We start from the raw sequence: 64,992 nt of genomic DNA, 5'->3' as shown, positions 1-64,992 counted from the left end.
AAAATATACAGCTCACAAAAATTAGGGGGTCAGGGAATGTGCAGATACTCCAGTACTTTCATCCTTTAGTATAGTGCATTTTCACCAATGAAATAAAAGTTGGTTTTCCATCTCATTTGCATAATTGAACAACTTTCTTTGACCTGTCGATGTTCTTGTTTAATAAAAAAATCAAATGCTTTTTTAAATTGCTTCATACTCATTTTGAAATTTTGAAATACTTTCTAGGCCCTGGCCGGTTGGCTCAGCGGTAGAGCGTCGGCCTGGTGTGCGGGGGACCCGGGTTCAATTCCCGGCCAGGGCACATAGGAGAAGCGCCCATTTGCTTCTCCAGGCTCCATTGGAGCAAAGACGGCCTGGGTGCTGGGGATGGCTCCTTGGCTTCTGCCCCAGGCGCTAGAGTGGCTCTGGTAGAGGCAGAGCAACGCCCCAGAGGGGCAGAGCGTCGCCCCTGGTGGGCATGCCGGGTGGATCCGGGTTGGGCGCATGCGGGAGTCTGTCTGACTGTCTCTCCCCGTTTCCAGCTTCAGAAAAATACAAAAAAAAATACTTTCTAATTTTTGTGAGCAGTCTATTATCCCCATTTTAAAGGTGGAGAAATAGCATTTATGGTGAAGTAAATGGCACCACTGAAATTCAAACCCTAATGAGGCAGCCAATTCTAATAATGTCTGTACTAAAGGTGTTTTGAAACATATTGGTACAACTTTTGTATATGACCTTGTCTAGATCCTTTGGTTCTGAAAATATATGGGAATCAAGCCAGTAATTGTTTGATAGGCAGACAGTGGCCTTTCATAGAGTCCAAAGGGGTTGGATAATTCTTTGTAGGGCTGTCCTGTGTATGCCAGGATGTTTACAGTGTCCCTAGCCTCTACCCAGTAGTTGCCTTCCCATTAGTTGTTACAATAAATAAAATATCCCCAGGCATTGCCACACATCCCTGGGAAGACAATTTCACTGCCAATTGAGAACCATGCTTTGGGCCTTCAGGCTTACCCTTGGAGCCAGGGGATGAGGTAATCCTGATTTGGGGCACTTAAATTGCATGAAGGAGGCTGGGATATGGAATAAAATCTGGGTCCATTTAGGAAGGACAAAGGTGAGAATAGATAGCAGCCAACTGTTCATTCCACATCTAATAAACAAATTTGTCCTGACTTTGGGACACATTTTAATTTTCGTATAAATGAGAGATGAATGGGAAAAATTGAAAAATATGTATCTAGAATTTTGATCAGAGAAGAACTTTTAGTCAGATATCAATCTATCCACAATATCAGCAGAAACAAATGCTCCTTCATCTCCACAGAGAGCAGAGGACAGAGAACTACAGTGTTGTATTGGAAGGGAGACAACATTCTTGGGACTATTGGGGAGCTCATATGTAGACTTTCGAAGATCTTCCACTAAGTCAGGCGCACTGATCTTTTCTGATTTCTGTGGCTTGAGGAATTGCAGCTAACGAAACGTCCTGCTTCTGCCTGCCAAAGAGTCTCTTAGTTTAAATTACTAATGGACCTTATATTAACAACCTAAGATATGTCTTGTCAAATAAAAGAATTTTATTTCCAGTGCATGGTTTCAAGTCTTAGGAGAATCAGTGAGCTAGTGTTCTCTGATAATTAAAACCTAAACTTTTTGCTGTTCTAGAATTGCCACTTATTTATTATAATTCATTCATTTCATTTTTTCAACACATGTTGAGTGCCTGATATATGAGGAAAGCAGACATAGTTCCAGTCCTTGAAGTGGTGAAAAATACGGTAAAGGCAACAAATGTCCTAAAATTAAAAATTTAAAGCTCAACTTAGATGAATGTACTTTTCCCCTGAAGGAAAACAACTTGTTTGCCTCATGTACTTTTCTTCACCTATTCCCAAATCCCTCATTCAGTTTCATGCTATCCCCACCTCACCCTTCCCCCCTTCACATGACCATTTAAACTAGCCAATTGGAAAAGAGTAAGATTGTACCGTCAACACCCCAACCAACAGGGCAGGACCCAGCCTAGGGCCTGCTAGTTATGGACAAAAACAGAACCCACCCCCTTTATCCTGTGCTTGCTAGTCAGCTTTCACTAGCAGCCTAATGGCCTTCTGCAAAAGTTATTAAAGTTGCCTTGTGAGGTATTTTGTCTCTAGGAGTCTTGCTTAATTGCAACTCTAACAGCCCTTAGAATTGATTTACTCTTACTCTGGAGCCTTGTGAGGACAAATTTAACTTGCTAGTTAACATAGCTCTGTCTTTTCTATTTTAAATTGCATCTTTGATGGTTTGGTCTCTTTTGGATATATGCCCATTGTTCAGGTTTCCTTCTCTACTTTCCTTGTATGCCACCTGGAGATATGATGATCTGGAGTCACATGACTGGGAAGAAGTGTCTCTGGATACACATTCACAGGCTTTTTGGGTGACCCTCTTGCTCCTCTGCTCTTTAGTCTCACTTCTTTGCCTTGTTGCTTGCTATCTTATGTGAAGGTCTGAGGTTCATGAACCCATGGTTCATTAGCTCAGCCTGGCCCTCCACCCGTAGTTTGTTGTCGCTGACTTGGACCCACCCTACATTTGATGGCACTGTGCAACCTTCTTCAGAATTAGCTGTGACTCCCAGGTGATTTTCAGCATGAATGGTTCACTGGTTTCCATTAGTTTTGGCAATCTCCTGGCTACTTAGCCATCTGTTTTCCTTGGCACTAAGGAGATCCAGAAACACCTGGATTCTTTTCAAGAACACATAGAATGTCAAGTATGCCTGAAAGTGCATAGAGAACATATTTCATGGCTCAAAGATGCCTGTGTCTTTCTCTGTGTGTCTATATATTCTATATGTGTCTTGTAATATGTGGTATTTTTCTTTCTCTGGAGGATATTGCTAAAAAAGCTCTATTTAATTGGGTTGGTCAAATGTTTATAAGGATTGGGCATTCTAAACTAAGAAAAACAAGACTAATCCATTGTTTTGAAGTTCATATAATCTAAGAATCTTTTTTTTCCTTAAGATTTTATTGATTTTTAGAGAGAAGAGAAAGACAGAGAGAAAGGGGGTGGGGTGGGGAGGAGTGGGAAGCCTCAACTCATGGTAGTTGCTTCCCATATATGTCTTGACCAGCTACGCTCAGGGTTTCAAAGCGATGACCTCAGCATTCCAGGTCAAATGCTTTACCCACTGTGTCACTACAGGTCAGGCAATCTAAGAATCTTTAGTGAATAAAAGCTAGTTTATGTTTGTTAGTTTAATTACAAGAGTTATCAACATTTACTAGAAAGCAGATAAACAACTTTATCTGGATTTGCTAGTCAAATAAGTTTATTTATTCCTGTTACAGAATTTTCCAGTAATAAAAATAACTTGTTAGGATGACATTTTTTTGTGACGAACTTTTCATAAATAATGTAAACATAATTGTTAAGAACAAGTAAACAATTTAAGTAGGAGAAAAGCTTTTAAGTGAACTTTTAAAATGAGTTTCCCAAATCTTTTTGATAACTTGAAACCTTAAAATTTTACTCAGTTAGCTAAATGATAAACATTTATTAAATGGCTTTATCACTTCCAAATATGAAAAATACTGGCCCTGGCCACATAGCTCTGTTGGTTAGAGTGTCGCCCGAAATACAGAGGTTGTCGATTTGATGCCTGGTCATGGTACATATGGGAAAAAATCAATGTCTTGTCTCTTTCTCCCTTCCTCTCTCACTGAAATCAATAAATAAACAAATTTAAAAATACCGAAAATTAATTATTGAACATAAGTTTATCTACTTTTGGCTTTATATTACAGAATAACTAAAGATAAATTTGGGTCTATTATGGGGTGGTGCATACAAATACAGACTACAGATAATGTGGAATTGTGTACCTGAAACCTGCATAATTTTGTTAACCAGTGTCACTCCAATAAATTTACTAAAAAGGACAAAATTGGATCTATTAGTACACATGTATTTGGCCACATTGAGAAGTTTACTCTGAGGAAGCACATTTCCAAAAATTATTTAAAATATTTGGCTCTGGCTTGTTGGCTCAGTGGTAGAGCATTGGTCTGGCATGTGGAAGTCCCAAGTTTGATTCCCGGCCAGGGCACACAGGAGAAGCGCCCATCTGCTCCTCCACCCTTCCCCCTCTCCTTCTTCTCTGTCTCTTTCTTCCCCGCTCACAGCCAAGGCTCCATTGGAGCAAAGTTGGTCCAGGCGCTGAGGATGGCTCCATGGCCTCTGCCTCAGGCACTAGAATGACTCTGGTTGCAGCAGAGCAATGCCCCAGATGGGCAGAGCATTGCCCCCTGGTGGGCATGCCCGGTGATCTCGATCAGACCCATGCGAGAGTGTCTCTCTGCCTCCCTGCTTCTACTTCAGAAAAAGACAAAAAAAAATTTATAGCCTGACCTGTGGTGGTGCAGAAGATAAGGCATCAACCAGAAATGCTTAGGTTGCCGGTTTAAGGCCCCAGTCTTGCCTGGTCAAGGCACATACAAGAAGCAGCTATGAGTTTATGCTTCTCATCTCCCCCCCCCCCCCCCGCCTTTCTCTTACTCTTCTCTCTTAAAAAATATAATATAATATAATATAATATAATATAATATAATTAATATAATTAATATATATATATATATATATACACAATTTTTTTTAGATGAAAAGAGGGGAGATAGTGAAGCAGACTCCCACATGTGCCCTGACTGGGATCCACCTGGAAACCACATCTGGAGCTAAGGCTCAAGTAAGAAACTATTTTTAGTGCCGGAGGCTGATATGCTCCAACAGAGCTATCCTCAGCACCCTGGGCCATGCTCAAACCAATTGAGCTACTACTGACTGTGGGAGAGGAAAAGGGAGAGAAGGGGGTGGGGGGCAGAAGCAGATGGTTGCTTCTCTTGTGTGCCCTGACCAGGAAATAAACCCGGCATGTCCATATGCTGGGCTGATGGTCTATCCACTGAGCCTCTGGCTAGGACCAATAAATAAAATCCTAAAAAAAAAAATGTTTATAAATTTGCCAAGCCACAGAATGCTAATAATGTACAAGACAATTCATAAATTTTACTTTTTAGTTTTTTACTGGATATTAAGTTTTTAAAGGAAAAAAATTCTAATATATGTAATTGAAACTATTCAAAATAATAAAAGGTGTGACTGTAAGAAAAGTAGGATGTGTCTGAGGCTAAGAAAACTTATGATGAATGAAGATGCATTTTCTAAAAAGATTCATTTTTATTAAGGGAAATGAGAGTAATTTTGTCTAAACTAGAATTTCTGGTTATGAAAGATAGATTAAATATATACAAAAGAAGAGAGAGAGAAAATGAGAATTTTACTTGTGTAAGCTGGTTAAAAATTGAATTGTTGTTATAATGGTTTTTATAAATTAAGCTTTAATATCAAATGTGTACTTATATAAAACCAAGACCATTTTCTTTCATCTACTAAAAGGAAAAAGTTTTCTTGGACTGTTGGCCTGCTCCTGATAAGAGATTATAGGAGGGTTTTTTCTTTTCTTGTAATCTGCTGAGAATGCAAAGGTTTTGTGATTTACCAAAATAATTTTCTATGTTTTATGTTGTTTTAATCAGGTCTTTGATTATTTAAGAAGACTGTATCTTTTCAATAGTAAGAATTAACCTTCTATATTTGTGTCTGCAACTTTTTTTGAGAGAGAGAAGAAGGGAGGGAGAAAGTAAAGGAGAGAAATGAGAAACATCAACTTTAGTTGTTCATTGATTACTCGTCATACGTGCCTGACTGGGGAGCCCATGCCAAGCCAGCGACCACTTGCTCAAGCCAGAGACCTTGGGTTTATGTTGATAATCTCATGCTCAAGCTGGTGACCCCGGCTCAAGCTGGCAACCTCGGGGTTTTGAACCTAGGACCTCAGCATCCCAGGTCAACACTCTCTCCACTGCTCCACCACTGGCCAAGTCTGTGTCTGAAACTTTTATTGTCACTTTGGTCAAATAGACAATCAAATATTGTTTCATAATAATAATAATCTGTGGTCCTATTTAAGTATTTTAGAGCCTTTTGATTTTTTTTGGACAAAATTTCCATGAATCAGATTCTAAATAAAGTTTTTTGACCACAAACCAACTTTGAAATTTCCTAGAGTGTTCCTGGAAACTCTCAAAGGATTTGTCTCTCTCTTCATAAAAAGGGACATATTAAACTAATTAGACTTATCTGATACTGAAATTACATGAAATAAGAGATGGTACACCTTCTTAGGTTATATTGTATGGCTAATATAAGTTGTTTTAGAAATTGTATAAGTTCCTAAAAATATGTTATGTCCTGGTATTATGTTGTTACTTGTAAATTTAGTTATTATCTTAGAATATTATATCACAAAATAACCACATTTCCTTGTCAATTTGATTGTACTACATTTTAATTAGATTCTATCACTAGGCTAACTTTCTTACTACTATTCTCTTACCTTCTGAAATTGCTGTTGCCTAAAATTGAGACTTACTAAAAGGACTGACCATGAGTACCAGGGAAATACCCTAGGTGAATTTAGTGTATAGGCAGCAGCAACAAGACCTATAAACATTGTGACACATGTGAATGAAGTCTATTCTACTTCTGCAAAAATGACCTCCCATTACCAGATTTTTGCTATGCTGATGTCCTTGTAACATGGCAATAATCTGTTCCCGAATAAGAGAAATCAAGATGGGTAAACAATGGTTGTAAATTGAAGAAATAATTGGGACTATGGGAAACCCAAGATGGCATCTTGGTTCTTCCCAGATTTCTGGAAAAACCCATTTTTTAAGTTTTTGCATTCCTTCACCCACCATAGTAGATTTAAGAAAAATTATTTTGTTTCCAGAGGCCTCAGACAGCCTTCCGTTGAGCACCTGCAAGGAGACTTCATTCAACTGCCACTTAGTGTCAGTTGTCAATACATTCTTATTGTTGTATATATGTTTTCTGGATGGGTTGAACCCTTCTCCTGCCACAAGGCTGTTGCCCTCACAGTAGCAAGGAACTGTTAGAAAATATGCTTTTATTCCACATGTGGTGGTAGACAATGTCTATTGGTGAGTAATCTTCTGCTGATCCCTTGTTGCCCGTGCTAGTGTGAGCAGCTACTGTGAGTCTTTAATGTCTTATGCTCAAGCCTGTTATTAACAGCTTAGAGAAGATTTTTCTGATCCCAATTCAAGGTATTCTGTTGGTTGGCCTGGTGACAATACCCTGGAAACGTCATCTCGAGCCCCATCAAAAGGGATCTCACCAAGTTCTGACCACTGACACTGTTGCAAAACTCAAAGGCATAGAGCCTTGGATACATGTCCCACAGCTGAAGAAGGCTCCATCTGACATCGGATTCTGTACAAACATTGGAAATCCTCATGTCAAATTGACAAGGAAGAGAAGTAACTTAACATCCATGTAGATTGCTTCTGCCCAAGCCAGATAAAGACTTTCTACTTTAGCTAAGCATGAAACCCTTTCTTCTTCTTTTCTTTCCTTTACTCTGTTATTGGTCTGGAAAGACAATGCCATTATTTGTATCTCCCAGGCCGCTGCGGGGGGGGGGGGGGGGTAACTCTGGAATTTAGAACATTTTATTTCAGGTTAAGAGAAAACTAACTCCTGGCTTGAATAGAGATAATTGTGACCGACAGGATTTATTTTTGTCTGTGGTGGTTATCATTCTCCTTGGGCCTATGAATGCCTAGATGACTGGGACACAGCTGGGCAGTGCCTATTGGCTTACCTGTTTTAAAAAGGACCTATGAGGAGGCATTCACAATTCAGAAATCACTTCCTTTGGAAGGGTTACATTTTCCTGGTTAGCCCCTGATTGTCTTTTGGCTGAGCAAGAAGGTGTCTAGGCTATGGCCAAAACCACTTACTGTACCTAGGTCAACACTTCTGCGTAAGTTGAAACTCAGTGACATATGAGCACTGAGTAAGCCATTTGGCTTGAAAGGGTCTCCTTCAATGGGGTCTTGCTTTGATTGCTTTGAGTCTTAGGGACTGTGACTCTGAAGTGCACTCCAAATATTGAGAATTACCCTGCTTATCATTATCATGATAATTGGTATGTTTTATTCTCTCAAAAGCTTTAAATACATGTTTACAGTCACTAACTGCTGAGCAAATGATCTAAGACCAGAATGGCAAAAAGGGAATGAAGAAAAGGCCAATTTAAGGGTTATGAACCTGAAGTTGTGTGACCTGGGAGTCTTATAGGGATTACACAAAAACATGACTTGTGAATATCACAGAGAGGATCAGAAGAAGCTGTGAGAACTACAAAGTGGTAGCTGAGAGTGGCTCTAATGCAGGGGTCAGGAACCTTTTTGGCTGAGAGAGAGAGAGCCATGAACGTCACATATTTTAAAATGTAATTCCATGAGAACCATACAACGACTCGTGTACATTACACATTATCCAATAAAAATTTGGTGTTATCCCAGAGGACAGCTGTGATTGGCTCTAGCCACCCGCAACCATGAACATGAGCGGTAGGAAATGAATGGATTGTGATACATGAGAATGTTTTATATTTTTAATGTTATTATTTTTTTTATTAAAGATTGGTCTGCGAGCCAGATGTAGCCATCAAAAGAGCCACATCTGGCTCGCAAGCCATAGGTTCCCTATACCTGCTCTAATGTGTTAAATTTTTATCATGTCTGAGTTAGGCCAAGAGTTTACTGAAAAGGAGGATACAGTATTGTTAAAAAGAAACAACAGACCAAAATGGAGTCACTTGTGGTAAGCCCCACCAGGACAATACCTAACCTAATTATTGTTTCAACTTCTCCAGGAGTGAAATTTTAAACCTATCAATCTGGATTTTCCTGATCAACACTAGTGAAATATTGATAAGACCCCTGCCTTCTCTAAGGGAAGGTGACCTTGCCTGAAATAATCTACTCTTACCTTTCTTGTTCCACCCTCTTTGTACCTACTAAAAACCTTTCATTTTGTATGGTTTCTTTCTGTGTCCTTCTAGTTGCTCGATGGAATATTGCTTGATTCATAAATCACTTAATAAAGCTCGTTAGATCTTTACTCAGTTGATTTTTGTTCTTTAATCCCTTGTACCCCAAAGAACCACTGTTCCTTTCTGAATCCTCCCTCTGAGACATCTCTCTAAAGCTGATTCTCAGTGGTCTTGGGCTCTGCTTCTACTTTGCTTTGATCATGGGCAAGTTATCTTCCCTGCTGGGCATCCAGTTTCCCTAACTGTAAGCAAGAGACAGGGAATGTGAAGCCAAGCATCCACTATTCTTGACTGACCATGAACTGTTCATTTCTTCTCATTAAGTAACTCATTTCAGGGTGTGCAGTTTTATAGCTTTGTATATGTATAATGATTTGTTTTTATTGATTATTTTGAATCTACATTAAAAATTAAATTTTGTATATTTTTTTATTTATTTATTTTTAGATTAATTTTTAATTTGCCATACTAAATTTCCATTTATAGTTGTGCTATAAAATTTTCTCTTAAAATGTATAATTTTTTTTTTTTTTGTGAGAGAGACACAGAGAGGGATAGATAGGGACAGACAGACAGGAAGGGAGAGGGTAAATTTTAATAATAAAATCTATTTAAAGAAAATTATTACAATTATACAGAGATGGCAAAATATGAAGATGACATAGATATGATTGAACTTTGGGAAGTGTCAGACCTAAGGGAGAGAAGAGAAAATGCCCAGGATTAAGCACTGAGCCTGCCCAACATTCAGACATTAAGAAAAATAAGAGAAGCTGATAAAGACCAAAAAAGGAAGGGCTTTTGTGCTAAGAGAGAATTTTATTTTATTTTATTTTATGGCAGAGTCAGGGAGAGTCAGAGAGAGGGATGGACAGACAGGAAGGGAGAGAGATGAGAAACATCAAGTCTTCATTGCAGTTCCTTAGTTGTTCATCGATTGATTTCTCATATGTGCCTTGACCGGGGGCTACAGCAGATCTAGTAACCCCTTGCTCAAGCCAGTGACCTTGGGCTCAAGCTGGTGAGCCTTGCCTGAACCAGATGAGCCCGTGCTCAAACTGGCGACCTCAGGGTCATTAAGAGTGAATTTTAGAAAGTGTAATATATGTATATTTTCTCTGAGTTGCTCTGACTGTAGGGATGCCAAATTTATCAAAAATGCTATTTTAAGCCATCCAGGGATTCTTGTGGGAGGGAGCATCCCCAATCACCCTAGGTCAAAGCATTTAGTGACAGCGAGGTTAACACTGACTCAAATTTCCAGAAACAATCTCTGTCATCTGTTTTTTTGAAACTGTTTTCTTCTCTAGGCCAAAGAGGTGGAGATTGAAAAGAGAAAAAAATAAGGAGGGATGGGAAAAGTGGTTTCAGGAATTAAAGGTGGTAGGTGTTAGGAGTCGAGAAAGCTTTCAATTTCAGTGAAACTGACTATTAGGGTTATACCAACTTAGGGTTATATGTAAGGGGAAAATATGGTTTAACAAATAGTCTTCATTAAAGAAAATGGAGTAGAATTTAATTAAATAGAAGTAGTAAGAATATAAATGGCCCTAACCTTGAACTGTCCTGGTGTTTCTGAACTGGTGTGCTTTGTCTCCTGGGGATGGAATAGGCCAAGGTGTCTCTGAGGTGGGACTGCCAGATAAAACACAGTGTCCCAGGCAATATTTGGGACATATTTATACTGAAAAACTGTTCCCTTTTTAGCTGAAATTCAAATTTAACTGGGCATCCCATAATTAATTAATTAGGTTGCCCCAAGTGGCTCTCTCCAGTATCTCCTGGGGTCTGTGTGCTGGAGCTGCGCTCTTGGGGAGGAGCTGTCCCTGGAGGACACTCACTGCTTGTCCGGTTATCTAACTTCGCTGTCTTCCTGCCCTGACTATATAAACAGCTCTTTTTCACCCCTTCCCCATGTTGTATTTTGAAAAATGTCAAACCAGAAAATTTGCAAGGAATATGCAATGAACACCCCTATACTATTTACGTAATTCACCAATTTTAACATTTTGCCACATTTTTCTTCCTTAAATCCTTTTGTGCATGTGTGTTTTCTTCAGCTGAACCATTGGAGAGTTAGGTGCCGACATCTGGATACCTCACACTCCAAACCCTCAGTGTGTATCTCTCCAAAATGAGAATATTTTTCTATACAACCACAAATGAATTTATGACATTCAGGACATTTGAACATTTGATATTAATACAGTACTATTTTTAATATGCAGCCTGTATTTAAATTTCGGCAATTGTGAAAGTGGCACCTCAGGGTAATCTGGAGGAGCTGTAGTCTGCTGCAGGTTGTTCAGCCTCCTCCCTAGGATGTGGGTTGACAGTGAGCCCCAGGTCCACAGATTAAACCGTGACCTGAGGAGCGGTTGACTGCTGAGCTTGAGCAGACTCTCCATGAGGAGGTGTCATTGTCGGTGCTGGACTGCAGCACAGGCACGCTGCGGAGCCTCTGCTTTGGGCCGAGAGCCACACGGGACAGCGTCTCCTTCCTGCAGGAGCAGAGCTTACACACACTGGTGGTGGCTTTCTCTTCAGTAGGAGGAACTAGTTCAGATGGTTCTGGTTGCAGAGCTATAGTACCTTCTATGACCCCAGTCAAGGTTGGCTGTCGACTGTGAACAGAATCCAGATGTGACAGAATCCAGAGAACCTCAGGATGCTCTGGAGGAGCTGTAGTGTGCTGCAGGTTGTTCAGCCTCCTCCATAGGATGTGGGTTGACAGTGAGCCCCAGGTCCATAGATTGGACTGTGACCAGAGGAGCAGTTGACTGCTGAGCCTGAGCAGACTTTCGATGAGGAGGTGTCACCTCAGGGTGTTCTGGAGATGGTGTAGTCTGCTGCATGGTGGTAGGTTGTTCAGCCTCCTCCATAGGTTGTGGGTTGACAGTGAGCCCCAGGTCCACAGTTTGGACTGTGACCTGAAAAACGGTTGACTGCTGAGCTTGATGAGGAGGTGTCACCTCAGGGTGACCTGGGAACACTGTAGTCTGCTGCAGGGTGGTAGGTTGTTCAGCCACCTCCATTGGACGTGGCGTGATGGTGAGCCCCAGGTCCAGAGACTCAACCGTGATTTCAGGCGGGGTTGGCTGCTGAGCCTGAACAGGACCTGGATGGTGAGGTGTCACCTCAGGGTGACCTGGAAACACTGTAGTCTGCTGCAGGGTGATAGGTTGTTCAGCCTCCTTTATTGGACATGGGGTGATGGTGAGCCCCAGGTTCACAGACTCAACCACGATTTCTGGCGGGGTTTTCTGCTGAGCCTGAGCAAGCTCTGGATTGGGAGATGTCACCTCAGGGTGTTCTGGAAACACTGTAGTCTGCTGCAGGGTGGTAGGTTTTTCAGCCTCCTCCATAGGATGTGGGTTGACAGTGAGCCCCAGGTCCACAGATGGACTGTGACCTGAAAAATGGTTGACTGCTGAGCTTGAGCAGACACTTGATGTGGAGGTGTCACCTCAGGGTGTTCTGAAGACGCTGTAGTTTGCTGCAGGGTGGTAGGTTGTTCAGCCTCCTACATAGGACGTGGAGTGATGGAAGCCCCAAGTCCACAGACTCAACCGTGATTTCAGACAGGGTTTTCTGCTGAGCCTGAGCAGGCTCTGGAAGGGGAGGTGTCACCTCAGGGTGTTCTGGAGACGCTGTAGTCTGCTGCAGGGTAGTAGGTTGTTCAGCCTCCTCCCTAGGATGTGGGTTGACGGTGAGCCCCAGGTCCACAGATTAAACCGTGACCTGAGGAGCGGTTGACTGCTGAGCTTGAGCAGACTCTCCATGAGGAGGTGTCACTGTCGGTGCTGGACTGCAGCACAGGCACGCTGCGGAGCCTCTGCTTTGGGCCGAGAGCCACACGGGACAGCGTCTCCTTCCTGCAGGAGCAGAGCTTACACACACTGGTGGTGGCTTTCTCTTCAGTAGGAGGAACTAGTTCAGATGGTTCTGGTTGCAGAGCTATAGTACCTTCCATGACCCCAGGCAAGGTTGGCTGTCGACTGTGAACAGAATCCAGATGTGAAAGAATCCAGAGAACCTCCTCCAGAGCTGTAGTGTGCTGCAGGTTGTTCAGCCTCCTCTATAGTATGTGGGTTGACAGTGAGCACCAGGTCCACAGATTGGACTGTGACCAGAGGAGCAGTTGACTGCTGAGCCTGAGCAGGCTCTAGATGGGGAGGTGTCACTCAGGGTGTTCTGACGACGCTGTAGTCTGCTGCATGATGGTAGGTTGTTCAGCCTCCTCCATAGGACGTGGGGTGATGGTGAGCCCAGGTCCAGAGACTCAACCAGAATTTTAGGCGGGGTTGGCTGCTGAGCCTGAGCAGGACCTGGATGGGGAGGTGTCACCTCAGGGTGTTCTGGAGACAGTGTAGTCTGCTGCAGGGTGGTAGTTTGTTCAGCCTCCTTCATAGGACATGGATTGATGGTGGGACCCAGGTCCACAGACTCAACCGCGTTTTCAGGCGGGGCTTTCTGCTGAGCCTGAGCAGGCTCTGGATGGGGAGGTGTCACCTCTGGGTGTTCTGAAGACGCTGTAGTCTGCTGCACGGTGGTAGGTTGTTCAGCCTCTTCCATAGGACGTGGGGTGATGGTGAGCCCCAGGTCCACAGACTCAACCGCAATTTCAGGCGGCGTTTTCTGCTGAGCCTGAGCAGGCTCTGGATGGGGAGGTGTCACCTCAGGGTAATCTGGAGGAGCTGTAGTCTGCTGCAGGTTGTTCAGCCTCCTCCATAGGATGTGGGTTGACAGTGAGCCCCAGGTCCACAGATTAAACCGTGACCTGAGGAGCGGTTGACTGCTGAGCTTGAGCAGATTCTCGATGAGGAGGTGTCATTGTCGGTGCTGGACTGTAGCACGTGCACACTGCGGAGCCTCTGCTTTGGGCCGAGAGCCACACAGGACAGCGTCTCATTCCTGCAGGAGCAGAGCTTACACACACTGGTGGTGGCTTTCTCTTCAGTAGGAGGAACTAGTTCAGATGGTTCTGGTTGCAGAGCTATAGTACCTTCCATGACCCCAGGCAAGGTTGGCTGTCAACTCTGAACAGAATCCAGATGTGACAGAATCCAGAGAACCTCAGGGTGCTCTGGAGGAGCTGTAGCGTGCTGCAGGTTGTTCAGCCTCCTCCATAGGATGTGGGTTGACAGTGAGCACCAGGTCCACAGATTGGACTGTGACCAGAGGAGCGGTTGACTGCTGAGCTTGAGCAGACTCTCGATGAGGAGGTGTCACCTCAGGGTGTTCTGGAGACAGTGTAGTCTGCTGCAGGGTGGTAGGTTGTTCAGCCTCTCCATAGGTTGTGGGTTGACAGTGAGCCCCAGGTCCACAGTTTGGACTGTGACCTGAAAAACGGTTGACTGCTGAGCTTGATGAGGAGGTGTCACCTCAGGGTGTTCTGGAAACACTGTAGTCTGCTGCAGGGTGGTAGGTTGTTCAGCCTCCTCCGTAGGATGTGGGTTGACAGTGAGCCCCAGGTCCACAGATGGACTGTGACCTGAAAAATGGTTGACTGCTGAGCTTGAGCAGACACTTGATATGGAGGTGCCACCTCAGGGTGTTCTGGAGACGGTGTAGTCTGCTGCACGGTGGTAGATTGTTCAGCCTCCTCCATTGGACGTGGGGTGATGGTGAGCCCTAGGGCCACAGACTCAACTGTGATTTCAGGCGGGGTTTTCTGCTGAGCCTGAGCAGGCTCTAGATGGGGAGGTGTCACTCAGGGTGTTCTGGAGACGCTGTAGTCTGCTGCAGGGTGGTAGGGTGCTCAGCCTCCTCGGTAGGTTGCAGGGTGATGGTGAGCCCCAGGTCCATGGACTGGTTTGTGATTTGAGGACTGGTTGCCTGCTCAGCCTGAGTGAGCTCTCGATTGTGAGGTGTCACCTCAGGGTGCTCTGGAAACACTGTAGTCTGCTGCGTGGTGATCGGCTATTCAACCTCTTCTATACGACGTTGGGTGATGGTGAGCCTTAGGTCCACAGGCTGAACCGCAATTTCAGGAGTGGTTGACTGCTGAGTCTGAGTGGGCTCTGAATGGGGAGGTGTCACCTCAGGGATTTCTGGAGGCTGAGCTGGACCCTCTTTATTACCAGAAGAAGGCTTGCATTGGCAAAGTTAACGTGGAGTACCGGAGAGTCCATCTCTGGAGGCACTTCTAAAGTTTCTCTTCTGTAAAAAATGTGTTTCCCACTCAGGGACTTCTGGTTGCTGAGCTGAGTCTTCTTGGGGGTCGGAGATATTTCCACTTCCTCAGGGGCTTCTGTCTGCAGAGCTGAGGTTTCCTGTTGGAAGGGAAATTCAGCCTCTCCGGGAGCATATGAGGGCTCTTCGACGAGGTTTTGTTGATCCTGAGGCCAGGGTTCGGTGGGCCCCAGGGTGGTGGCGGTCAGCAGGATAGGGTCCAGGACAGCTCTGGAAGCGGGCGAGCCTGGACCAGGAGCCACAATAGCTGCCACATAAATAGGAGCCATGGGGCCCAGAAGTGCATCCCGGACGTGACGTTCGGGACACAGAGAGAAATTTGCACAATTGGGATATGGAAAGTGACCCAGACAAGTAGGACACAGTACGTGACCTGAGTAAATGAGGTACCAGTGCACTGAGATAAAGTGAAGAATTGACACCGAGTCACAACTAGTCTCCGTGTCACAACTGGCAGCCGTGTCATAATTGGCAGCCATGTCATACATGTGTCCCTTAGCAACCAAGCACCCCCCTCCTCTGGTCCCAACCTCTATTTATTCAACCTTTGTTAGTTTTGGGTTGAGATTGACTGCAGAATAGCAAGCCGTTCTCCCAGAATCACCGGGAACCAAGAAGTCCTTTTCCCTTGCAGAGGGCACAGCTAACTCCCACTGGGTCTCCCCTGAGCCCTCACAGTGAGGCCAGATTGGGCCTGCACACCTGGGTGGCCCAGACTCCAGTGGCACAGGGCTGGTGGGACAGGGGGGATATTAATGGAGGGGTGGAACTGGGGAATGGTGTAGAGCTTTTCAAAGAAGCCACAGGGCCTCCATCCCAGGAACTCAGAAGTGCTGGTCCAGTTCTGGCAATCTAAACTCCTCCTCCAAGCTGAAAACTCAGACATTCCTCCTCCCCTTGGCCATACTGCTCCCGGTAGCTGGCCTACAAAATGAACAGCAGGTAGGGTGGTGGGCAGGCACAATGTTCATTTCCTCAAAATTCTCCATATCCATGTCTGATTCTTAACTCACCCTTCTATTAGATAGTGATAGATACATGAATTCACCAGAACTTCCAAGCTGCCCTTTTGCTGTTCCACTTGTCTATCTGACCCCACCCTTACTTACTGGACTATCGCCCCTGAAACAAAAAAGTTCTTGGAAGCTGGTCGGCCGCCCCGAGGAGAAGCATTCCAAGAAGCTGATATTGTAAAACCACAGAAGGAAGCATACCAGGACTTTTGACTCAACACCCACTTGCTTGAGACCCTCCTTCCAGCCCTATAAATTCATCTCCCTAGCTTGTACTGAGGCTCTTCTCCCCGGGAGAAGTGCCTGGCAGGGTTCCCTTTTTCCTTTCAATAAAGCCTGTTACTCTGGTAAAAAAAAACAAAAACAAAAACAAAATCAAAAACAAAAAACCCCAAACAAACAAAAAATATTTCTGTAATTGTCCCAATAATGGTATATATTTTAATTTAACACATTTTTTAACTCAAGATTTGAACAAGATTCACACATTACTTTTATTTTAATGTTTTTTTTCAGTGTTCTTTAATGTAGAACAGGTTGCCCCCAATTTTTTTTTCATTCATGATGTTGATATTTTTGAAGAATTCAGGCCCCCCTGTTTTTTTTTGGCAGTTGTTCCATTGTTTCCTCATGGTTAGACTTCAGTTAAACTATTTTTGGTCCAAATACTACGTAGGTGATGTTGTATCACACATCTTATTTTATCACAACATAAGACATATAATAGGACAATGTTTTTTTTTAATGATGTTAAGTTTGATCATTTGGTTCAGTAAGGTATTATCTACAATAGTTCCCCATTCTAAAGGTTCCCTTTGAAATTGATGAGTGAGTTATGATGTGATACTTTGTGCTGTGTGAATGTTCTGTTCCCCTATCTTTCTCCCAATGCCTCACTCCTGAAATCAAATATTACTATATGGACATTGTGAAATGACGATTTTTTATTTCTATCATCCCTTCTATGTTTATTAGTTGGCATTCTTCTATAAAGGAGGGCTTTTCTTTCTCTCAATTTATTTTTATTTATTTGATTGATTTTAGAGAGAAAGGAAGGTGGGGAGTGAGAGAGAGAGAGAGAGAGAGAGACAGACAGACAGACAGGAACATTGGTATGTTCCTGTAGGTGCCCTAACCGGGGATCGAACCCACAGCCTCTGCACTTCAGGATGATGCTCTAACCAACAGAGCTATCCAGCCAGGGCCCAGTTTCTTTTTAATATCAGTATGGAGCCACAGATTCTGTTTTATTAAGTGTGTCATAATCCATTCCTGTCATTATCTATTTTGATGTTCAAATTGTCCCAAATTTGGCAAGTGTTGGCCCCTTAAACTGTTTCTATATCTTCTTGACATATCTTCCTCAGTTTTGAGCACTTAGTTAATTTCTGTCCCATGATGTTCCAGGTTCACCTTGAAATCAGGCTTTTTCCCAAAGGGTTTGAGAAATGGTGTTTGGAAAGCAAGACCTGGGTGCCATGTGTGCTCATTGTTCTTCGCTGAAATGCTTTTAGGTCCTTTCAACGGACAGAACTAGGAAACATGTTTTAAAAATCATTAGTTCGCCTGACCAGGCGGTGGTGCAGTGGATAGAGCATCGGACTGGGATGCCAAGGACTCAGGTTTAAGACCCCGAGGTCGCCAGCTTGAGCGCGGGCTCATCTGGCTTGAGCAAAAAAAAAACTTACCAGCTTGGACCCAAGGTCGCTGGCTCCAGCAAGGGGTTACTCAGTCTGCTGAAGGCTCACGGTCAAGGCACATATGAGAAAGCAATCAATGAACAACTAAGGTGTCATAACAAAAAACTGATGATTGACGCTTCTCATCTCTCTCCATTCCTATCTGTCTGTCTCTATCTATCCCTCTCTCTCACTCTCTCTCTGTCCCTGTAAAAACAACAACAAAAAAACATTAGTTCACAACTGATACCCAATTCAATAGGATAGGATTCTTCACCTTTTTTGCACCTTCTGATATTTGTGTCTTTGTTCTCCTACAAAGAACTCCCTGCTTCCTCAAAACATCAATATGTTTACTCATTTGCTCAATTCTGCAGTATACCTCAAACAGTTTCAGAATTGCCTCACCACATCACTGCCCAAACAAGCCTACCAGTAAAGTTCAAAATCTTTTTGTCCTTAGACTATATTCCACTGAAAACACTGGGGAACAAAATTTTTGTTGCATCTATAAAAACACTTTTGTTCTTACCTAATTCGAGTGTGCTGATCTCAAATCTGACATTAGTTTTTCTCTGTAAGCTACAGTTTTTTTGCAATTCAAGATTTTGGGTTTTCATCTTATTGTAAAATTTTCAACATTTAGTTTAACATAATGAAGTAGAATGTCTTCTTGGGCATCATCTTTGTGAAAATATAATAATTTATATAATGCAATAAATATACTAATACACTAAAAGATATGACTGCATCAGAATTGGTCTACAACTTCAAAATAGAACATATTAAAACACTTATTTTAATCATAAAATTTGTGTAAAACTTATTTAAATTTTATTCAGGCAAAAATTTGCATTTGTAGCTTTTGCGTTTGTGTACTTGTTGAGGACAATCTCGTTTGATGCTCCAGCAGTAGTCTGCTCATCACTAACAGCTCCAAGATTTTCGGGAAGTTTATCAAGGTGACTGTGAAGTTTATCAAGGTGACTTATTCAGGAAGTGAATCTTTTTTTTTTTATAATAATTTTATTTTTTTAATGGGGTGACATCAATAAATCAGGATACATATATTCAAAGATAACAAGTCCAGGTTATCTTGTCTGTCAATTATGTTGCATACCCATCACCCAAAGTCAGATTGTCCTCTGTCACCTTCTATCTTGTTTTCTTTGTGCCCCTCCCCCTCCCCCTTTCCCTCTCCCATTCCCCCCTCCCCCCCCCCCCCCCCGTAACCACCACACTCTTATCAATGTCTCTTAGTTTCACTTTTATGTCCCACCTACGTATGGAATAATGCAGTTCCTGTTTTTTTCTGATTTACTTATTTCGCTTCGTATCATGTTATCAAGATCCCACCATTTTGCTGTAAATGTTCCGATGTCATCATTTCTTATGGCTGAGTAGTATTCCATAGTGTATATGTGCCACATCTTCTTTATCCAGTCATCTATTGACGGGCTTTTTGGTTGTTTCCGTGTCCTGGCCACTGTGAACAATGCTGCAATAAACATGGGGCTGCATGTGTCTTTATGTATCAATGTTTCTGAGTTTTTGGGGTATATACCCAGTAGAGGGATTGCTGGGTCATAAGGTAGTTCTATTTTCAGTTTTTTGAGGAACCACCATACTTTCTTCCATAATGGTTGTACTACTTTACATTCCCACCAACAGTGTATGAGGGTTCCTTTTTCTCCACAGCCTCTCCAACATTTGCTATTACCTGTCTTGCTAATAATAGCTAATCGAACAGGTGTGAGGTGGTATCTCATTGCAGTTTTGATTTGCATTTCTCTAATAGCTAAAGAAGATGAGCATCTTTTCATATATCTGTTGGCCATTTGTATTTCTTCCTGGGAGAAGTGTCTGTTCATATCCTCTTCCCATTTTTTTATTGGAGTGTTTGTTTGTTTGTTGTTGAGTTTTATGAGTTCTTTGTATATTTTGGATATTAGGCCCTTATCTGAGCTGTTGTTTGAAAATATCATTTCCCATTTAGTTGGCTTTCTGTTTATTTTGTTATCAGTTTCTCTTGCTGAGCAAAAACTTCTTAGTCTGATGTAGTCCCATTCATTAATTTTTGCCTCAGGAAGTGAATCTTAACACTCATGTTACATCCAATGTTGTGGAAAGCCAACAGAATCCTTTGAACCAAAAGTTTAGTTTTCTGCTTTTTTGTTGCCAAGGAAGTTCTTTGTAACTGCCACAAAAGACTGCCATGCTGCTTTCTCCTCATTCATCTTCTTGGCAAATTCTTTGTCATGTATGAGGTTTCAAATTGAGGTCCATCGAATACACCTGCTTTTATCTTCTCAAAAGACAAGGCAGGAAAAGCAGAAATAACATGTTGAAAGCATTCACTTTCTCTATTCAGAGCCTGAACAAACTGCTTCATTAAGCCAAGTTTGATGTGAAGTGGGGGAAAAATGATCCTGTCTCGATTAACTACAGGTTCATTCACAATATTTTGCATTCCTACTTCCAGAGCTTCATGTTTCGGCCACTCCTTCTGTGTCCAGTGTGTCTTCCGAGCTCGGCTGTCCCACAAACACAGAAAGCAAGGATTCTTCGTGAAACCTCTCTGTTGTCCTAGCAGGAAATTTACCATTTTAAGATCCACACAAATGATCCAGTTATGCTCCTCATACTTCAGAAAGTCGAGGACAATTTTTATGTCATTCTTACTAAGTCATTCAATTTCAGTTGACTAAACTGCTGAGGGGTTAATAACTGCTTAGCATTAGAAGAAGACCCTTCAGATTCTACAACCATTTCCTCATGCATCTTATCAAAATACACTTGCTCACCATATTCAATTTCTTCATCCTTAGAAGAAATAAAACCATTGAAAACTGGAACCGGGAGTGTCTCAGAGTGTGGGATAGGTCGTATTGCTGAAGGAATATTAGGATATGTGATCATATGCCGTTTTTTCTTGCCGATGCCCTTTGTATGGATCAGACAGAAACAACAGTCACTGCTGTGGTCCTTAGGTTCACGCCAAACCATGGGAATACCAAAAGGCATTCCTTTGCGTTTTCCTTTTGTCCAGTCACGAAGCATTTTCTCACAATTATGACACACAATATGAGGAGCCCAATTCTTGTCTTGATCGCCAAGAGGAACTTGAAAATAGGCAATATATGCACGTGTCACAAATGATGAAATATTGTGCCTTTGACATTGAAATGTGTAACAGCCACATATATAACAGAAGGTGTCAGTACTATTCTTACATTTATGCCTACTCGAAGAAGCCATGATTCAATCTTAAAACAGAATAAGAGAGTGTTTTTATCAGATAATAATTTTAAACATTTAAAAACAACTACAATTATGTAAAAGTGATGTTTGTAAAACATTAATTGCCTTGTGGTTATGTTCAATCCAAGAGTGATTGCACTTTAACTCCAATTTAAAAACCAATGCTTGCCATTAATGTAACAAAAATAAATTAAAATTGCATAAAATGTAGAGCATGCACCAAAAAACGGATTTAGATTTGGAATGAGCGATGCATAAATATATAGAAACAGTTCTAAAACTTCATGCAACAGAAAAAAAAATAATTCCCCAGTGAAATGTATAGTTAGAATACTTTATGTTCAGAATCTTTTTGGATTCTTTTTTCTTTTCAATTGTGTTTATAATCAAATTTATTCATTTCTTTCACTTTCAGGTCTTTCTACCCTCCCCCCTAATCTTGTTTATTTTATTTTATTTTTTGAATATGTAAAATGCTAACATGGTTCAAAACCCAAAACTATATAAAACATTCAAACCCTTCCCCTTTCTATTTCTTTTATTTTGTTCCCCTAACCCTCAAAAGTAACCAAATTTATTTGTTTCTTGTTTATCTTTTCTGTATTTGTTTTATATATTTTATGTATTTATATCAATATCTATAAAATGTAGCATGTTGCATATAATCTTCAGTACCTTGGTTTTTTAGTTCAGTTAATAATATATTCTAGAAGTCAGTTTATGTCATTTCATAGAAATGTTTTTTGTTTTTTAATTTTTTTGGCTGTTAAGTACTCCATTAAGTAAATATACCATAGTTTATTCAGCCAAACTCCTATGTATGGCCTTCAGGGTGTTTCCAATATTTTGCTATTATAAATAATGCTTCAATAAATAACCCTGTGTGTGTTTTCTTGTATTGTTAGAGGTGAATTTTCAGAGCAAATTCCTAGAAATGGGATTTTTAGGCCAACGAATAAATACATATGTAGCTTTGCTAGATATTGCCAATTCCCTTCCATAGGAATGTACTGTTTGGTACCCAACCAGCTGTGAATGAGAGTTTGTTTTCCCAAAATCCAACAGACTGTATCTTCAAGAGTTTACATTTTGCTAATGTGATGGGTAAGAAATAGTATCTCATATAGTTTTGACATGTACTTCTCTTTTTATGAGTTAAGCATATTTCATATATCTTTTTTTTCAAGAATGTTCTCAGGAGCACTATTTATTTTTAGGGGGAGGGAGAAAGAGATAAAATGAGGGGAGAAGGAGGAAGCATCAACTCCCATATGTGCCTTTACCAGGCAAGCCCAGGGTTTCAAACCGGTGACCTCAGCGTCCCAGGTCGACACTCTATCCACTGCGCCACCACAGGTCAGGCCTTCATCTATCTTTATCCTTTTAAAAGTAAACGCAAAACTTTGGGGATAATACTTGGCTGAATCTTTTATCTTAGCTAAAATAAAATGAAACAAAATTTTTCTTCTCAAAGAATCTCCCTCTGGGTAGTTTTATGTACACAGTAGTTTTATAATGTATTAGAGGGCAATGACTTACAAGATAAAACATTATTATGTAACAATATTGCAGAACAATTTGATATATGAAGTTAAAAGAAACATGATCTGAATGGAATATATTGTGTATTTTCCTTTGCAATTTAGAAAAGGGTTAATGATGGTCTGATTATTTGCTGTTTTGCTCTGTTACAAAAGACTCTCATTTAAATTCTGTAGGGTTCACTGGGCAAAAGTTATTACCTCCTTTATATAGATGAAGGAACAGAGACTTCAGGAGAGGTTTGGGGATTTACCCAAGATCATATGATTAGTAAGTGGCCGAGTCACAACTGGATCGCAGGCTGTTTGATTCCCAATTCAGTATTTTTAAAGTAATTTAAAGATTAAATACTGAATTATGAATTTATACACTGGGCATTTGTATTTCGATGGTGGATTAGAATTCAGGGTTTGTTTTGTTTTTTTGTACAGGGATGGAAAATTCATTCACTGATTATTTAAATAAAATGATTAAGTTAACAATGTTTAGTAAATGTTTTTTCTTTTTTAATTTTGGGCATGCTCAGTTACTTGGGCTAAGCCAGACTGTTAATGGAGATGCTGAGGAAAGTGTGGATAAAGTATAAACAGGGGTCTCATTTACCATTTTCAGGCTTATGGCAGGGTTTTCTGTCAATCTCCCTTCAATGGCTTCCCACTTCTGCGGAGATAAAGACTGACCCCTTCAGGTGGTCCACAGTCCTCCTCTGCCTTCCAACTTCATGTCGCCCATTCTCCCCAGGCTGTCTTTGCCTGTCTTTGCCTTAGCCACACTTTGTCTTCTTTCAGTCCCCAACCTGCCATCCAGGGTCTTTACACCTATTCTTGTTCCTGGGCTGCTTTCCTTGACTCGGTTGACATGTTCTCATCTCTCAGTGCTAAGATCAATCATCACTTGTGGGAGAAGCTCTGACCTCCCTGCCTGGGCCAATTTCTCCATTATATTCTCTCATCATACCATGTACCTCTTCTTCATAGCACTCATCACAATTGCAGTTTTATAAATGTTTGTGCATTGACTTTATTAATGCCTGTCTCTCCCAGTAATGTGCAAGCACCAGGAGAGCAAGAACTCTGGCTTTGCTCACTGAGGTGTTCTACAGCCTAGCACAGTGCCTGGCGCATATGGCACATAGTGGGAGTTCAGCCAATATTGATAATGAGTGGTGGTGTGCGTGGTTGCATGCCTGCATGAGCGCAAATGGTTTCCTAGGCTTGGCCGCTTTCACACTTTTGCATTTTCTCTAGGTTTTGTTTTCACATTTCTGTATTTTCTTATGACATTTTGAGCCTTTCGTAGATGTGTGTTTGATTGCATTGCTCTCTAGCTCCTACTTCTGCATGTATACTCTCTGTTTGGTAGCCTACCAACTCAGATACACACCCCACACATACTTGTAGCCCACTTGTAAGCCTTCGTGGGTTCAGAGATTTAGGTGAGAAGTTGAGTAGTTGTCGCCTCCATCACTACACAGCCACCCATCTTGTCACTGACTCTTCTTTCTTCTCTCTTTCTCCCTCCTGGCTCTTATTCCTCTTCTTCTACTTCAGAAGTGTCATAAACATCTCATCCCACAGAGAGTGATTTTATAGAAGCCATGGTGTTGGTCAGTATCCATGACCCCACAGTATACTCCTCCTTGGTGGTCTGATCTGGATCCTTTCCCAACAAAGATCTTGTGTGTAAAGCCAGGAGCCACCATCGTGGCCATTCACATGCAGGTTCACATTGGAGTAGGACAGTTGGTAAAGAAACAACGGAGCCAAGAACTGGTGGGCCATCATCTTTAATTCTAGCTTGCACCCGGCAGGCAAGTAAAACACACACTGGGCTCCAAAACCCACTCACATTCAGTGCTCACAAAGCTACTGACTTATCCAAGTTTCCTAGAATCAAAGGTTTCTAGTTCACCAGACTTTATTCACCTCTGTTTCCCATCTCCTTCCTTCTCTCTGCACAAACTCTGCACAAACTGGCTTCTCACTCAACAGTCCGCCATCTTGGCTGCTTCTTCTGGCCTCCTCCACGTGGCCTTTCTCTGCTCTGCTCTCTGCTCTCTAATGCTAATCTCAGGAACCAAGAGAGCAAACTCCCGTTCTGCCCCCATTTTATAGTGTAGAAATCAAAACCTTTAATCCAATATACACAATAGGGAAGTCTCTAATACAAAAGTCACTTATCAGAGACATGATGGGATTGCACCACCCCACATCTAAAAGGATGGGAAAGGCTTAATCCTAAAGCCAAGCCCCAGGCCACAGGGATCCTGCCTGCCCACAGCCTGCTCCGAACACACATTAATATCGCCTGGGCGACAGCTTTCATGTGGGCAGCGCCATCTTTAACAAAGTGAGCATAATATATTTTATCTGCCCAACATTGTGCAAGATGAATTCTAGTACCAGCTACTCAAAGTGATAACACAAAGATGCAGCCTCATGATGTTATATGAGAGTGAGATCATTTCTGGTCATGACTGAAGGATGTCCAGTGCCCTCACCCAGGCCATTTGGGGACAGATGGGTGGAGGGCAGAGTGAGAGGAAGTGTGAGTAGTGAATAGCTTTCCATACTTCCTAAGATGCATTTCTCCTGTTGCAGTCCTGTCCTTGGTCCTTGTAAGGCCAGGAGCCGCCATCGTGGCCATTCACATGCAGGTTCCCATTGGATTCGGGCAGACGATAAAGAAATGGCGGAGTCAGAGGACGGGGGGCCATCCTATTTATTGGTGTCTCACCAAGACAGGCAAACCACAAAAGAAGACAAGGGAAAAGCAGAAAACCAGCTCTTCCCATGAAGGGCAAGGGATCAGGGAAGCCCCTGCAATTGTGATAGCAGGAACTGTGTGTCCAAGCTCCTGGTCTGTCCCACTTTATAGTGTAGAAAACCAAAATCCCTTAATCCAATATACAAACAAGGAAGTCTCCGATACAAAGTCACCCATCCAAGGCATAATTGGATTCCTCATGAGACTGCACCACCCAGATAATACAATCATTCAAGGGTGTGGGGAAAAGCTTAGTCCCAAAACCAAACCCCAGGCTACAACGACCTGGCCAGTTTATAGCCTGTCCCCCACACCCAATATAAGTCACAAGTGAGCAAACATATATATCACATTTACAAACTTATTTGACCAACATTCCACCCCTTTTGCTCGCTTTACAATCTAAACCACAGGCATCTTCCATGATGGTCACTGTGCAAGGAGTAGGATACATTGCATAAACAGAAATAGTACCAACTACAGCAATAGGATTAACAGATCAAAAACTATGGGCGAAATGAGAGAGCTGTCAGTGGCACCAAGAGAGGCAAATCTTTTCCCTCTGGCAGAATACAGGCCAGAGTTTTGTCTGCAGACAGCACCGTAGCTGGCACCAGAGGCCGCCCTGAGTGGGCATACCAAACCTTATTGGCCAATACACCAGCATCTGCTGGTTCTATGTGTAGTAAAATAGGGGAACTCATTATTGGCCATAAAGAAATTACAAAGGTGCCCTTCAAAATGCTGTCCCCTTGAGCACTCAAGGGATAATACACTTCTACCTTAGGTGGCCAGGTGCTGGTTGCCCAAGGAGTTAACTGGAGGTCCACCTCTAACCCCTTTCCCCATGGTGCCAGCAAGGCCACCCATCTCAGATGGGGGGCCTGTACAGTCCAGGGCCAAGTCCATTGAAGCCGTTGTCCTTTAAGAAGGGCTGTTGGAGCAGGCAAGAGCACGTTGCCCTGCTGTCCGAAACCTGGCTTGAGTAATATGTCCTTGGTGCGTATCTGCAACTGAATAGGGGCAGCTGTCCGATGCAGGAGGGCCTCTACTGGAGCTGGGCTTCCCCGTCGAGGACGCTCATTCAAAATCCGAAGTACTGTCCATAAGCGGCATGTCCATCCAGTAAGAGAGCCGGTGCCCCCCTCCTGTCGCAGTCCCTGCTTTAAGAGTCCATGATACCAGCAGCCTGGGGGTGGTAGGGAACATGGTACTTCCAGTCCACCCCCAGCTTTTGAGCCCATTGCCTCACCATTGAACCAGTGAAGTTGGTACCATTGTCACTTTCAAGGACCAGCGGTCGCCCTTATGCAGCACTCAGGCGGTCCAGAGCCTGTATGACTGCCCTCTGGTCAGGGTTACGAGCGGGGTAAGCAGCAAGCAGCCCGGTGGCAGTATCTACACAAGTGACTGCATACTGGTACCCTCTGACTTTGGTAAGGGTCCAATGATGTCTATCTGCCATCGTGTCAGTGGGACATGACCCCTCTGGATCTGTCCAGGTGACACCAGTGGTCTCCGAGGGTGTTCCTTGGAACATACTGCACATTGCTCACAGGCTGCAAGTACCTCTGCATAGGACACAGGCAAGTTCCAAGCCTTAACCGTAGCCCACATAGTTTTCTGTCCTGCATGGAGCAGGCGCCGGTGGAGCCACTGTGCCACATCACCTGCAGGTGCAGTCTCCAACCATCGCACCCTTGCCAACGTATCTGCCTCATCATTCCCAGGATGGGCTAGAGGGGCATGCCCTGTGACATGATATACTGTCACCTGCTTCTGGTGTCCTATTTCCCATAAGTCCTGCCACATGGCCTGACCCCATAATGGACGGTGCATTACCATCCACTGGTTAATGTGCCAAGTAGCAATCCAAAGGGTCAGTCCACGATAGACAGCCCAACTGTCAGTACAGATCACCAGAGGTGAAGGTTCATTATGGGCAACTAGCCAAACAGCTCTTAATTCTGCCCATTGGCTGCTTTGGCCTGTACCCGTGTCCATCCAAATAGTCTCAGTGGCCGGATGGAAGGCGATAGCCGTCCATTTGGCAGGTTGGCCCCTGCTGGAACCATCAGTATACCAGGCATCTTCGGGGATGGGCACCCGCCCCTCCTGGTAGGGACTAACCTCAGGTTCTGCCTCCTGAGCCCCAGTTGCACCTGACTCTAAAGTCGCATAGGTGACTGGACCCAAGACTTCCTGCAGTTCTGCCCTCAATGGGCTGGTGCTAAGAGCACAGCGTTGTTGCAGATAGGCACCCCACTTGGCCAGGGTAGACATTTGGGCCATATCACTACGTGGTTTAGTTGCCCAATCTCTCACCCATCCAGCTATAGGGTATGTTGTTTTGACTGTAACTGGTGTTGTGGTTGTAATACTCTCAGTTGCCAGGAGGGCAGCATACACAGCTGCCAGCTGCTTCTCTACTAATGAGTAACGAACTTCAGCACCTTTCCACAATTGGGACCAAAATCCAATAGGTTGCCATAGGCGCTCTGTCCGCTGCCACAAGCCCCATCCAAACCCCTCCGAGGTTACATGAACATCCAGCTCACAGGGCCTGGCAGGATCAAACACATTCAAGGCCTGTGCCACCTTGACAGCTCTCTTAGCTGCTGCAAATGAACCTTGCGCCTGCTCAGTCCAATCCCAGCGAACCCCCTTTCGAATAAGGTTGTACAAGGGGCGTAGTAACTGAGCCAAATGTGGTATAAATGCTCGCCAATACCCCAACAAACCTAAGAATTCCTGTAACTGTTTTACCGTAGTGGGCACGGGGTAGGCTTGAATCTTATCTATAACTGCGTCAGGGATAACTTTTGTCTTACCCGACCAGACAACTTCCAAGAATTTAACAGATAACCCAGGTCCTTGTAATTTGTTCTCGTTAACTGCCCAGCCACATGCTTTCAAATGGGATAGCAGGGTAGGGACTGCTTGCTCCAATTCTGAAAGAGAATCACTAGTTAGCATAATATCATCAATATAATGGTACATGCGGACTACCTCTGGCTGTTTCCATTTAGCCAGGTCAGCAGCCACCAGCCCATGGCACAAGGTGGGGCTATGCAAATAGCCCTGGGGTAACACTGTAAAGGTCCATTGTCTCCCTTCCCAACTGAAGGCAAATTGGTCTTGACTCTCTGTGGCTATATCAATAGAGAAAAAAGCATTGGCCAAGTCTGCCACAAAGTGGTATGTCCCCAACTCATGGCTTAGCCGATCCATCATGTTAGCTATCGAAGGAACAGCAGCGTGCAAAGGGGGAACAACTTTATTAAGTTCCCTGTAATCTACTGTCATTCTCCAGGTTCCATCTGCTTTGCGCACAGGCCATACCGGGGAGTTGTAAGGACTGTGTGCTGGCCGGATGATCCCCACCTTTTCTAGTTCAAGGATTGTCCCTGTGACTTCTTCATAACCACCTGGCAGGCGGTACTGCTTGGTGTTAGTCACACGCCGAGGGACGGGTAATTGCAAAGGGGAATGTGATGCATGTCCCCGCAATACTGCCTTCACAACCCTGATCCGCAGCCGGAACTCCCCAGCTGTAGTTTCCAACCACAGTCCTTGCAAGACATCTACCCCCAAAATATATTCAGGAATAGGAGATACATACACCTTATATGGCTTAGGAGGCAGTCTCCCTATCCCCAATGGAATAGTTATTGGCTTCACTTGAACAGTTTGGCCCCCATAACCGTCAATGGCCACTGGGGTCCCAGCAAACCGCTCTGGGTTTCCATAGAGAAGGGAACATTCTGCACCTGTATCCACCAAGGCCAATACCTGTTGTACATTGGAAGGGGACCAGTGGATAGCCAGTTCCACCTGTGGCCTCCGGTCCCCGCCCATCCCCGTTAGACGGGTCCCTCGGCCTTTTTCCTATTCAAACTGGTACAGTGGGTCTTGGGAGTTCCCCTCTCCCTCGGCCGTCTCTATCATATAATCTTGTAACCGAGCTGTGCGCGCACCAAACGTTTTATTGGTAGCTGCTGGGGCCTTTCGTCTCAGTGGCTGGAACTTCTGTTCTGGTTTAAGCTGCCGCCAAAGCTCCAAAAGAATTTTATTAGACTGGCCATCCAATTTCCCCTTATCTGCTCCAGCCGCAATCAAGTCTACCCACATCTGTGTTCGGGTAACCTTTACAGGCCCGTTTCCCTTGTTAGTTGGGGGGGAAACATAGGCAGCAGCCCTCACTGCTTTATGATCCCGAGCGGCCTCCAGCTCTCCCAAATCTGCTACCATCTGTGTAACTGCATTGATGGGCTGCCCCACATAGGGGCCCAAGATAGCCACAAGTGACCCAAAAAGGGCTGACAGGGCGCTAGCAAGGACAAATTCCCTCATTTTGGCCGTAAACACTTCCTCGTCTGGCCCACGAGACCCAGGGTTGAAAACAGCATTCTTCATACCTAGTTCTCCAAGGACCTTTACTAACTCACTGTAGCACTGCCACCGACTCATTGCCCCCGGCAGTTCTCCAGCATTCTGCCAGACCATACGAATGGCAGCCATCACCCATTCTAATAGGGTATGGTCTCCTGGGTTGCCATGGCAGTTCTGAAGACGCTGCCTCAAGGAAGAGTGTGTGGTAATGGCGGCTAATTTCTCCATCTCTGTTCCGGAGAGCATGATGCCATCCATCCCTATATCCCATAATCGTAGTAACCAGGCTACCAGGGATTCAGTAGGTTTCTGCCTAAATTGTGCCCCCAACTCCATCAGCTCTGCCTGGGTATAGGGCCGGACCACAGAGTGTTCCATTACCTGGGCTGGAGGCTGTGGCTGCCCCTGAGGGACTCTTTGTTGCTGGGTTTTTACCTTCTTGGCGACAACTGGTCGGGCTCTCAGTGTGCGTATGGCAGCTTCAGCCTGAGCCTTCTCATCCTCAGAAGAGGAGTCGCAATCGCCTGCTCCCGCTGACTCAAAGCCAATCCACCGGCACGGATGCTGCTGCTCCTTTGGTGACCGTTTAGGCTCCTGTGGCTGCTGGCTTTTGGCCAGAAGCTGAGACTCGAGCTCTTGAATCCGCAGTTGTTTCTCCAACAACTGCCGGTGAACACGTTCAACTTCCAGGGTAAACTGCAACTCGCGAACCCGTAATTCCTTCTCCAGTGCTCGCTCTAATTCCAGCCTTTTCTGCCGTTCTATTTTCAATTCATACTGAAGCTTTTGACCTCGGACAGTTTCCTCTTGAGTAAAAAACATGTAGCCCATGGCCCCTAAAAGGACAGCCATGGGGAGCCAGAGCAGCAACCAGTACTCTATCCCACCCATCAAGGGTGGTGGCTCCATACCAATCTCTGAATCCTGCCGACTACGCCAGTTGTAAGGCCAGGAGCCGCCATCGTGGCCATTCACATGCAGGTTCCCATTGGATTTGGGCAGACGATAAAGAAATGGCGGAGTCAGAGGACGGGGGGCCATCCTATTTATTGGTGTCTCACCAAGACAGGCAAACCACAAAAGAAGACAAGGGAAAAGCAGAAAACCAGCTCTTCCCATGAAGGGCAAGGGATCAGGGAAGCCCCTGCAATTGTGATAGCAGGAACTGTGTGTCCAAGCTCCTGGTCTGTCCCACTTTATAGTGTAGAAAACCAAAATCCCTTAATCCAATATACAAACAAGGAAGTCTCCGATACAAAGTCACCCATCCAAGGCATAATTGGATTCCTCATGAGACTGCACCACCCAGATAATACAATCATTCAAGGGTGTGGGGAAAAGCTTAGTCCCAAAACCAAACCCCAGGCTACAACGACCTGGCCAGCTTATAGCCTGTCCCCCACACCCAATATAAGTCACAAGTGAGCAAACATATATATCACATTTACAAACTTATTTGACCAACAGTCCTTTATAAAGTTACAGTCCAGACACTTCCTTCTCTCCCCATCTCTAACCTCAGGCAAAATAGTAGAAACAATTGCATTCTCAAGAGTTCTTCAAGGACAGTTGGGCAAAATCAGATTCAGAACAGGCCATTTGCATTTCTGGAATCACCAGGTAGTGTTGGGGACCGGATAAATAAACGGTATTTTTGCAATGCGGACAGAAGTGCTGGGCCCAAACCCCACTCATTTGCCTAGTTAACAAAGAGCTATACCTGACTTGCTTGTCCCACCCATGTTCTCAGGAGGAGGCTGGAAGCTAGTCTCTTATTAGTGTAAAGTAGATTTGGATGGTATGGTGGGGGTTGTCTTTGAGATGCCTTGGAAACTTAATTGAATTGCTGATGGACCACATTTTTTTCTATGAATAAAAGTGGATGTGCTTCTGGGAGCGCAGGGGTTACGGCTAAGGAACAGTAGAGACTGTTTCCCGTGACATCCTCTTGAACCCATCTATATATATATATAGATCTATACAAATATGTATCTTTAAGTCCCTGCCTATCATTTATGTCAATTCCATACCGTTTCCCGTTCGGGACCCCGGTATATACTTGTGGCTGGACTGCAACAATTGGGGCCCATACGTGTGGTCATCAAAAAAAGGGAAAGAGGAGCCTGACCTGTGGTGGCGCAGTGGATAAAGCGTCAACCTGGAAACGCTGAGGTCACCAGTTCAAAACCCTGGGCTTGCCTGGTCAAGGCACATATGGGAGTTGATGCTTCCAGCTCCTCCCCCCTTCTCTCTCTTTGTTTCTCTCTCTCCCTCTCTCTCTCCTCTCTAAAAAAAAATGAATAAAAAAAAAAAAGGGGAAGAGGAGAGGTAATGGAACCCCCCAGGAGTGTACATATGAAGTAAGTATAAAGCTTTTAAAGAGTTAAGCTTTTAAGTAGAGTTTGGTGAGAAATTATAATAAGAAATAATTTGAGAGAAAAATAAATATGGGAGTGCTAGGATAAAAAATAAGGGAGCTTTTTGTAGAAATGTTTCCATACGAGGACGAATTGTTGTCTGAAGAGTATCAGGGTGAACAGGAAGTGGAGAGATGTGAATGTGGGAACAACTTGGAGTCTAAGGATGAGCTCCGGGGATAAAAATTTCACGGCTATGGCTGCCTTAACCACGGGACCTCCGCCGCCCTCGGCTCCTTCCTACATTCAACCCTCTGCTCCTCCGTTCCCTTATCGGACTAATTCCACAATCTATAGCTCAAAATCTGGGAAATTCCCGCTCCAACAATCTATAGATGAAGCTCGAAATATAGGGGAAACAATAAGTGGCTTTACCTGTTTTCCTCTTGTAGAAAGACAGAACGATAAGGGGAAACTAGTGAGAGAGCATGAACCTGTACCTTTTAAAGCTCTGAAAGAACTTAAACTTGCTTATGCTCAGTATGGGCTTACTGACCCTTTTACACTTGGCTTATTAGATACTATTAGTGCAAAGGCTCTTCCACCAAATGACTGGAAGGCGATTGCTTGTGCCTGTCTCTCAGGGGGTGGTTATTTGCTATGGAAATCAGACTTTATTAAAAGGCCATGGAGCAGGATGAGAAAAATCAGCAAGAGAAGGTTGTTTTTACTGTAGATATGTTAACTGGAGAAGGACAATATGCCCATACGGCAAATCAATTAGAGTATCAACTAACTATTTATAATATAATTAATCAGATAGCCACAAAGGCATGGAAATGTCTGCCTACTTCAGGGGTCAAAACGGAAGAATTTGGAAAAATTAGACAAGGTTCAGATGAGCAATATCAAGAATTTGTTTCATGGCTAATTCAAGCAGTTGAAAGAATAGTAGAGGATAAAAGTGTAGGAAAGATTTTAATAAAGCAATTAGCATATGAAAATGCTAATTCGGCTTGTCAGGCTGCACTTCAGCCTCACTGCAAGAAGGGAGATACAGAGGACTATATCAAAATATGCGCTGATGTTGGGACTTCATACATGCAAGGTCTTGCTTTTGCCAGACGTTAAGGCAAGATTTCCAGGACTATACTTTGATAAAAGGCAGAACAAGCAAAGGAAGGAAAGTCGGAGAAGTACTTTTGCCCGTGGATATTGTTTCCAATGCGGGGGTGTAGGACATTTTGCTAGAAACTGCCCTACTCCCCCCTCCTCCATATCAGTCTTGGCCTCTCCCTCAAGGACGGCCAGCCCTTAAGACCCCAGACCTCTGCCCACGTTGTAGGAGAGGGAAACACTGGGCAGATGAGTGTAAAACTAAATATACTACCAAAGGCCAGGGAATTGGACAGTGAGGTCCTCCCCGGCCCCATCAAACAATAGGGGCAATGTAGGTGTTTCCTCAGCAAATTATGATTCCAGCAGGCCAAACATTGCCCAACTATCCCAGGCAACAAAAGGTAGTGCAGGACTGGACCTCAGTCCCACCACCCAATTCGTATTAACACCAGAGATAGGACCCCACTGGAATTTTTGGGTGACTTCCCAGTAACACAGTAGGACTCTTATTAGGCAGAAATAATTTAACTATAAGAGAATTTTTTGTTCTCCCTGGAGTAATAGATTCGGATTATACAGGGGAAATTAAAGTAATGGTTCATACTCTGAGGAATATAGTCACTATGTCCCCTGATATAAAAATTGCTCAGTTAATCCTTTTACCTCTTTTAAGTCAAGGCCAAACCCTGCAAAAGGGACCCCGAGAGAATAGAGGATTTGGCTCCACTGATGCTGCCTATTGGGTTCAAAAAATAGGTCATGAATGTCCTGAACTGGAACTAACAATACAAGGGCGTAAATTTAAAGGACTATTAGATACTGGGGCCGATGTATCTGTTATTGCTAAGCTACATTGGCCTCCTTCCTGGCCCACTCATGCAGCAGCCACAGAATTACAAGGTATAGGGCAGAGTAAGTCCCCTCAACAAAGCTCTAGTTTTTAAAATGGGAAGATAAAGAAGGTTATTCTGGATTTTTTCAGCCTTATGTGCTCCCTGGATTGCCAGTTAATTTGTGGGGTAGAGATGTTTTGAAAAATATGGGAGCATTGCTTATCAGTCCTAATAGTTTAGTCAGTACTCAAATGCTTGATCAGGGATTTTTGCTCACTAAGGGATTAGGGAAAGAACATCAGGGAATTCTCACCCCCATAGAAGTGGCACCCAATACCAGAGGAAGTGAATTAGGGTATCAAAATTTAGCATAAGGGCCTTGGTAGCTCCTGCTACCCCAGTAATGCATTGTGCAGACCCAATTACTTGGAAATCAGATAATCCTGTATGGGTAGACCAATGGCCCCTTTCTCAGGAGAAACTTAAGGTAGCTGCTCAATTGGTACAAGAGCAGTTACAGCTTGGGCACATTGAACCTTCTAATAGCCCATGGAATACACCTATATTTATTATTAAAAAGAAATCAGGAAAATGGAGGCTATTACAAGATTTAAGAGCAATAAATAAGACTATGGAAATTATGGGTCCTCTCCAGCTAGGACTCCCTTCTCCTACTGCCATTCCACGGAATTATCTATCACCTTGTAATTATTGACTCGAAGGATTGCTTTTTTACTATTCCTTTAAGCCCTCATGATTGCAAGCATTTTGCATTCAGTATTCCTTCACTTAATTTCCAGGCTCTTATGGAGCGATACCAGTGGAGAGTTTTGCCTCAAGGTATGGCTAACAGTCTTACCTTGGGCCAAAAATATGTTGCTCAAGCTATCTCTTCAGTATGAAGGCAGCACCCTAAGGAGTACATAATTCATTATATGGATGATATTCTTATTGCTCATCCAGATAAAGATACTGTGCTGACTATTTTGTAATGGCAAGAACATTCTTTGAAAGAATCAGGACTTTATATAGCTCCTGAAAAGATTCAACAATCTTGACCTTTCTCTTATTTAGGGAAAATTATTGAGGGACAACAAATTTGTCCACAAAAATTAGAAATTAGAATAGATCATTTGAAAACTTTAAACAATTTCCAGAAATTATTAGGAGAAATTAATTGGCTTAGACCTTCCTTGAAATTAACTACCAGGGAACTGAAGCCACTTTTTGATATTCTTAAAGGTTCAGCTGAGCCAGCATCTCCTCGACTACTTACCCCTGCAGGACAGCAAGCTTTAAAGCTTGTAGAAAAAGCCTTGCAACAAGCACAACTAAAATGCATAAATCCTGAAGAACCAATTGCCTTGCTAATTTGTCCCTCAAATTACACTCCAATGGGACTGTTGTGGCAAGCTTAGGTCCTATTGAATGGATTCATTTAGCTATTACTCCTAAGAAAGTTTTATCTCCATATTTTGATCTTGTCACCTCCTTGATTATCAAGGGGCGTAGGCAACTATTACAGCTTATAGGTTATGAGCCTCAAATTATTGTTCTTTTTTCAAAGGATCAACAACAATGGCTCTGGGAAACTTCCACAAAATGGCAAATTGCTTTTGCAAACTTTACAGGCCAAATTGATTCTCACTACCCAGCTGATAAAATAGTTCAATTTTCATTAATTACTACATTTGTCTTTCCTAAGACAATTGTTAATGAGCCCATTCCTAAAGCACCTACAGTCTTTACTGATAGGTCCAGCTCAGGAATAGCAAGCTTAATAATTGATGGACAAGTTTACACTGAAACAGTTACCTTAAAATCAGCTCAAAGAGTAGAATTACATGCCATTATCATGCCTTTTCAGCATTTGTCATGTTCCTCCTTTAATCTGTATACAGACAGCAAATATTTACTTAATGGTTGTTTCCACTATAGAGACTGCTGTCTTACGGACAACTGCTGATGAGGAACTATTTCAACAATTTCTCCTTCTTCAAAGACTTGTATGTCAACATAGAGTTCCATGTTTTATAGGACATATTCGCTCACTCCGTGCTCCCTGGAGCTTTAGCACAAGGGAATACCCTTGTTGATCAAGCTACTCAAAAGAAAATTATTGGAACAACCATGACAGATCAAGCAATCCAGCCTCATATTATTTATCACCAGAACGCTGCAGCCCTGCATAAACAGTTTCAACTTTCTTTGGAAGCAGCACGGCAGATTGTTAAATCCTGTCCAAGGTGTCCTATACTACAATCTGTCCCTTCGTTTGGAGTTAACCCTCGAGGACTCCTACCAGGACAACTTTGGCAAATGGATGTTATTCATATACCTTCATTTGGCAAACAGTCCTTTGTCCACATTACAGTGGATACTTATTCTAGATTTATAGTAGCCTCTGCCAGGACAGGAGAGGCTGTTAAGCATGTTATAGCTCATTGTTTGTATGCATTTTCTATTACTGGACTTCTTAAAATTATTAAAACTGACAATGCATATGTAGGAAAAGCATTTACTACATTTTGTCAGACTTTTAGAATTTACCTAAAGACGGGAATTCCTTTCAATCCCCAGGGTCAAAGCATTGTAGAGCGTGCAAATCAAACACTTAAAAATCAATTAGAAAAAATAAAAAAAAGAGGAATTATACCCTCTAACTCCTGCAAATCTTCTTTCTCATGCTCTTTTCACTTTAAATTTTTTGAAAACTGATGTACAGGGTCTTTCAGCAGCTGAGAGACTCTGGAATCCTACAAGGAAAGCCTTCCCTCTAGTGCGATGGAGGGACCCACTCACAGGAATCTGGCAGGGCCCGACCCTGTTCTCTTATGGGGCTGAGGATATGTGTGTCTTTTTCCTAGATTTGCTGAAGCTCCTCAGTGGATTCCTGAATGATTGGTGAGACACCATGATTCTGAATGAGAGACTCACTTCACAAGAGCAATTGTATAAGACTTATTTTACTATGCTTTCATTCCTTTTTCTGTTGAGAATAACTAGAAGACTGGGATGCTTCATAAAGTTGTATTATTATCTAATTTTCTTTAATGTTCTAGATCATTTTATTTCTTTCCTGTTCCATGCCTGGAAAGAGGGTGAAGGGGGAGCCTGTTTGGATATGCCTAAACAAAAATCTCACACGGCCGACTTGAGATTTTTCAAGAGAGATTTCTGTTTAGTTTTTATCCTTGTCACGTTCCTATTAAAATGGGCCTACACATAAGATCAAGCAGGCCACATTCTAATCTCTAAAATCCTGGGTTTCACTCTGATTTGTGTAATTGTATGTGAAGTTTTTGTTAAATGTCTAAATGTGTCTGTCTTCAAGGCCTGAATTAAGGATATGCATGCAAAAATTGGAAATTCCGGCTCTAATATTGTAAAAATAAAATATCCCTACAAATTTAAAAATTTAATTGGAACAAATAGAGCGCTCATTGAAATTTGGATAAAATGAAATGTAGATCCTAAAGACTTCCTAATTTGGCCAAACTGCTCCAAGCTAAAGTTGCTGTAGCTGCAAAGCTTGAAGCAGGGTGGATTTGCTTAACAAAAGTGTACATTTTTTTTTTTTTTTACTCTTTCAATTGCCTGTTGATTGATTGGGTAGAAGTGTTTTAATGGGTGTGGGAATGTTGCTTGAAAGTGCATTTGCTGTATTTTGTTGGAGGTTGGCATTGAGACGGGTGTTTCTTGCAGTTTTTGAGGTCAAGGTGTTGTGGAGTGTACTCAATAAATGCTTAAGGGTCAATTCTGAATAATAAAAAAAAGGGGGGAGAGTCATGTCCTGGAACTCCTGCCAGTCTACTTACTTTGAAGAATTTCTTTTGAATACTGATGTACAGGAGATACCAAACCTTTCTTTTGCAAACTTCTACCCTCTTTTATTTGATCCAGCTAGTAACGCTGTTTTGTCTTTTTCTAAATAGTTCCAGATATACAGAAAACGTTTATATAGGTGGATGTGGACCCTCAAAACCCTCAGAAAGATCTTCTGAGCATGGCTTTTAAGGTCTGTAATGACCAAGATTAAAAAAAAAAAGGCAGACAAAGCCCAAAAGAGATCAGGAAAAATACCAGCTCTTGGTATACACCCTTAAAGGCTCCAACGTCCCAAAGGGGTCTCATATAACTCATCAGGGCCCTGCTTTAAGAGTGCAAAGGAAGGTCATTGAGCTAAAGCCTGCCAGGCTTCTCTGCCCCCACCAGGGCCATACCTTTGCTGTGGGAAGAAGGGACACTGGAAGGTAAAGCTGCCCCCTTGCTCCTCTAAGGAGCAGTCTCTTCCAGCCCTGCTCCAGCCACCTGTGACCTGACCTTGTGCATCTTGCTGGGACTTGCCACTGAAGGCTAAAGGTGCCCAGGGCCATTGGCCCTATCTCATGTCACTGTGGACGAGCCTAGAGTATTTCTTCCAAGTAGCAGGTAAACTGATCTTATTTCTTGTGGACATGAGGGCCACTTACTATGCCTTGCTTGAATATTCAGGTTTTTATTCATCCCTCAAAGATCTCTGTTGTGGGTGTTGATTGTCTTATTTTCTGCTGCTTTGTTTAATATATAGTGTTTCCTTTATTCCTCCTGCCTAATGCCCCATGCCTATTTTAGGCTGGGACCTGCTCCTAATTTAGACAAATTTACCTCTGCCACCCAGCATAGTTTGTCCCAAGGTTCTCTTCACCATGCCACGGCTGTAGAGCTCGAGGGAAAGGGACTCTGGGTTCATCTCTCCAGTTTAAAAAAAACAGAAGTTCCATCTCCATACATGCTGCAGATGGCTTTACCAGTCTATCTCAATTGTTATCAGCTAGAAGCAGTGGTCATTGGGACTTGGACTCTAGCTGCAAAGTGTGAAAATGTGACCACAACTCCAGTGCCTTGAAGACTTTTCCTGAATGTGTGTGACTCCTGCTCTTTGGGACAGTTCTCAGACTGAGGTGGGGTTGGGTTGTATTTACAAATAATATGAAAGCAATGATGGTGTCAACATGGACTTGGTGAAATTACATTAACATGTTAAGGACATTTAAGACTGTAAGAATTTTACTATAGATCCTGTTGTATTAGTTAAGACTTTGCTTGATAATCTAATCACTTAATTATATTAGGACACTTGTTATAGTATCTGTTAGTATTTGCCATTTCAATTTTATTGTTTATTTTATAGTTTTCCAGTCTGCTTCCAAATTGGAACATGGGAATTTAGATGAGTAGGAATCACAGCACACAAATTGAAGTTTTATTTTTTTTATTTTTTTTAAATTTTTTAATTTTTCTGAAGCTGGAAACAGGGAGAGACAGTCAGACAGACTCTCGCATGCGCCCGACCGGGATCCACCCGGCATGCCCACCAGGGGCCACGCTCTGCCCACCAGGGGGCGATGCACTGCCCCTCCGGGGTGTTGCACTACCACGACCAGAGCCGCTCTAGCGCCTGGGGCAGAGGCCAAGGAGCCATCCCCAGCACCCGGGCCATCTTTTGCTCCAATGGAGCCTTGGCTGCGGGAGGGGAAGAGAGAGACAGAGAGGAAGGAGAGAGGGAGGGGTGGAGAAGCAGATGGGCGCCTCTCCTATGTGCCCTGGCTGGGAATCGAACCCGGGTCCCCCGCACGCCAGGCTGACGCTCTACCACTGAGCCAACCGGCCAGGGCCGAATTGAAGTTTAAAAAAATAAATAAATAAAAAGGGGGATAGGTTGGGGACCGAATAATTAAACAGGGTACTTTTGCAATCTGGACAGAGGTGCTGGACCCAAACCCCACCTCATTTGCCTAGTTAACAAAGAGCTACACCTAATTCTTCATTTGTCTCATCCATGTTCTCCAGAGGAGGCTGTAAGCTAGTCTCTTATTAGTGTAAAATAGATGTGGATGGTATGGTGGGTGTTGTCTTTGAGTTGCCTTGGAAACTTAATTGAATTGCTGATGGACCACATTTTTTTCTATGAATAAAAGTGGATGTGCTTCTGGGAGCACAGGGGTTACGGCTAAGGAACAGTAGAGACTCTTTGTGGGGCGTCCTCTGGAACCCATATGTATATATATATCTTTAAGTCCCTGTCATTTATTTCAATTCCATACCTTTTCCTGTTCGGGACCCCGGTATATACTTGTTGTGGCTGGACTGCAACAAGGTTGGACCTGTAGTTAGTTCAAGGAGTCCTGACCCTAACATGCCATCGTCCTTCCATTCAACACTTAAGTGTGTCTAAGTTTTCAAAGTGGGTATTTCTGCCATCCTCAGTCCTTTCAAGTTTTGTTACATTTACCCAAAATGATGCTGTACAAGTATTTTCATGATTGTGTCACTTTAGTGTTTGAGGTTGTAGTGCCCATATCCTATTTTTATTCTCTACCAGGTGTTCATAACTGTTAACCTTTATTTAGATAAATCAACAACAATAACCTGCCATCCAGCTCCTCACCCCCAGTTATTGCGCATTTTTTTGTGTCCCAGGATCTACACTGTGGTGCATTGTTTCATGATTACTTATGACTGCCTTTTTTTTTTTTAATTTTTTTTACAGGGACAGAGAGAGAGTCAGATAGAAGGATAGATAGGGACAGACAGACAGGAATGGAGAAAGATGAGAAGCATCAATCATCAGTTTTTTGTTGCAACACCTTAGTTGTTCATTGATTGCTTTCTCATATGTGCCTTGACCGTGGGCCTTCAGCAGACCGAGTAACCCCCCGCTCGAGCCAGTGACCTTGGGTCCAAGCTGGTGAGCTTTTTGCTCAAGCTGGCACCCTGGGGTCTCGAACCTGGGTCCTTCCACATCCCAGTTCGATGCTCTATCCACTGCGCCACCGCCGGGTCAGGTGTATGACTGCCTTTTTTTTTTTTTTTTCCTGAAGCTGGAAACGGGGAGAGACAGTCAGACAGACTCCCGCATGCGCCCGACCGGGATCCACCGGGCACGCCCACCAGGGGCGATGCTCTGCCCACCAGGGGGCGATGCTCTGCCCCTCCAGGGGGTCGCTCTGCCGCGACCAGAGCCACTCTAGCGCCTGGGGCAGAGGCCAAGGAGCCATCCCCAGCGCCCGGGTCATCTTTGCTCCAATGGAGCCTTGGCTGCGGGAGGGGAAGAGAGAGACAGAGAGGAAGGAGGGGGTGGGGGTGGAGAAGCAAATGGGCGCTTCTCCTGTGTGCCCTGGCCGGAATCGATCCCGGGTCCCCTGCACGCCAGGCCGACGCTCTACCGCTGAGCCAACCGGCCAGGGCCTATGACTGCCTTTTGATACAGATTGGCAGACTACTATCCCCATCACATAGTACAGAAACTGGCACTTAGGGTAGGCAGCTTGTCCTGAGACATGCAACTATGAACAGCAGGATTTGAACCTCTAACTCAACACTGAAACCTGTGAGCCTAAATGTCAGACTGTTTACCATGGCTGGTGTGGAGGGAGGGGGAAGAATACAAATCTGTGTTTTGTTAAGTCAACAGATATGTTTACACGTCTCTGTATAAACAGTGAAATTACTCCATAGGAGTTACACAAGAAGAAACAGTAACTCCTAAAAACAGGCTGATGAACTCGGCTCTGCCTTAACTGCCTGAGCTCTTGATTTCACCCTTCAGTGTCTTACTCTTCCTTTGTCAGCATCCTTTTGTTATTTGTTAATCAAAAAGCCTCAAACAGCCCTCTTTTGGAACAACTGTTTTTATAGTTTTCTAGATAAGATATCTACTTCCCTTTTTACTTTTTCCTCGGATCTTTTCCCACAAAAGGCAATAGCTCTGAATTTGTATCATTCCAGGTGTGAGAGAACCAAGGTCAGAAACCATTATGGATGGTTAAAGTTATTTACTTCTTTCTCTCCTCAACACACACACACACACACACACACACACACACACACACACACACACACACTCCACACACATACCCCTTACTTTTGTATGGTCTTTATTCAAATTATTAAGATGACTTCAAAATACACTGAGTTTGTGTGAAAGTGGAGAGAGGGTTAGTTGCAGACTCCAGATACACATGCCTTGCACCAGTTCTGGAGCCTGTTTGTAGACCCACAGAGGTTTCCGCAGCAGAAGGGCTGGTGACTTTCTCCCATCTAGAGAAACGGAGTGACTCAGAATACAGACGTTCTGCCTAACTCTGCATTTGTAACTATGAGCTATGCAGTTGTCAGGGAGTCTCTGAATCATCTGTTTGTATCTTTTCTCATGCTGCTGCTCATTTTTAGAACAATCTAAGACATGTTAGCTGAAAAATGCACCAGTTGCTTGCAAAGAGAGAAAGGCTTTCTGTGTGGGGGTGGGAACACAGAGTTCTTCTCTTCCTGCTTGGGAACATGATAGGGAGAAGGAGCTAGTGATACTCAGAGAAATATTAGGAGTTCTGATGAACCCCGATACCTGGAGAACATGAAGTGAAAGCAGGTTTTTTTTTTTATTAAAAGGAGGAGATTTATTAATATGCCAGCCGCATATGACTGACACAGGGCATAGCAGACCCGAATTGTGCAGCTGAAGTGAAAGCAGTTTAATGTAACTTTGAGCTCTAGTCCTGGCATGAAAAAAAGAAGATGTGATCATTTTACTTTAACCAGTAAATACTAACACAAAAGAGATGATCCATAGAAACCTGCATTTGCGTGGCAGGCAGCCTCATGAAGTAAAAACAAACTGCATAGCTCTTGCGAAACCATCATTTTTGGTGCAGTGTCTCTCAGGGCTGTGTTGCTCCTGGTATGTTTTTTTTTTCCCATCCTCGTAGGAACGTCACAGTCCAGGCAGACCCTGGATTCTGATAAACAAATGCACCTTCAGGTCAGATGCATTCCTGGATCACCTGGAACGGGAGGAAAGGTCCGAGTTGTTTTATTTGTTAAGATTTTATCTGTACACACATTCTGTGTGGCACTAAATCCTGGTCTTCACTCCAGTCTTCTATAACCTTGTCAATTCCTGGGATTCTGGGAGGACTGAGGTGAACAGAAGCAGCAGTGTCGGCAGCGCAAAAGTTTAGAGCAGAAAGGGACCACAGAGGAACACACCTCAGACGTTCCTCATGTGCACGTGCGTGGGCTGGTGATAGGAAAGTCTCATCAATTTGGAGAAAATGAAAAATAAAGACACAGGGAAGTGAGTTTAGCATAAAGCAAAAGGAATTCAAATTAGAAGGAATAAAACCCTTATCTTCTACCCTTCCGTTGTTTCCTTTTCTGAAGAGAACCAGAACACAGCACTCCAAAATATACCTCTTTGACAGAAAAATTATTTTGAGTTGAAAACAATTAAGAAGCAGAAAATGCAGGAAAAGTTCTTCCCCCTCCCTCTTTTTTTTTTTTTTTTTGCCTAAAAGCATAGTTGAATTCTTTTATTGCAGATAGACTCTTATTGGCCCAGAGACACCAGAGGAATACGCAAACAAAACTTACATCATTAGTTTCCTCCAGTGTATTTATTTTCCCACAGCTTGCCATCCTTGGGTGCCTAAAACTGTTTCCTTTGTCTTGTCATTTTCCTGAAAAGTCACTGTTTTTGGTTTGGAATACTATATAAGCTGGAGTCCTAAGCTACTGCTTTGAGTTAGTTCCTCCCACTTATGTGTGCTGCTGCATGGGGTTTTTTTTTTTCTCTTGTCAGTTTAATTTTCCTTTCCTTTAAAAATTTTTATTTTTATTTTGCGAGTGTGTTTATTAAATCTGGCGACAGTAAAATAAAGCAGGGCGTAGGATAGAAGTAACAGGAGAGAGAGTAGGAGGGGCTGCTCTGGCTCTTTAAAAACATTATAGGAAAGAAGTGAGCCCAGGTGGGGCTGCTGCCAACTCACTGGAGAGTCAGAGTAAAGGAGGACAGGTTCACAGGGTAAGCCCAAGACAAGCTGCCACTGCCCATAACTCCCCTGCTTGCAAGTCTCCTGGGGTCCCTTAGAGGTTAGTAGATGCACGCCTGAGAGGGAGGAGGGGGAAGGGAAAGGCACCGGTGTGCTCTAAGAAGGGAGGAAGTGCCTCCTTTCTTCCCCTCCCCTTTCCCTTTCTTTTCTCTTCCCTTTCTTCTCTTTCCTTTCTTCCTTCTATTCCTATTCTCCCTCAATGTCCTTCCCCTTCTTCTCCTTCATCTTTCTCTTCCTCTTCCTCTTCCCCTCCTCCTGCTCCTTCTTCATTAAAGAGAGCCAATGAAAAACCCAACATAGGAGAAGAAACTTAAGAAATTGAGACACAGACGGGGATTAAAGTGTCACTTTGGTCCTGGCCTAGGCGAGGGGTCAGTAATGCTCTAAGTCCAGTTCAGAGGGCAGCCTCCTCCTTCCCTTCCCAAAACCAAATCCAGCCAGGTCTATTCCCAAAGGCTGAGACAACTCATACCTGGTCACAGGCAGAGGAGATGGAACAGAGAGACGATTAGGGATTGCTAGAGCGTGCTGGGCTCAGTCTGCTTAACCATACAAAGAGAAGGGCAGATGCAGTGAACTCTCACTCAGGACCTGGCTGCCAGTGAATCGTGTCTTATGAATGTGATCTTTTACCAATCAGATTCAGTGCTTCTTCTCCTCCTCCTCTTTCTTCTTGTTCTTCTTCTTGTTGTTCTTGTTCTTCTTCTTCCTCCTCTTCTCCTCCTCCTTTTCCTCCTCCTTCTCCTCCTTTTCCTCCTTCTTATTCTTTTTCTTTTTCTGCTTCTGGATGGCAAAAATGTAGAGTGGAAGCTCTCTTCTCAGCTTTGACCAAGAGGTAGAAATGTTGGAGAAAAAGCCTTCCTTGGTGTACCGAATGGGGTGTGTAGGAGGGCTAGGTAGGCTATGGAATTTACCAAAAGAGCTTTAAGATGTCCTGATGGTTTCATTACATCTGCCATCCTTGGTACCAAAGGATTGGAGAAAACCATAGAAAGCTGTTCTTAGTTCCACAATCAAGCTAAGTAAGAAAGATTTTTTTTTAACTAAAAAAATTGAAATTTGTGGTAAAATACACATAAAATTTATCATCTTCACCATTTTTAAGTGTACAGTTAAGTGGTATGAAGTACCTTTACATTGTTGGGCTACCATCTCCACTATCCAGCTCTAGAAGTTTTTTATCTTCTGAATTGAAACTCTGTCCCCATGAAACACTAACTCCTCCATCCTCCCTCAGGCTGCTGACAACCATCATTCTACTTCTTGTTTTTTATAAATTTGGCTATTCTAGGTACCATATAAGTGGAACCATATGCTATTTATCTTTTTATGACCAGCGGTTTAGCATAATGTGTTCGAGGCTGATCCATGTTCAAACATGTGTCAGAATTTCCATCTCTTTTTTTAATTGAATTTATTGGGTGACATTCGTGGATAAAATTATATAGGTTTCAGGCATACAATTCTATAATACATCATCTGTATATTGTACTGTGTTCACCAATCCAAGTCAAGACTTCTGGAAATGCCTGTGAAACCTTACCAGCAGGAAAAACAAGTTGGAGAGAGATATCGATGTTTTGATAATATTTCAGTCAAAACACAAAAGCTCCCACATATGCCTATATTTATGTATGGAAAAGAGGAAAGGTATGAAGGAATACACACTATGCTGTTAATGGACAGGATTTATCCAACCAAAAAAAGGTCTGCAAGGCAGTCACTACCTCCGCGGCCAGGCTGTCGCAAGGCATCCAGCAAGCTGTGGCAGGTCCAGAAGCCGGCTGCTGGGAAGGTGTCTGAGGCAGCAAGTAAAACAACTGAGGCGGAAGCAGGCCAGAGGCTCAGGCTGAAACTGCGCAGTACTGCCTGCAGAGGTAGGTGGAGTTCAAGGCCAGGGAAACCAGGGATCGGGTATCCCATGGTAGTTGCAGCACTTAAGTGATGGATACCCAGGAGTGGATGACATATTTCCCACAGAACAGGGATGAAGACCTGGCTAACCTCTTGGTCTTTGTGACATCTGTCCAGAAATTCATGAAAACTATCACATAAATGGGTAGGGGAAGAAGAAAGATGCGCCTGCTCCATGATTTGGCATTTTAGATGCCTCCATGGAATAGGAAGCTTTTGCAAAGCTTCAGTTTTATTCTCATGAAAAGGCATTAAGTTATTTCTGTCTATTGTAGAGTAGGTCCTTTTAATTTTGGAGAACAGCAAATCTAGTTTCTTTGTACAAACCTAGAGCTTATCCAAAGAGTTCATCTTTTTACCTCTTATTTCTTTTTTTAAAAAATTTTTATTGGCCCTGGCCAGTTGGCTCAGTGGTAGAGCATCGGCCTGTGGTGCAGGAGGCCTGGGTTCGATTCCTGGCCAGGGCACACAGGAGAAGCACCCATCTGCTTCTCCACCCCTCCCCCTCTCCTTCCTCTCTGTCTCTCTCTTCCCCTCCTGCAGCCAAGGCTCCATTGGAGCAAAGTTGGCCTGGGTGCTGAGGAAGGTTCTATGGCTTCTGCCTCAGGTGCTAGAATGGCTCTTGCTGCAACAGAGCGACGCCCCAGAGGGGCAGAGCATCGCCCCCTGGTGGGCATGCCAGGTGGATCCTGGTCAGGTGCATGCGGGAGTCTGTCTGACTGCCTCCCTGTTTCCAACTTCAGAAAAAAAAAATAGTAATTTTTTAAATTGATTTAAATTTATTGTGCTTATATAGATTCAAGTGGCCCACCAAATATATCTCCCTCCCCCCACCCCATGTTCCCCTTGATACCCCCTTTGACTCCTTCCCCAACGCCCTCCCCCTTCCCTTCAGGATTTGCTGTCCTGCTCTCTATAACGATGTGTTATGTATATATAATTTCACTAATCTCTTTCCCTTCTCTGATCCCATCCTCTCCTCCCCTATCCCTCTGACCACTTTCCCTCTGGTCCCTTTGATCTCACCTCTACTTCTATTCCGTTCCTCAGTTCACGTTGTTGGAGTGTCGGTCTGGCTTGCAAGAGTCCCGGGTTTGATTCCGGCCAGGGCAGACAGGAGAAGCACCCATCTGCTTCTCCACCCCTCCCCCTCTCCTTCCTCTCTGTCTCTCTCTTCCCTTCCTGCTGCCCAGGCTCCATTGGAGCAAAGATGGTCCAGGCGCTGAGGATGGCTCTGTGGCCTCTGCCTCAGGTGCTAGGATGGCTCTAGATGCAACAGAGCAACGCCCCAGAGGGGCAGAGCATCGCCCCCTGGTGGGCATGCCAGATGGATTCCGGTCAGGCGCATGCGGGAGTCTGTCTGACTGCCTCCCCGTTTCCAGCTTTGGAAAAATGCAAAAAAAAAAAAAAAAAATGAGTGAGGTCATATAATACTTTTCTTTCTCTGCTTGGCTTATTTCACTTAGCATAATAGTCTATAGGTCTGTCTATGCCGCAAAAGGTAAGATTTCCTTCTTTTTCACGGCCGCGTAGTATTCCATTGTGTATATGTACCATCGCTTTTTAATTCGCGCGTCCACTGACAGACACTTGGGCTGTTTCCAGATCTTGGCTATTGTAAACAATGCTGCCATAAACATGGGGATGCATATCTTCTTTTGAGTCAGTGATTTGGTATTCTTAGGATATATTCCTAAAAGTGGGATAGTGGGGTCAAAGGCATTTCCATTTTTACTTTTTTGAGGAATCTCCATACTGTTTTTCACAGTGGCTGCACCAGTCTGGATTCCCACCAGCAGTGCAGGAGGGTTACCTTTTCTTCACACCCTTGCCAGCACTTATTCTGTGTTGTTTTGTTAATGAGAGCCATTCTGACAGGTGTGAGGTGGTATCTCATTGTGGTTTTAATTTGCATTTCTCTAATGATTAGTGATGTTGAACATTTTTTTTATATGCTTTTTGGCCATCTGTATGTCCTCTTTGGGGAAGTGTCTATTCAGTTCTTTTGCCCATTTTTTGATTGGGTTTTTACTTTCCTGGTGTTGAGTTTTATAATTTCTTTATAAATTTTGTTTATTAACCCCTTATCAGACTTATTGTTGAATATATTCTCCCATTGTGTGGTTTGTATTTTTATGTTGTTCATATTGTCTTTAGCTGTGCAAAAGCTTTTTAGCTTGATATAGTCCCATTTATTCATCCTGTCCTTTATTTCACTTGCCCGTGGAGATATATCAGCAAATATATTGCTGCGAGAGATGTTGGAGAGCTTACTGCCTATGTTTTCTTCCAAGATGGTTATGCTTTCACGACTTACATTTAAGTCTTTTATCCATTTTGAGTTTATTTTTGTGTATGGTGTAAGTTGGTGGTCTAGTTTCATTTTCTTGCAAGTATCTGTCCAATTTTCCCAACACTGTTTGTTAAAGAGACTATCTTTATTCCATTGTATGCTCTTACCTTCTTTGTCAAGTATTAATTGTCCATATAGGTGTGGGTGTATTTCTAGGTTCTCAGTTCTGTTCCATTGATCTGTATGCCTGTTCTTACGCCAGTACCAAGCTGTTTTGAGTACAATGGCCTTGTAGTATAACTTGATATCAAGAAGTGTGATACCACCTACTTTATTCTTCTTTTTTAAGATTGCTGAGGCTCTTTGTGTTCTTTTTTGGTTCCATATTAATTTTTGGAATATTTGTTCTATATTTTTGAAGTATGCCATTGGAATTTCAATAGGAATGCATTGAATTTATAGGTTGTTTTGGGAAATATAGACATTTTAATGATGTTTATTCTTCCTATCCATAAATATGGTATATGTTTCTACTTGTTTGTATCTTCCTTGATTTCTTTTATCAATGTTTTATAATTTTCCTAGTACATGTCTTTAACCTCCTTGGTTAAATTGACTCCTAGGTACTTTATTTTCTTTGTTGCAATAGTGAAGGGGATTGTTATCTTAAATTTTCTTTCAGACAGTTCATTGTTGGTGTATAAAAATGCCACTGATTTCTGAATATTAATTTTATATTCTGCCACCTTGCTGAATTCATTTATCAGGTCCAGTAGTTTTTTGACCGAGACTTTAGGGTTTTCTATATACAGTGTCATGTTATCAGCAAATAATAATAGTTTTACTTCTTCTTTTCCAATTTGGATGCCTTTTATTTCTACTTCTTGTCTAATTGCTGTGGCTTTGACTTCCAGAACTATGTTGAATAAGAGCAGTAAAAGGGGGCACCCCTGCCTTGTTCTTGATCTTAAGGGGATTGCTTTTAATTTTTGCCCATTGAGTATGATGTTGGCCATGGGTTTGTCATAGATGGCCTTTATAATGTTGAGGTATGTTCCCTGTATTCCCTCTTTGTTGAGAGTTTTGATCGTAATTGGGTGCTGGATTTCATCAAATGATTTTTCTGCATCTATTGATATTATCATGTGATTTTTCTCCTTCCTTTGTTTAGGTGATGAATCACATTAAATGTTTTGCGAATATTGTACCAGCCTTGCCTCCCCAGAATAAATCCCACTTCATCATGATGTATGATTTTTTTCATGTATTGCTGGATCCAGTTTGCTAATATTTTGTTGAGAATTTTAGCATCTAAGTTCATCAGGGATATTGGCCTATAGTTTTCTTTCTTTGTAGTGTCTTTGCCTTGTTTTGGAAGGAGGGTTATCCTAGCCTCATAAAAGGAGATTAGAAGTCTATCCCTCCTCTTGAATTTTTTGAAATAGCTTGAGAAGGATAAGAGTTAGTTCTTTGTATATTTGGTAAAACTTGTTTGTGAAGCCATCTGGTCCAGAACTGTTGTTTGTTGGAAGTTTTTTTGATAATGTTTCAATCTCATTTGAAGTAATCGGTCTACTTAGGTTTCCTGATTCTTCCAGATTGATTTTTGAAAGATTATATGTTTCGAGGAATTTGTCCATTTCGCCTAGGTCAGCGGTTCTCAACCTGTGGGTTGCAACCCCGGTGGGGGTCGAACGACCAAAACACAGGGGTCGCCTAAAGCAATGAGAATACATAACGCATATCAGGTATTTACATTCCGAATCATAGAAGTAGCCACCAAAATTATTTTTTGGTTTGGGGTCACCGCAACATGAGTAACTGTATTGTGGGGTCACGGCATTAGAAAGGTTGAGAACCACTGGCCTAGGTTGTCTAATTTTTTGGCATACAGTTTTTCATAGTATTTTCTTACAATCCTTTGTATTTCTGCTATGTCAGTTGTTACTTCTCCACTCCCATTTCTAATTTTATTTATTTGAGTCCTCTCTCTTTTTTTCTTAGTGAGTCTAGTTAAAGGTTCATCTATCTTGTTTACCTTTTCAAAGAACCAGCTCTTGGTTTCATTGACCTTCTGTATTGTTTTTTTATCCTTTATGTCAGGGGTCCCCAAACTTCGCATTCGGCCCCCTGAAGCCATTTATCCGGCCCCTGCCGCACTTCCAGAAGGGGCACCTCTTTCATTGGTGGTCAGTGCAAAGTGCGGTATCACTCACGCACAGTACTACTTCTGATGATGCCGGATGCATGCATCATGGCTCCGGAAGCACGTCATATCACTTGTTATGGCTAGCAGTGACAAATATGGAACCGGACATCGACCATCTCATTAGCCAAAACCAGGCCCATAGTTCCCATTGAAATACTGGCCAGTTTGTTGATTTAAATTTACTTGTTCTTTATTTTAAATATTGTATTTGTTCCCGTTTTGTATTTTTACTTTAAAATAAGATATGTGCAGTGTGCACAGGGATTTTGTTCATAGTTTTTTTTTATAGTCCGGCCCTCCAATGGTCTGAGGGACAGTGAACTGGCCCCCTGTGTAAAACGTTTGGGGACCCCTGATCTAGTGTGTCCTTTAAGGTTGCTGTTTCTTTGTTAATTTTGTTTCTTGAGGATCTATCCCTTGATGTTAAGGGGTATTACAATCCTCTCCTATTATAGTATTGCCATTGATCTTGCCCTTTATGTCCATCAAAATCGCTTTATAAATTTAGGTGTTCCTATTTAGGCACATAGATATTTATAATGGTTATATCTTTCTGTTGGATTGCTCCTTTTATCATTATGTAGTGACCTTCTTTATCCCTTACTATACATAACCTTTGTTTTAAAGTCTGGTTTGTCAGATACAGTATAAGTATTGCTACCCCAGCTTTTTTTTTCATTTCCATTTGCATGAAATATTTTTTTCCATCCCTTCACTTTCAGTTTGTGCGTTTCTTTTGTTTTGAGGTGGGTCTCTTATAGACAGCATATATACAGGTTCTGTTTTCTTATTTACATAGCTACCCTGTGTCTTTTTATTGAAGCATTTATTCCATTTACATTTAAGGTTATTATTGATAAGTAGTTGTTTATTGCCATTTTATTCTTTAAATCTACATTCTTCTTTTTCTAGATTTTCCCCTCCTTTGTTCTGTTTACAAGAGGCTCCTTAACATTTCTTGTAGCATTGGTTTGATTGTAATGAATTCATTGAGGGTTTTTTTTTTTTTTTTTGGTCTGGGAAGATTTTATTTCTCCTTCAATTTTAAATGATAGCCTTGCTGGATAAAGAAGTCTTGGTTGTAAGCTCTTATTTTGCATTACTTTGAATATTTCATGCCATTCCGTTCTGGCCAGGCCGACGCTCTACCACTGAGCCAACCGGCCAGGGCCGGAGCTTACATTCTTGCATAACTAATAAGCCAATTATCCTGTAGGAAAGGAGACAGCACCAGTAAAGAACAGAGCAGGGGCCCTGGCCGGTGGGCTCAGCGGTAGAGCGTCGGCCTGGCGTGCGGGGGACCCGGGTTCGATTCCCGGCCAGGGCACACAGGAGAAGCGCCCATTTGCTTCTCCACCCCCCCCCTTCCTCTCTGTCTCTCCTTTCCCCTCCCGCAGCCAAGGCTCCATTGGAGCAAAGATGGCCCGGGCGCTGGGGATGGCTCCTTGGCCTCTGCCCCAGGTGCTAGAGTGGCTCTGGTCGCGGCAAAGCGACGCCCCGGAGGGGCAGAGCATGGCCCCCTGGTGGGCAGAGCTTCGCCCCTGGTGGGCGTGCCGGGTGGATCCCAGTCGGGCGCATGCGGGAGTCTGTCTGACTGTCTCTCCCCGTTTCCAGCTTCAGAAAAATACAAAAAAAAAAAAAAAAAAAAAAAGAACAGAGCAGGGTAGGGGCAGAAGTGTGTGTGTGTGTTTTTCTTCCTCAGGCGAGTCTGTGAACAACCAACAGACCAGCACAGCCCTTTGCCCTCTCCATCTCTTTCCTCCCCTCTTTTTACCTGGGATCCTTGACATTTCCCCGTGTATTTCTTCGTCTTTCTAGGCTCTTGGGTCTCTTACTCTAACATTTAGTGGTTTTCTTTTTCCACTTTCTTTCTTGTATCTCTTCTCCATTTTTAAATTCTCTTTATTATTATTTTTCCCTATCATCTACATCCATGTCTCATTCTCTTCTTTCCTTTGTTTTTCTCCTTTCCCCCATCTTTTTTATTCTCTCCCTCCAACATATCAAACCGAAAAGAAGAACAACATATCGCCAAAGACCTGAGCACATGATTGCCGTGAAAGGGACAGATGAAGGGATTCTTTGTGAGTAGGCCCCTGGGAAAACCAAGACTATCACGTACTTTGTTTTCAAGATGATGTGAAATACAGTCTAATTTTTGAAGTATCTTTTTTTCTTAGCAATTTTATTTCATCCAGATTAAAGCAAGAAGATCGTGGTAGGTATATTTTTAAAAAAATGCTGATAAGTAAGCAACTATTAATAGTACACGCTTTCTCTTTTCATAAAGAGCCCAGAATTCTTTTTCTCTCACACTAGATGGCAGTAGAGTTAAAGAAAACTCTCTAAAGCAGCTTTGGTGAATTCTCCACAAAGCTGGGATGAGGATGGAGTCAGAACCACATCTACAAAAAGTGATAGTTGAATTTATAACAAAGGCGTGATATGACACTCTAACATGTCATATGCTCATTTTGCCAAAATGTGTCTGGGCCAGAATCTCTCTCTCTTTCTCTCTCCATGTTGTCTCTTACAGGTAAAGCATTAGAAGTCTATTCAGTTTAACTCCTAATACATGATGTGATTTTTATTTGGCAAAGTAAAACTTTTAATTTGAACCTGTCCTTAGAAATAGCTCCTAGTGTTTATATGCATCTACATATCTATCTATCATCTATCTATCATCTATCTATCTATCTATCTATCTATCTATCTATCTATCTATCTATCTATCTATCTTTTTTGTCTTTTTCCTGCCACTTAAGATCAGTTAGGCCTCAAAGGGCATTTAACATAAAAATTGGAAACCCTGAGGAAGTCAGCTTTTTGATGACTTTCAAATGTCTTAGTAATAAATTTAAGAGTAATATTGTCAAGATTCTCAAATAACAAACATATAGGGGAGAGAAATAAAGGAAATGTCTTAAACTGGTAAGAATTGGTGAACCTGGGTGGAAAATATATCATGATCACTGTACTACTCTTGTAACTTTTCCATAGCTTTAACATTTTCCAAAGTAAAAATTAGAAAATAGAAAGAATAATCACAACACATGTAATAGATGTGTAGGAAGAATCACTGTGCAGCATAATGAAAAGTACAACAAATATACCACATGAGTGTGAGAAGTCCAGGAGGAGATATATATCTATATCTATATCTATATCTATCTATCTATCTATCTATCTATCTATCTATCTATCTATCATCATCATCTATATATATAATCAAGGCTACATCTGAAATAGTCCTTCATGAACCCCTGCTTGGTATTCATTGATTTTCATCATCAACACGTATTTATTGAACAGGTACTAAGTATATAACACAAGTGTTATAGCAGTGAATATTGCAAAAAAAAGTCCCTGCCTTCCTGAAGCTTTCCTCTAACTAGAGAGACAGAAAAAGGCAAATAAACATACACTAGGGTGGGTAGTGATGAGTAGTAGTTAGAGAAGGTAGGAAGTTAGGATAAAGAATGACAAGGTACTGTCACTTTAGATAGGTTAGTTAGGGTAGACTGGCCTCTCTGAGAGGGTGACATTGGAGCAGACACCTGAGGAAGTAGGATGTCTTTGTTTAAAAAATAGTTTGGGGGTTCCTCAAAAAGTTAAACAAACATATACTTACTATATGACCCAGTAATTCCACTTCAGGGTACAAACTCCAAATAACTGAAAGCAGGGACTGAAACAGATATTTTTCCACTAGTGTTTACGACAGCACTATTCACAACTGATGAAAGGTGGAAACAACTCACAGGTTCATCGACAAATAAATAGATAAAATGTGGTATATACATGCAATGGGAAATTATTGAGTCTTAAAAAGGATTGAAATTCTGATAAACGAATAAACTTCAGAACATGCTACATGAAATAAACCAAACACAAAAGGGAAAATACTATATGATTCCACTTGCAATGAGACACCTAGAATAGGTAAATCCATAGAGATAGAAAGTAGAAGTTCACTGGCTGGGGTACAGAGCAATGGGGAATTATTGTTTAATGGATACAGAATTTCTGTTTTGGATGATAAAAAGTTCTCAAAATAGACAGTGGTGATATAAAACCTTGTGAATGTCTAATGCCATTGAATTGTATGTCTTAAAAATGGTTAAATGGTAAAGTTTACATTATGTATATTTTACCAAAATAAAACGTTTTCTTATTAATCCTATTCAATTTTTTCTCTCAAGATGACTAACTTACAGACTTTCACAATAAGGAGTATTTCCCAGCAATATTAGTCATCAATTTTTGCCATCCCCCTTTCCTTTCCCCCATAAAAGAAGCACATATTCAAGACAAGTTGCTCTATTCACACTTATTGTCACCAAGTATCTTTTCTTAAGCAGAAGATACATTAGTAGATTAAAATCATATTAAGAAATTCTTACTCATGTGGGTTAAAATTGGAAAAGTTTAGATGTTTAATAATTGAGAAATAGTTAAGACATTTAAAAACAGTTATTCAATAGACTATTAAGTGTCCATTAGTATAATGATGACACGTACAAATGCTTCTAAACGAATGTTAAATAAAAATGACAGCTATAAAACTTTACATGAGTAGGATCTCATTTTAGTTGGAAAATAAACACACACTCCAGGAACTAAAGATAAAAGCTACTTATTTAGCAAGTTAGTGGTGTTAATTTCTAAGTGCTTGTATTATGGATGATATTTATTTTCATTGTATTTATATATTTTCATTTTCCTCAACTTTTTATTATGAAAATCTACAAACATATGAAAAATTTGATAGTTTAATACAATGAACTTTCATGTACTCTACTTAAATTCCACACTTGTTAGTTTTCTTGTATTTGCTCATTCTATCTATCTATCATCTATCTTTTATCTCTTTTCATTATCTATCTACCTATCTATCTATTATCCATCCATCCATCCATCTGTCTACATTGAGAGTTGGCCAACTATGATCAAAGCCAATTCTAACTCATCATCTATTTTTGTACAGACCTAGTTAGAAAGGGTTTTTAAATATTGAAGCAATAACATTTTAACTGGTTATATAGTTATCTACAAAATATTCTTGATTTTTTTTCTTGGTCTGCAAGTCCTAAAATATTTACTATCTGGACCTTTACAACAAAAATTTGCCAACCCAAGATCTGGGCATGCGCACACACACAAACACACACACACACACACACACTTTTGCTGAACCATTTAAAAGCAAACTGCAGACGTTATAGCATTCTCCCTCAAACACTTCATTATGTATCTTCTAAAAATGAAGTAACATTCTTATGTAACCAAATATAATTATCACAGTAAAGAAAATGAACAATTATTTTATAATATCATAAATGCCCATGCACATGCAAATTTATATGATTGTATTTGACAATTTTACAAAATGAAAAAGTATAGTTTTAGAACAGTAAAATAAAACTTATTTACTAAAAATCAGATTTTTAAATAGTCATTTTCTAGCATAAATTTTATTATGTAAGGAAGCTAAGAAAATTGCTCCATGCAGCTACTAGCCCTGCCATTTCAGGTTGAAATTAAATATGTCAGCAGGTCAAACAGCTCATAATCTTCAAAGTGTTCAGTGTTGCTTGTGGTGTTCTTGTTTGCTGTAGATGTAGGCAGGGCAAGGTAGGATGGTGTGTAATCTTTGTATTTGAAAATATGATCTCTAACATCTCTAATACTATTGACACTGGGTCATTGGTGCATGGGAGTTTGTTATTCTACTTCTTCTACCATTTTTGTGTGTCATTGAAAATTTCCATGATAAGAAACCTATGAATGTAAACATCACTATAGTAATATACTTAATTCATAACCTAATCTACTAAGACAAAGTTGCATTTTATATATATCATAACCCTGATACTTAGATGTGAAAACTTTGTGTTTACGTGAACCTTTTATTTTAGAATAGAAAACATGATAATTATGTCAAACAAAACATAGAAAGATTGGCTTAAAATTTGAATAGATTGTGAGAAAAGTCTACTTTGTCCTTTGGGAGCCTGGCTTTAGTAAACATTTCAATTTTTGTGGGATGTGAATCATGTGTTGGAATCACCTGATTTAGCTGTGGTATAACTAAGTCTGGAGGGTTTAGGGGAGATTCTGTTTTTAAAATTCCTCACAACCAATCATGATTATGGTTACAAGAGAGTCGTGTCTTGAAAAAAGAGATCTGTGTCCTAAAGCTCTGGAATTATTTAAACCATGTACTTTGTATGCTCATCTTTGCTCTGTTTGAGCCATAATGTTATGTCTGCCTTCACCACAATCATATGGATAAAGAACTGGCAGGTCAGGCCCTCTCCCATCATGCAACAGTATAGAATCTGCTTTATAAAGTCAGTCAGAAGATTAAACAAATTCTTCCTTGCTTTATGAAGAGCTCAAAGATAAACATCCCAGTGTGTTTCTATTTAAAAGTGGACATAATAATGCTGTGTTATTTAATAAGAAAAAACATTAATGATAAAAAGTTTGGAAAAGAGTTGTAATGAGTCCTTGAAAAGTCCTGTGGTTAACAATGTGGTACTATTATATTTTTGCAAACATAAAACATGCAGATTTCTAATGTGCTCAGTGAGATACAAAGAGAAAAGTTATTAATCATGGAGTGTTAAATTCAAGGCAGGTAGATATGCTTGAATTTGCATAATAAATATTCATCCTTTTGGAAAGAAATGATCACAGAACATTTTCTTCCCATTGAATAAAAAATGTACATTTATTACCCCTCCTTTTTGTATGTTCTCCTTATATGATAATTTATTTCTGCCTATGCTGCATAATCTGGCATTTCTTTATTATATCAATATAAAATTCCGTTTGTATATGTTTGCCTTCATGTGGGTTCATGGAGCAGCTTTTCATTTGTTAATGTCAGTTTTCCAACCAAATGTCTTATGTTCTTCATTCTTTCATCAAACATTTATTTATCACTAATTAAGCTGATTCTTGACATATGATGTTTTGTAGCCCGAGGACCCCATATATGTTTTTGTTTAATGGCACCTTTTTAACATGTATTATTGATTTATTAGCATGAACTCATGACCAACAACAGCACTATAACTCATACTGTAACTTACCTAACACACATATTTCCTCTGTAAGGCACATCACAGACTTCTTGCACTTAGGAATATTAGACAGCACTCTAATACAATGCTGGGGAACCATTTTATTTATTTAACTAAATTTTTTTTTCAATTAAGGTAACACTGGTTAATAACATTATATAACTTTCAGGTGTACAACATTATAATTCAATATCTCTATATTGAATACTATAGTGTACTCACCACCAAAAGTCTAGTTTCCATCTGTCACCATACATTTGACCCCCTTTAACCGTTTTGCCCTCCCCTATCCCACTCCTCATCCCATCTGGTATTCACCAATCTGTTACTTGTATCTATGAATTTGTTTTTGTTTTGTTTGTTCATTTCTTTTTTGTCTTATATTGCACATATGAGTGAAATGATACAGGTTTTATTCTTTTCTGTCTGACTTATTGCACTTAGCATAATACCCTCAAGGTTCATCCATATTGTCCAAAATGGTAACATTCCATCTTTTTTATGGCTGAGTAGTATTCAATTGTGTGTGTGTGTGTATATATGTATATACTATATATATATCTATATATCTATATCTATATCTATATCTATATATAGTGCTATTCTATATATATACTCCACATCTTATTTTATCCATTCACCTGCTGTTGGACACTTAGACTGTTTTCATATCTTGGCTATTGTGAATAATGCTATAATCAACATAGAAGGGGCATACATCTTTTTGAATTAGAGTTTTCATATTTTTCAGATAAATACCCAGAACAGGAATTGCTGGACCACCTGGTAGTTCTATACTTAATTTTTTGAGAAACTTCCATACTGTTTTCCATAGTGGTTACACCACTTTACAATCCCATCAGCAATGTACAAGGGTTTGGGAGTCATTTTAAACAGTGAAATCACCAAAAAAGTAAGCACAAAGTAGTAAATAACATGGCACTAAATGGAGCACAGAAAGGACATTTCTTTATACTATTAGAGCTGAAATAAGAAGGCAGGGTGTTGCCTCGTTGGACCTCAGCTTGTATGAATTTGGTGATTCAAATTTTTTCACTTTCTGCACAGGCCCTTGTCCACAAAAGTGCCCCTAATATTGATTTTGGGTGACAAATTTTAGGAAAATCTCAAATGTGGAATCTGAGAATAATGAGGATCGACTGTTTTTGTAGTTACTCTGCTGAATTTCGGGCACTCAGAAATGAATCTACCCAATCCTTATGCTCAAATTGTCAAAATGAATCTTAGGTGATAACAACTGAAATTGAGCTATAAGCAAGATGTTATCAGAGTCTTAAAGGAAAAGCCCTAACTCTCCTAGGACTCACTGTGGAATAGTGAGAGGACTAATCAGCTTTGAAGTCAGGCCTGGGCACCAATTCTGGCTCTGTCCTGAAACAGTTGTGTGACTATATCCAAGTTCTTTAAAACTTTGGGTATCTGTCTACTCATTGAAGAAATGAGAATGGTGACACCTTCTTTCCAGAACTACTGTGAAGAAAGCATCTAATACTGTGGTCGGAAAACAATAGGTATTCAGTTAGGTGCTTAAGGTAGGAACAGGCAGGTGTAGCTTTACAGAGGAGGTAAAATTTGAGTTGTGTGTTGAATCATGAGAAAGGCATCCATGGGTACACTGCTGATCGGGGCGGGTCATCATGCTTCGAAGCCCTTTGCAGTGTTGCACTGTATATGCCCCTATCTAGTCAATCATGGTGTAGGAAAATAATAGTTGCTCAGTTTATAAATGTTGACAAGTTGGTTGGTTGAGTGAGTGAACAGTGAAGGATCCTTCCATTTTTCTTTTTTTAAAAATCTTTTTGGTATATATTTCTTTGTTAAGCCACCTATTTTTATGACACATATTTTTTGTCATGTTATGTACAAACAAGTCTTTGGATATTTAGTCTGTAATAATGAAACAAGGAGTTATTTACTTCCAAACTGACTTCAAGTAAGAAAGTGGCTAGAAAAAAAAATGTAAGAAAGGTTGTGTTCTTGCATGTATGTGTGTAGATATGTGTGTGTCTGTGTATTGGCACAACAGAGAAAGAGAGAAAAATGGGGGTGGGCTCAGGAGAAGTGAGATGTAACAATATAGATAAAATTTAACAATCTAATATTAAGTGAAATAGTAATTCCTTAGAGAATATATACAAACAAACAGTTTGGAGAAAATGGGCAGCATTTGTAACCAAGGGATCAAAGATAATTTCACCAACAATGTGTCTCCAGATGGGATTTACTGAGGGCTCTGCACTTAGTGTCACTTCTTTAGCATGCTTGCCAAAAATGTATAAGCTTAATGCAATAAAAGGAAACAGCAGGAGAAACTAAACTGAGGTACACTAATAAAATATGACATGACTAGTAAGGTCATAAAGTGAAAAATAAGGCTGAAATTAAAGAAAACTAAAGAGACACAACAAGGAAATGCAGTATGTGATTTTGAACAAGACTCTGAACCTGAAAAATTTGCTATCAATGATATTATTAGGACAATTAAAAAACTTAAAACTGGACTGTTGATAAGATGTCAGCATGTAAGTATGGTATTACTGTTAAATTTCCTCACTGTACTATGTAAAAATATTCTTCTTTCTATGAAATACAGACTGATGTATTAAGGAGTAAAGAGGCAAGATATATGCACCCTATTTCCAAGTGATTGGAGAATAAGAATTCTTTCTATTTCAGTCAATATATAATATATATAGTGAGGCTATATGAGAGTTCTACACACATATTATCCTCAAAACATTTCTAAAAGTTTGAACTTATTTCAAGATAAAATGTAAATGACATCTGTAAAAATATAGCCAAAAGAAAGTAAAAGTGCCCTGGGCAGGTAGTTCTGTTGGTACATCATCCCCAAGTACGGAGGTTGCCAGTTCGATCCCTGGTCAGGACAGCCAACCCCCCCCCCCCCAAAACAACAACAACAACAAAAAAAAAAACAAAAAACAAAAAAATAAAGTGAAAGCACTAACCTTTTCATAAACTTTAAAAATTAAAGTAAAAATTATTTTTCAGAACTCTGTATAGATACAATTACACTGTACAAAAAGAAAGGAAGGAATGATGGCCAGGATTCAGCATGGGACCAGGGGCTGGGGTAGTGAGTTACTAAATGGTTTGCTGTAGGATATAGTTGAGAGCCCCCTTATTGTTTCAGAAGTTGTTAGAATCGTTGGTGCTTGTTTCATTATTAAAAACAAGCAGAAAAGGCCATGAACCAAATAGCAGAGGGCTAGGCATGGAACCTGCTGAGACTGTGATGAAACACAGTATTATTAATCTATTTTTGTCTGAGGTCAATAAAAAAGAAAAAGACAGGGAGTGGGGAAAAGAGAGAGGAATGCAGAGGAAAAGAGAGAAATGGAGAAATCAAGAACAGGGAAAGAAAGGGCCATCGAATTTTTTGCAGGAAAACAAACAAAAAAATAAACCAATTGTCGAGAAAAGACGCTGCAGAAACGAGTGAGGAGAGACCTAACGTATTTCCAAGAGGAGAGGAGAAGGGATTGGGAGAAACTGAAGGAATGAGGAATGCTGAGGCAGAAGAAAAACCTAAATGGTATTTTGGAGCCACAAGAGGGACACTCTGTCTCCACAAAAGAGTGTCAGCCAAAGGGCTGGATTCCAGGAAGGGGTGATGTGGTTAAACAACACACCAAGGTTTGTTCTAACGGAAGGCTGACACGCAGCCAGCTGGGCTTTTCCAGAAACTCGGAGTGTTGTGGTCACTTCTGGCTTCTTCAATACTCCAGGCTATTAATTAAGAGGAACCGCTAGATTAACTTGTGGCCATAATCACCTATGATGAGGGCTTATGCCCAGATGCTTGTTGTGGGTAATTGAGGGCACTCCTCTGGGAGCTGCCATCTTGTTTCAGCCCTTCTGTTTCACAGTGTGGGAAGAGAAGAGTGCATGCTGGGAACACTCAAGGGAAACCCGGCTTATGCACAGTGCAGATGCATTTATCCTCGACACGTGTCACTCCTAATAATTGTCCTGCAGCCTCTGAGCGCTTAGTGATGGCTGACCAATGAATGTCTGGCTTTCTCAGCATTAAAATTACTAGAATACTTTGGAAATAATCAAGCAGTCTCAAAGGTTCAATCCTTCCTCTGCTTTGCTCTGGTCTTTGGAAACAAAACCGACCAAAGAAAATGCTTCTGCTGGAGAGGGGAGAGAAATTCACATTTGCCAAGAGGTTCAGTCTGCCCTCCTGAAGGGGGAAAACAAGGCCTTCTGTGACCTGACTCCTGCATTGCTGGACTTTTCTGTGACTGCCTTTCACCTTGGATGCCTTCCTGTCCTACTCACATCTCCTTGAGCAAATGATGCTTTCCTCTTATTACCTGTTTCCCTCAATTGGGGGAATGAATACTTTTTAAAAAAGTTAAATAAACACTCTCTTTTAGTGGCACTTTTATAAAACTTTTCCTGAGGCCCTGTGCTCCTGCTCCAGCCCACATACACACATGGTCTCTCATCCCTTGGGAATCCCTTTCATGCTCTTTGGATATCTTTCAGAGTGTAAGAGCACTGTACTGCATTGATTGGTTGCATATTTTCTATTTCTTTGTTATGAGGGTAGAGAATTAAAATCAGTGCTCAATGAAGGAATAATAAGCACAGGCCATGGAAGTGCTTTACACATCTTGCCTCATGGAAGCTCATACAACCCTAGAAGGTGGTTACTATTATTAATCCTGTCCTTATAGATGAGGAAACCAAGGCTCACAGAGCTTAAGTCATTCATCCAAGATCATAGTACCGTAGTTCCCCATATATAAGATGCATGATTTTCTGAAAAATTTGGGGTCTAAAAACTGGGTGTGTCTTATATGGTGGCTATAGATTTTTTACTTGCATTTCTTGGTTTTTCGTGCTTGGTTTTGTACTCATTGTTGAAGACAATGATTCGTCATCAGATACAGATGAAGACAAGCTAATGGGAGTTTTGACAGTGATGAGTTGTATGAATTTTATGATTAATAAAACTTGAGTTTAATAACTTTATGTAAAACATTTAAAAAAAAATTACAGTCCCGGCCCTGGCCGGTTGGCTCAGTGGTAGAGCGTCGGCCTGGCGTGCAGAAGTCCCAGGTTCGATTCTCAGCCAGGGCACATAGGAGAGGCACCCATCTGCTTCTCCATCCCTCCCCCTCTCCTTCCTCTCTGTCTCTCTTTTCCCCTCCCGCAGCCGAGGCTCCATTGGAGCAGAGATGACCCGGGCGCTGGGGATGGCTCCTTGGCCTCTGCCCCAGGCGCTGGAGTGGCTCTGGTCGCAACAGAGCGATGCCCCGGAGGAGCAGAGCATCACCCCCTGGTGGGCAGAGCATCACCCCTGGTGGGCGTGCCAGGTGGATCCCTGTCGGGCGCATGCGGGAGTCTGTCTGACTGTCTCTCCTCGTTTCCAGCTTCAGAAAGATGCAAAAAAAAAAAAAAATTACACTCCTCCAAATTAAGGTGCATCTTATACATGGGAGATCTTACACATGGGGAAATATGGGTAAGTCGTAGAAATTGGATTTCAACCTAGATAGTCTGACTCCAAAGTCTTTCCTTTTAGCCACTGCACAGTGCTACCTCCTGAACAGCCATGGTCATCAAAGTACTGAGCATTTCTACCTTCTATGGATGTGATTACATCCAAGCTCAGTGCAGCCATAGTGAACTGTCTAATAGTGACGGATGTTCACAAAATGTAAGATGTGAACTTTGATTCAAGGAGTTTGGACCACTCGAAAAACTTTAACTAATATTTGGAGCAATTTGTGAACAATGCAAAATAGTACGCACTCATCTACATAGACATAAATATTTTTTGGCATCTCTATGTACAGTGGATCTTGTACCATCCCAATTTTGCAGGATGGTCTGGATTTTAAAAAATGGTAGTTTTATTGAAACATAATTCAGATACCATTAAACTTACCCTTCTAAGGTGTACAGTTCAGTGGCTTTGAACACATTCACAGCTCTAATTTTAGAACATTGTCATCGTCCCAAAGGCAATCCTATACCCATTAGCAGCCATTTTCTATTTCCCATTGATGACACTGAGTCCCTGACAACCATTAATTTACTTTCTGTCTCTAAAGATTTGTCTATTTGCAAAATTGATTTAATTTCTATAAAATCTATTCAATTTGCAGAAATTGGCAAACTGATAATCTTAAGACTTACATGGAAATGCAAGGACCCAAAAAAGCCAAAATAATCTTGAAAGAAAACAAGTTTGGAACTTTGTCAATTTCTACAAATAGAATAGATTTCATAGAAATGAGATCATATATTGATAATACGTGACCTACCATGTCTGGCTTCTTTCACTTAACATATTGTGTTCAAAGTTCATTTGTATTGTACATACATCAATATTTCATACCGTTTTATGGCCAAAAAGTATTCCATTGTATGGACATTTTGTTGATCCATTTATCTTTCAATGAACATTAGTTACACTTTTTAGCTATTATGAATAATGCTGCCATGAACATCTATGTACAAGTTTTTATGTGGACATATGTTTTGATTTTTCTTAAGTATATACATACCTAGGAGTGGAATTGCTGGGCCATATGGCAATCCTATGTTTAGCTTTTTGAGGAACTGCCAAACTTTTTCAAAGTGGCTGCAACATGTTACTTACCTACCAGCAGTGTATGATGGTCTAATTTCTCCGCATCCTTGCCAACGGTTACTATTATCTACCTTTTTTATTATAATCATTGTAGTGGGTGTGAAGTGGTATCTCTTTGTGGTTTCATTTTGCATTTTCCTGATGCCTAATGATGTTAGCATATTTTCACTTGCTTAGTTAGCCATTTGTATGTCTTCTTGGGGACAATGTCTATTCAAGTTCTTTCCCCATGTAAATATTAGATTGTTTCTCATTTTACTATTGAGTTGTAGGAGTTCATTTATTCCACATACTAAACTTTTATCTGATATGTGATTTGCAAACAATTTCTTCCATTCTATGGGTTGTCTTTTTGCTTTCTTAATAATGTCCTTGATCTATAAAATTTTTAATTTTTCATGAAGTGCAATTTATCTGTGTTTCTTTTTGTTGTTCATGTTTTTGGATATCATAACTAAGAATCTGTTGCCAAATTTGAGGTCATGAAGACTTATCCTATGTTTTCTAAGAATTTTATGGTTCTAGCTCTTTAAGGCATTGATCCATTTGTTGACTATTGCATATTGTATGTGTTAGGGGGTCCAACTTTATTATTTGCATATGGATATCCAGTCATCCAGCATCATTTAATGAGGAGACTATTTTTGACCCAGTGAATGGTCTTGGCATCCTTATGGAAAATCAATTGGCCATAGATGTATGGATTTATTTCTGATGTATAAAACAGATAATGGGTTTATTTATTCCATTCTTCTATATATTTAGCTTTCTGCCAATAACACATTGTTTAGATTTCTGTAATTTTGTAATAAGTTTTGAAATTGAGAAGTGTGAGTTCC

General features: G+C 41.6%; 1 non-coding gene and 1 pseudogene across 1 annotated transcript; both read left to right on the top strand.

Moving 5' to 3' along the window:
* The first annotated feature begins 45,516 nt into the window (after window positions 1–45,516).
* Window positions 45,517–46,054, top strand: LOC136391301 (V-type proton ATPase subunit G 1 pseudogene; annotated as a pseudogene).
* A 242-nt stretch (window positions 46,055–46,296) lies between these two features.
* TRNAH-GUG (transfer RNA histidin (anticodon GUG)) lies at window positions 46,297–46,372 on the top strand. The gene has a single exon. It is a non-coding gene; the product is annotated as a tRNA-His (tRNA).
* The last annotated feature ends 18,620 nt before the right edge of the window (window positions 46,373–64,992 follow it).

The sequence above is a fragment of the Saccopteryx leptura genome, chromosome 2, assembly GCF_036850995.1.
Source record: "Saccopteryx leptura isolate mSacLep1 chromosome 2, mSacLep1_pri_phased_curated, whole genome shotgun sequence".
NCBI lineage: Eukaryota > Metazoa > Chordata > Mammalia > Chiroptera > Emballonuridae > Saccopteryx > Saccopteryx leptura.
This window is presented reverse-complemented; position numbering and strand designations above follow the sequence as displayed.